Genomic DNA, 72,089 nt, shown 5'->3' on the forward strand with positions numbered 1-72,089 from the left:
AACCCCAGACTTAATACCTCATACCCCAAATACTAGGTCCAAGATCCTAAACTGTAGACCCTAGTCATAAAACCCCAAACCCTAAACCTCAAACCCAAAAAACCCAAAAGCCATTGACTTCAAACACAAAACCCCAAACCCCAGAACCCTAAATCCCAAACCTAAAAACTTAAAACCCCAAACTCAAAACCCCACACTCAAACCCAAACCCCAAACACCTAATGTAGAACAACTTAACCCCAAACCCCCAAACCCAAAAACCAAAAACCACAAACCCCAAATCCTAAACCCAAAACCATCAAATCTTGAATCCAAAACCCCAAATTGTAAACCCCCAAACCCCAAACACCAAACCCCAAACCCAGACCCCAATAGAAAAGTTATTGACAACGGTCTTGGCTTCGTGCTTATGAAATTTCACAATTTTTTAAGATGTCTAGGGTGAGATTTTGAAAGACCACTAACGACTCTAAGAGGAAGGAAAAAACTTGTTGAAATTCATCCTAAACAAAAGAATATTTCAATTTTTAAAATAGGAGTGATTTTAACAAAATTTAACTTTAACCAATCTTCATATTCACGTGTTAGTAGTACAAATTCATTGTGACTAGTGGGAAAAAATATTTTGAGATGGGTTCAGGCCACATTTCACAAAGGGGTACCACTATTAGAAATGTAAAATTTTAACTATTTCATTTAGAATGATTATTACCGCTTGAAAACTACTTTTTCTCTTAATATAACTATCAGAAAAGTGATGCACTATGGTCTTGGCTTTGAGCTTGTGAAATTTCATGATTTTTTTGAGATGTGTAGGGTGAGATTTTAAGAGAAAACTAACGAGTGCAAGAATAAGGTAAAACCTTTAAAAGAATTATATATTCAATTTTTTTAATTAGGGGGGATATTTTAACAAAATTTAATGCAATCCAATCTTTATATTCATGACTTAGTAGTGCGAATTCATTGTGACTTGTGGCAAAAAATATTCCGAGATGGGTCTGGGCCATATTTCACAAAGGGGTACCACTATAAAAAATGTGAGATTTTCACTATTTTGATTAAAATGATTGTTAGTTCATGAAAACTACTATATCTCTCAACGTGTCCCATAGAAAAGTGATGCACAACGGTATTGGCTTCATCCTTCTGAAATTTCATGATTTTTTGAGATGTGTAGGGTGAGATTTTAACAGAACACTAACGAGTGTAAGAGTAACGAAAAAACTTGTTAAGATTCACCCTAAAAAGAAGAATATTTTAAATTTTTAAATTAAGGGGCCATTTAGACCAAATTTAACGCGAATCCAATTTTCATATTCACGTCTTAATAGTAAGAATTCATTGTGACTAGTGAGAAAAAATATTTCGAGATGGGGTCTGGTCATATTTCAAAGGGGTACCACTATAAAAAATGTGAGATTTTCACTACTATTTCGATTAAAATGATTGTCAGTGCATGAAAACTAGTTTATATCTCAAAGTGTCCAATAGAAAAGTGATGCACAATAGTGTTTGTTTCGTCCTTGAAAAGTTACACGATCTTTCGAGATGTGTAGGGTGAGATTTTAGCAGAACACTAACAAGTGTAAGATGATGGAAAAAAACTTGTTAAAATATACCTTGAAAAGAAGAATAATTTCAATTTTTTAATTAGGGTGCCATTTTAACAAAATTTAACTCGAATCCAATCTTCATATGCATGTCTTAGTAGTACAAATTCTTGTCACTAGTGGCAAAAAATATTCTACGATGGGTCCGGGCCACATTTCACAAATGGGTACCACTATCAGAAATGTGGGATTTTCACTATTTTGATTAAAATTATTATTAGTGCATGAAAACTACTTTATATCGCAACGTGTCCATCAGAAAATTGATGCACAACATTCTTGGCTTCTTCCTCGTAAAATTTAACAATTTCTGAGATGTGTATGGTGAGATTTTAACAAATCACTAACGAGTGTAAGAGTAAAGAAAGAACTTGTTGAAATTTACCCTGTAAAGAAGAATATTTTCAATTTTTGAATTAAGGGGCCATTTTAACAAAATTTAACGCAAAACCAATCTTCATATTCAAGTTTTAGATTACAAATTAATATCTGCCATTAGATTCGTTGATACGTATCCTCTAAGGTTAACATGCGTCATCCTTTATAGTGCCATCCAGATTTCAAGGTATAATAGAAGGAAATACCATTCGAGACTAACATGAGAAAACATTTAATGATTTTTATAACCTTTTTTATGCTTTTTAAATTTTATTTTATTCAATTCTCATTCCCATTCCCCTAAACACTAAACCCTAAACCAAGAACCCTAACCCATGAACCCCTGATCCAAAACCCCTACCCTACCCCTACCCCCAACCATACCCCAAACCCTAACCTCTAACCCCCAAACCCCAACCCTAACAACAACCCTAAATCCTAAACCCTAAACCTAAACCCCAAACCCCAAACCCTAAACCCCAAACCCCAATTCCCATTCCGATTCCCATTCCTCTAGGCATTCCCATTCCAATTCCCATTCTTATTCCCATTCCCATTCCCATTCCCATCCCCATCTCCATTCCCGTTGCCATTCCCATTCCCATTCCCATTCCCTTCGCATTCCCATTCCCATTCCCCGGCCCACTCCTATTCCCATTCACATTCCCCAGCCCATTCCCATTCCTATTCCTATTCCCACTCCCATTGCCATTCCCATTCCCATTTGTATTCGCATTCCTATTAACATTTCCATTCCCTTTCCCATTCCCATTCACATTTCCATTCCCATTCCCATTCCCATGGCCTAGCCCATTCCAATTATATTCCCATTCCCATTCCCATTCTCATTGCTATTCACATTCCCATTCCCATTCCCATTCCTTGACCCATTCCCATTCCCATCCCCATTCTCAATCCCATTCCCATTCCTATCCTCATTCCCATTCCCTGGCCCATTCCCATTCCCATTCCCTTTGCATTCCCATTCCCATTCCCTGACCCACTCCTATTCCCATTCCCATTCCCCAGCCCATTCCCATTCCTATTCCAATTCCCATTCCTATTCCCATTTGCATTCGCATTCCTATTCCCATTCCCATTCCCATTCACATTTCCTATTCCCATTCCCATTCCCCATTCCCATTCCCATTCCAATTTCCATTCCTATTCCCATTTCCATTCCCCAGCACATTCCCATAACGATTCCCAAACCCCAAAACCCCAAAACCCCAAACGCCAATACTGCAAAACCCCAAACCCCAAACCCTAAAACCCAAATCCCAATCCCCAAACCCCAAAACCTTAAACCGTAAAACCTCAAAATCCCAAACATCAAACCCCAAACCCTAATCCAGAAAACAGCAAACCTAAAAACCCAAAACACAAAAACACCATACCCCAAATCCCAAACCCCAAACCCTAATCCAGAAAACAGCAAACCTAAAAACCCAAAACACAAAAACACCATACCCCAAATCCCAAACCCCAAACCCAAACCCTAAAACCCCATACCCTAAACCCCAAACACCAAACCCCAAACTTAAAACCTCATACCCCAAATACTAGGTCCAAGATCCTAAACTCTAGACTCTAGTCATAAAACCCCAAACCCTAAACCTCAAACCAAAAAAACCCAAAAGCCAAAGACTCTAAACACAAAACCCCAAACCCCAGAACCCTAAATCCCAAACCTAAAAACCCAAAACCCCAAACTCAAAACCCCAAACTCAAAACCCCAAACTCAAACCCAAACCCCAAACACCTAATGTAAAACAACTTAACCCCAATCCCCCGAACCCAAAAACCCCAAACCACAAACCCCAAATCCTAAACCCAAAACCCTCAAACCTTGAATCCAAAACACCAAATTGTAAACCCCAAACACCAAACCCAGACCCCAATAGAAAAGTTATTGACAACGGTCTTGGCTTCATCCCTATGAAATTTCAAAAAATTTTAAGATGTCTAGGGTGAGATTTTGAAAGAACACTAACGACTGTAAGATGAAGGAAAAACCTTGTTGAAATTTATCCTAAACAAAAGAATATTTCAATTTTTGAAATAGGAGTCATTTTAACAAAATTTAACTTTAAACCAATCTTCATATTCACATGTTAGTGGTACAAATTTATTGTGACTAGTGGGGAAACATATTTCGAGATGGGTTCGGGCCACATTTCACAAAGGGGTACCACTATGAGAAATGTAAAATTTTAACTATGTCATTTAGAATGATTATTACTGCTTGAAAACTACTTTTTCTCTTAATATAACTAACAGAAAAGTGATGCACTATGGTCTTTGCTTTGTGCTTGTGAAATTTCATGATTTTTTGAGATGTGTAGGGTGAGATTTTAAGAGAAAACTAACGAGTGCAACAGTAAAGTAAAACTTCTAAAAGAAGGATATATTCAATTTTTTTAATTAGGGGGATATTTTAACAAAATTTAATGCGAATCCAATCTTTATATTCATGACTTAGTAGTGCGAGTTCATTGTGACTAGTGGCAAAAAATATTCCGAGAGGGGTTTGGGCCATATTTCACAAAGGGGTACCACTATAAAAAATGTGAGATTTTCACTATTTTGATTAAAATGATTGTTAGTTCATGAAAACCACTTTATCTCTCAACGTGTCCCATAGAAAAGTGATGCACAACGGTTTTGGCTTCATCCTTGTTAAATTTCATGATTTTTTGAGTTGTGTAGGGTGAGATTTTAATAGAACACTAACGAGTGTAAGATGATGGAAAAAACTTGTTAAAATATACCTTGAAAAGAAGAATAATTTCAGTTTTTTAATTAGGGTGCCATTTTAACAAAATTTAACTCGAATCCAATCTTCATATTCATGTCTTAGTAGTACAAAATTCTTGTCACTAGTGGCAAAAAATATTCTACGATGGGTCCGGGCCACATTTCACAAAGGGGTACCAGTATCAGAAATGTGTGATTTTCACTATTTTGATTAAAATTATTATTAGTGCATGAAAACTACTTTATGTCGCAACGTGTCCATCAGAAAATTGACGCACAACATTCTTGGCTTCTTCCTCGTAAAATTTCACAATTTTTGAGATGTGTATGATGAGATTTTAACAGAACACTAACGAGTGTAAGAGTAAAGAAAGAACTTGTTGAAATTTACCCTGTAAAGAAGAATATTTTCATTTTTTGAATTAGGGGGCCATTTTAACAAAATTTAACGCAAAACCAATCTTCATATTCAAGTCTTAGAGTACAAATTAATATCTGCCATTACATTCGTTGATACGTATTCTCTAAGGTTAACATGCGAAATCCTTTATAGTGCTAGCCGGATTTCAAGGTATAATAGAAGGAAATACCATTCCAGACTAACATGAGAAAACATTTTATGATTTTTATCAATAACCTCTGCATTTGAAATTTTATATTATTTTCATTCCTATTACCATTCCCTGAACCCTGTACCCTAAACCCAAAACCCCTAAACCCCTAAACCCTCAAACCCTTAAACCGTAAAACAGTAAACCCTAAATCCTAAACGCCAAAACCCAAACCGCAAACCATAACCCTGACACCCTGAACCCTAACACCTGAACACAGACCCTTAGGTGGCATTTTGTTAGAGGTAATGAAATGGAATGGAAGAGAAATAATTTTCATTTCATTCTTTTGTTTAGTTTATTTTTAAAGTATTAGAATGATATCCCAATAGAATGCCCTTTCTACCATTTTGGTGGAATGAATATTCTATTTCATAATGGAAGGAACAAAATTTATCATGTAACATGAGAAAAAATTTAATGATTTTTATCAACTTTTTTATGCATTTTAAATTTTATTTTATTCAATTCTCATTCCCATTCCCCTAAACCCTAAACCCTGAACCCAGAACCTAACCCCTGAAACCTTGATCCCAAACCCCTACCCTGTTGGATATTATTTTTCCAAGATCTAGATTTACTACCAAGTATGTTTGATTAACATCCTAATATGAATTCTAAAACAATGAAAATAAACACATATAAACTTTAGAAAACCTTACAGTGGGTGCAGTAGAATATTATGACTCCTTCCATTCAGATCTCTAGCCCTTGATTCCTTTCTGTAGCAGACCATAATCAAGATCTGAATCTGGATCTTCTTTTCTCCTTCTTTGATGCAGATTTTCCATAGTCTTACATACTATAATTGAGATACCACTTGATGTGTGTGGGCACTACTCATCACTCAAAGGAATTCAAAAATACAGAAAAGAAAAGAGAGAAGGTGGCGTGTGGCCTTTTCTGAAGGAAACTAAATGATCAAAGTTGTGTGTCTCACTGTTTCCTGAAGCCAACACTTTCTATTTATAGAAAATCCTCTAGGTTTAGGTTAGAATTGTATGGCATTAAAATAATGGAAACTACAAATGGTATTTCTTGTGCATAGTGGCCGGCCATACAAAGGGTATTGGGCCTCACTTTGCAACTCTCCCATTTTGTTATTTTCCATTCCCATTTTCTCAAAAATGCCAATTTTCGAATTTAACCTTTTAAATGCCAATTCTAATTATTTAATAACTTAAAAATAATTATTAAATAATATTGCCATTTAATATATTTATTAATTTAGACATGTAAAGTCTCTTAATCAATAAATAAACCTAAAATCTCTTTTCTTTACAATTTCGCCCTTGCTTAGTGAAAATTCATAAAGTAGACATAGTCTAACTTTTAGAATTATAATTGATTAATTAAAATCAATTGACTGAGTCTTACAAGCAGTATGGTCTCAACTAGTATGGGGACCATGGGTCTATATAACCGAGCTTCCAATAAGTCGAACCGAATTTACCAAGTAAATTCCCTAACTTATTTATTCCTCATTGAATCCACACTTAGAACTTGGAATTGCATTCTCAGTCATATAGAACGCTCTATATGTTCCATGATATAGACACGTCATTAGTTATCCATTGTTATAACCCTAATGTGATCAATGACCCTCTAATAGATGATCTACATTGAAAAGGCACTATTGTTATCGCTACACCATCAATGTATTTTATCCTTAAAACACTTAGCTCCGTATAAATGATATTTCAGCGAAGTGAAATGAGATCTCCACCATTTATTTCTGTTTAGCCAAGCTCGAAGGATATCATCGTTTCACTTCTAAGTTCCTATAGAAGTTATAGATTCCATATTTATGGTAGCGCTCCCACTCAATTATACTATCATGTTCCCAAAATGTACGTATCACCCTGACCCAAAAGTAGGCTTAACTAACAAATCAAAGAACATGTATAGTACTCTTGAGATCCAACCTACCCATATCAGGATTAAGGTCATTTAATCTAGGATCAACAGGTGATATTGAATTGAATAGATATTATGGTAAATTTTAATATATCTAATCAAAGTTCAATATCGGTCCCTTACGATGTATACTCCATACATCCGATACTGGTAAACTTTGCCAATGTCCTGGAAAGGACATAACACTTTTCCAAGGTGTAAGAATACCTATCGCTGATTATACCATGTCAGTCTAAATCCAGTGTTCTGACAAATCAGGGAATAAACTTTTGAACATATAATTAAGATTATATTCCACTGTGCTGACAACACTATAATCCTTAACAAACTCATATGTTCTGGACTTAAAAAGAATTCATACATTATATACATATAATCATGAAATAAATCATGTGAACCATGCAACATAAAATGTTATTTCTGATCTTTATTAATAAGTAAATCTGATTATATTGAAATGAGTTTTATTTAGGGCATAAAACCCAACATACCCTACCCCTACCCCCAACACTACCCCAAACCCTAACCTCTAACCCTTAAACCGCAACCCCAACCCAAAAACCTAAACCCTAAACCTAAACCCCAAACCTCAAACCCCAAACCTCAAACCCCAAACCCCAAACCCCAATTCCCATTCCCATTCCCATTCCTCGACGCATTCCCACTCCCATTCCTATTCAAATTCCCATTCTTATTCCCATTCACATTTGCATTCCCTAGCCCATTCCCATTTATATTCCCATTCCCATTCCCATTGCTATTCACATTCCCATTCCCTGGCCCATTCCCATTCCCATTTCCATCCCCATTCTAAATCCCATTCCCATTAGCATTGCCATTCCCATTCCTCAACCAATTCCCATTCCCATTCACATTCCTTTTCCTATTTGCATTCGCATTCCCATTCGCATTCTAATACCCTAGCCCATTCCCATTTTCATTCCCCGACCCATTCCCATTCCCATTCCCCGGCCCATTCCCATTTCCATTCTCATTCCCATTCCCTAGCCCATTCCCATACCCAATCCCCCATTCCCTTACCCATGCCCATTCCCATTCCAATTTCCATTCCTATTCCCATTTCCATTCCAAAACACATTCCCATAACGATTCCCAAACCCCAAAACCCCAAACGACAATACTGCAAAACCCCAAACCCCAAACCCTAAAACCTAAATCCCGAACCCCAAACCCCCAAACCCTAAACCGTAAAACCTTAAAATCCCAAACATCAAACCTTAAACCCCAAACCCTAATCCAGAAAACAACAAACCTAAAAACCCCAAACACAAAAACACCATACCCCAAATCCCAAACCCCAAACCCAAACCCTAAAACCTCATACCCTAAAACCCAAACACCAAACCCCAGACATAAAGCTTCATACCCCAAATACTAGGTCCAAGATCCTAAACTCTAGACCCTAGTCATAAAACCCCAAACCCTAAACCTCAAACCCAAAAAACCCAAAAGCCACAGACTCTAAACACAAAACCCCAAACCCCAGAACCGTAAATCCCAAACATAAAAACCCAAAACCCCAAACTCAAAACCCCGAACTCAAACCCAAACCCCAAACACCTAATGTAAAACAACTTAACCCCAAACCCCTAAACCCAAAAACCCCAAACCACAAAACCCAAATCCTAAACCCAAAACCCTCAAACCTTGAATCCAAAACCCCAAATTGTAAACCCCCAAACCCCATACCCCAAACCCAGACCCCAATAGAAAAGTTATTGACAAAGGTCTTGGCTTCGTCCCTATGAAATTTCACAATTTTTTCAGATGTCTAGGGTGAGATTTTGAAAGAAAACTATCAAATGTAAGAGGAAGGAAAAAACTTGTTGAAATTTATCCTAGACAAAAGAATATTTCAATTTTTGAAATAGGAGTCATTTCAACCAAATTTAACTTTAAACCAATCTTCATATTCACGTGTTAGTAGTACGAATTCATTGTGACTAGTGGGGAAAAATATTTCGAGATGGGTTCGGGCCACATTTCAGAAACGGGTACCACTATTAGAAATGTAAAATTTTAACTATTTCAATTAGAATGGCAATTACTGCATGAAATTTACTTTTTCTCTTAATATAACTAACAGAAAAGTGATGCACTATGGTCTTGGCTTTGAGCTTGTGAAATTTTATGATTTTTTGAGATGTGTAGGGTGAGATTTAACTAAGGAGTGCAAGAGTAAAGAAAAACTTTAAAAAGAAGGATATATTCAATTTTTTTAATGAGGGGGATATTTTAAAAAAATTTAATGCGAATCCAATCTTTATATTCATGACTTAGTAGTGAGAATTCATTGTGACTAGTGGCAAAAAATATTCCGAGATGGGTCTGGGCCACATTTCACATAGGGGTACCACTATAAAAAATGTGAGATTTTCACTATTTTGATTAAAATGATTGTTAGTTCATGAAAACTACTTTATCTCTCAACGTGTCCCATAGAAAAGTGATTCACAATGGTCTTGGCTTCATCCTTGTGAAATTGCATGATTTTCGAGATGTGTAGGGTGAGATTTTAACAGTACACTAACGAGTGTAAGAGTAACGAAAAAACTTGTTAAAATTTACCCTAAAAAGAAGAATATTTTCAATTTTTAAATTAAGGGGTCATTTTAACCAAATTTAACGCTAATCCAATTTTCATATTCACGTCTTAGTAGTAAGAATTCATTGTGACTAGTGGAGAAAATATTTCGAGATGGGGTCCGGTCATATTTCAAAGGGGTACCACTATAAAAAATGTGAGAGTTTCACAACTATTTCGATTAAAATGAATGTTATTGCATGAAAACTAGTATATATCTCAAAGTGTCGAATACAAAAGTGATGCACAACCGTCTTTGTTTCGTCCTTGTAAAATTTCATGATTTTCGAGATGTGTACAATGAGATTTTAACAGTACACTAACGAGTGTAAGAGTAACGAAAAAACTTGTTAAAATTTACCCTAAAAAGAAGAATATTTTAAATTTTTAAATTAAGGGGCCTCTTTAAAAAAATTTAACGCGAATCCAATTTTGATATTCACGTCTTAGTAGTAAGAATTCATTGTGACTAGTGGAGAAAAATATTTCGAGATGGGGTCCGGTCATATTTCAAAGGGGTACCACTATAAAAAATGTTAGATTTTCACAACTATTTCGATTAAAATGAATGTTCGTGCATGAAAACTAGTTTATATCTCAAAGTGTCCAATAGAAAAGTGATGCACAACCGCCTTTGTTTCTTCCTTTAAAAGTTTCACAATTTTTCGAGATGTGTGGGTGAGATTTTATCAGAACACTAACAAGTGTAAGATGATGGAAAAAACTTGTTAAAATATACCTTGAAAAGAAGAATAATTTCAATTTTTTAATTAGGGGGCCATTTTAACAAAATTTAACTCGAATCGATTCTCCATATTCATGTCTTAGTAGTACAAAATATATTCTACGATGGGTTCGGGCCACATTTCACAAAGGGTACCACTATCAAAAATGTGTGATTTTCACTATTTCGATTAAAATTATTGTTAGTGCATGAAAACTAGTTTATATCCCAACGTGTCCATCAGAAAATTGATGCACAACATTCTTGGCTTCTTTCGATCCTCATAAAATTTCACAATTTTTGAGATGTGTAGGGTGAGATTTTAACAGAACACTAATGAGAGTAAGAGTAAAGAAAGAACTTGTTGAAATTTACCATGTAAAGAAGAATATTTTCAATTTTTTTAATTAGGGGGCTATTTTAACAAAATTTAACACGAAACCAATCTTCATATTCAAGTCTTAGAGTACAAATTAATATTTGCCATTACATTCATTGATACGTATTCTCTAAGGTTAACACGCGTCATCCTCTACAGTGCCAGCCGGATTTCAGGTATAATAGAAGGAATACCATTCCATTCCAACATGAAAAAAAATTTAATGATTTTTATCAATAATTTATGAATTTTAAATTTTATATTATTTTCATTCCTATTCCCATTCCCTGAATCGTGAAACCTAAACCCAAAACCCCTAAACCCTCAAACACTTAAACCGTAAAACACTAAACCCTAAATCCTAAACGCTAAAACCCATACACTAAACCCTAACCCCAACACCCTGAACCCTAACCCCTGAACACAGACCCTTAGATCACATTTTGTTACAGGTGATGAAATAGAATGGAAAAGAAATAATTTTCATTCTATTCTTTTGTTTAGTTTCTTTTTAAAGTATTAGAAACTCATCCCAATAGAATGCCCGTTCCACCAATTTGGTAGAATGAATTCTATTTCATAATGGAAGAAACAACAATTATCATGTAACATGAGAAAAAATTTAATGATTTTTATCAACTTTTTTATGCATTTTAAATTTTATTTTATTCAATACTCATTCCCATTCCCCTAAACCCTAAACCCAGAACCCAGAACCCTAACCCCTGAACCCTTGAACCCCTGATCCCAAACCCCTACCGTACCCCTACCCCCAACCCTACCCCAAACCCTAACCTCTAACCCCCAAACCCCAACCCCAATAACAACCCTAAACCCTAAACCCTAAACCCTAAACCTAAACCCCAAACCCTAAACCCCAAACCCTAAACCCCAAACCCCAATTCCCATTCCCATTCCCATTCCTCGACGCATTCCCACTCCCATTCCCATTCCAATTCCCATTCTTATTCCCATTCAAATTCCCATTCCCATCCCCATCTCCATTCACATTCCCATTGCCATTCCCATTCCTATTCCCTTCGCATTCCCATTCCCGTTCCCCGGCCCACTCCCATTCCCATTCCCATTCCCCAGCCCATTCCCATTCCTATTCCTATTCCCATTCCCATTGCCATTCCCATTCCCATTTGCATTCGCATTCCTATTCCCATTCCTATTCCCATTCCCATTCCCATTCTTATTTCCATTCCCATTCTCATTCCTATTCCCATTCCCTAGCCCATTCCAATTTCTATTCCCATTCCCATTCACATTCTCATTGCTATTCATATTCCCATTCACATTCCCATTCCCTGACCTATTCCCATTCCAATTCCCATTCCAATTCCCAATCCCATTCCCATTCCCATCCCCATTCCCATTCCCTAGCCCATTCCCATTCCCATTCCCTTTGCATTCCCATTCCCATTCCCCGACCCACTCCTATTCCCATTCCTATTCCCATTTGCATTCGCATTCATATTCCCATTCCCATTCCCATTCACATTTCCATTCCCATTCCCACTCCCACTCCCATTCCCTAGCCCATTCCCATTTATATTCCCATTCCCATTCCCATTTCCATTCCCGGGCCCGTTCCCATTCCCATTCCCATTCCCCGGCCCATTCCCATTTCCATTCTCATTCCCATTCCCATTCCCTGGCCCATTCCCATTCTCAATCCCCATTCCCATTCCCTTACCCATGCTCATTCCCATTCCAATTTCCATTCCTTTTCCCATTTCTATTCCCCAGCACATTCCCATATCGATTCCCAAACCCCAAACGCCAATACTGCAATACCCCAAACCCCAAACCCTAAAACCCAAATCCCAAACCCCAAACCCCAAAACCCTAAACCGTAAAATCTCAAAATCCCAAACATCAAACCCTAAACCCCAAACCCTACTCCAGAAAACAACAAACCTAAAAACCCCAAACACAAAAACACCATACCCCAAATCCCAAACCCCAAACCCAAACCCTAAAACCAAAATACCAAACCCCAGACTTAAAACCTCATACCCGAAATACTAGGTCCATGATCCTAAACTCTAGACCCTAGTCATAAAACCCCAAACCCTAAACCTCAAACCCAAAAAACCCAAAAGCCAAAGACTCTAAACACCAAACTCCAAACCCCAGAACCCTAAATCCCAAACCTAAAAACCCAAAACCCCAAACTCAAAACCCAAAACCCAAACCCCAAAGACCTAATTTAAAATAACTTAACCTCAAACCCCCAAACCAAAAAACCCCAAACCACAAACCCCAAATCCTAAACCCAAAACTACCAAACCTTGAATATAAAACCCCAAATTGTAAACCCCCAAACCCCAAACCCAGACCCTAATAGAAAAATTATTGACAACGGTCTTGGCTTCGTCCCTATGAAATTTCACAATTTTTTAAGATGTCTAGGGTGAGATTTTCAAAGAACACTAACGACTATAAGAGGAAGGAAAAAACTTATTGAAATTAATCATAAACAAAAGAATATTTCTATTTTTGCAATAGGAGTCATTTTAACAAAATTTAACTTTAAACCAATCTTCATATTCACGTGTTAGTAGTACGAATTCATTGTGACTAGTATGAATTCACAAAGGGGTACCACTATTAGAAATGTAAAATTTTAACTATTTCATTTAGAATGATTATTACTGCTTGAAAACTACTTTTTCTCTTAATATAACTAACAGAAAAGTGATACACTATGGTGTTGGCTTCATGCTTGTGAAATTTCATGATTTTTTGAGATGTGTAGGGTGAGATTTTAAGAGAAAACTAACGAGTGTAAGAGTAAAGAAAACCTTTTAAAAGAAGGATATATTAAATTTTTTTTAATTAGGGGGATATTTTAACAAAATTTAATGCGAATCCAATCTTTATATTCATGACTTAGTAGTACGAATTCACTGTGACTAGTGGCAAAATTATTCCGAGATGGGTCTGGGCCACATTTCACAAAGGGGTACCACTATAAAATATGTGGGATTTTCACTATTTTGATTAAAATGATTGTTAGTATTTTCCCAAATGGACAATGAAGCGCTCTATCAAGTTTGGGAGAGATTTTAAGATCTCTTAAGTTATTGTCCATATCATGGGTATGAAAGTTGGAGAATCGTGAGCTACTTCTACGAAGGCCTCACGGGTCGTGAGCGTCAGTTAGTGGAGTCAATGTGCAATGGTGAATTCCTGCAATATGAGCCTGAAGAAGCTCTAGAGTTTCTCATTGGGCTCGCTAAAAAATCTCACACATGGACTGGTCCAAGTGCTGCTGAAAACACCAACAGAAATCGACCAGCTGGGATTTACCAATTGCGGGAAGAGGACTGTATAAAGGCCCAAGTCAAAGCTTTGAGAAAGCAAGTTGAAATCCTTTCAAATAAAGATGGCCAAAAAGAGCGTATGGTTGCCCAAGCACAAACCAGACCACTCGAACCTTGTTTCGTTTGTGGAGAAAATGAGCATTTAGCTAAGGACTGCTTAGTCTACAAAGAAATGAGGGGGCTTCATGAGGAGCAATGCAATGCCTTAGGGCAATATAACAAGCCATTCTCCCATGCGTACAACCCTGGTTGGAGAAACCACCCGAATTTCAGTTGGAGAGATAATTCCAACCAAGCTCAAACATCTGGAGGACAATGGAGAAATGAAAATCAAGCTCAACCTCCAAAGGCATATCATGCACCCCAATACAATACTCAACAACAAGGGAACTCCCTTGAAAATACCATTCGTGCATTCATTGAGGAACAAACCAAAATAAATCGCCAATTGAAGGAAGATGTCCAAGAGATAAAAATTCAATTCTCAAAATTGTACACATCCTTGGCAATTCTGAGAAAGGCAGACTTCCTTCCCAACCTGAATTCAATGCACAAGGGCAACATATGGTTGAAACCACCACCTCTAATGATCCCATTGTTAAAGGGGTTAACGCCATCACAACAAGAAGTGGTAAAACTTTGGAAGATCCATCCATCAAAACCTATTCAGTGGATCAGTTAGCAGAGTTGTATGTCAAAGAAATAGAAAGGCTACATGGTGTGCCAAAGTCCATAGTTTTGGATAGGGATCCGAAGTTTAATTCCAAGTTTTGGCAAAGTTTGCAACGGGCTATGGGTATAAAATTGAAATTTAGTACAGCATTCCATCCTCAGACAGATGGACAATCTGAAAGGACGATTCAAATATTGGAATATATGTTACGAGCCTGTGTTATGGATTTCGAAGGCTCTTGGAGTAAGTATCTACCATTAGTAGAGTTCTCGTACAACAACAGTTATCAGTGTACTATAGGATGGCTCCCTGTGAACTGTTATATGGAAGAAAGTGTAGATCTCCCATCCACTGGGATGAGACAGGGGAAAAGAAATACCTAGGTCCAGAATCAGTACAACGAACCAATGAGGCAATTGAGAAAATTAAAGCTAGAATGCTTGCCTCTCAGAGTAAAAAAAAAGAGTTATGCAGATTCGAAACACAGAGATTTTGAGTTCCAAGTAGGGGATCACGTGTTTTTACGAGTATCTCCAATGAAGGGGATCAAATGTTTCGGGAAAAGGGGCAAGTTATGCCCTTGATTTACAGGACCTTTTGAGATTCTCGAGAAGGTTGGACAAGTGGCATATCGATTAGCTTCGCCTCCAGCTCTTTCGGCAGTTCACAACGTATTTCATGTCTCTATGCTAAGAAAATACGTTTCAGACCCTGCTCATGTACTTAGTTATGAGAATCTTGAGCTGCAACCAGATATGTCTTATGAAGAACAACCAGTTCAGATCCTTGACAGAAAGGATAAGGTTCTTCAGAACAAGACCATAGCTCTGGTCAAAGTGCTCTGGAGAAACAGCAAGGTGGAGGAAGCCACCTGGGAATTAGAATCAGACTTGAGAGCCCAATATCCGGAGTTATTCAGGTTAGATTTCGAGGACGAAATCCTTTTTAGGGGGAATAGTTGAAAAGACCGCTTAGCTTAAATTTGGAAATTAGCAGATAATTAGGGTTTAATTATGAAAATTATTTATTAATTCTGAATTATTAATTTATGGTGTTTTATTTGAATTTAGAATGCATTTTATATGTCATGTATAAAAAATTCATAATTTTGCATGTTTTGTGCGAGGCAACATTGGAACCCGGTGTTTGGCTATTAAAATCACATCTTAGTATTTTATTATAGCGGGGCAGTATAGTTAGACTTTGGGAATGTCGGGAATAGTCGAGATTTTAGAATTGACTAAATTACCGTTAAGTGTTTTTTTTATGACATTTAGCTTAGTGGAGGGCAAAATGGTCTTTTTGACCTAATGTGGTTTTGTCTTCTAGTGGGATTATATTTATGCTTTAATCTGAATATTATGTTAGATTAAGTAGATAAACATTAGGTTTTATGTCATTTTACCAAAATTAGAAATTTAAGAGAAATAGCTTTTCTCTTTCTCTCTCTCGAATTCCTTGGAGAACCAGCAAGAATTGGGGTCTCCTCAACTTGTTTTGTGTGGATTGTAGTTGATTCTTAGAGATTTAATCCAAGGTAAGTTCTTTAACCTAATCACCTTTGTTTTCTTAAGCTTCAAGAATGCAAATTTTGCATGAAATGGAATTTAGGGTTCATTAGTTGTTTTAGTTTGTTTTCTGAGTTGAATTTGAGGTTATCTAAGTCAGATTGTAGTGTTTTTGTGGCTGTTTATGTGGTTTATTCAAGGTTTAAGCTTAAGAGCTCAAACTTTCCTCTCACTTGGTGGTTTTCGATTCTATGCTTTTAATAGTGTTTTATTGCTTTGAATATGTTCTCTAGGTTGTATAAAACAGGTGTGGAAGGTTTTATTGAGTTTGGGGTTAAATTGATGAAGTTATGGAAATTTTGGTCTTTCCTGCACTGAACCGGAATTCCGGTTCAGAGGGGCCTGTAGGAACCCAAATTCCGGTTGGCTCCCAGGAAACCCCACAGAACCAGAATTTCAGTTGGGGAACCGGTCTACCGGTTAGGGCAATTTTGGAAACCCCAGTTTTTCCCATTTTTGTGTCGTTTAGGGTATTTCCATGTTATTCATCGATAGGGAAACTTTTAGTTTCAAGTTTATGTCCTCGAAAGTGATTTAGCGTGTCGCTTACCTATGTTACGATAGATGTGATTTAGGAGCCTGTAATTCGCTGAGCACTTGTTCCACTTAGGTTGGCCGGCACACCTGAATTTGGAATTGAGGTAAGATTAGTATAATAGTATGAATATGTATTTACATGTTTAGCATGCATGTTAGTAAGCCTGTTAGATTACATTAGATATGTATGTTGGCTTTTGTACTATACGCCAGTATCGCATCGGTTCGACGAGAGTATGACTAGCGTACCGAGTATAGGCTGATATTACGGTCGATAGTACCGTCGTACGAACGTTCTAAACTCAGTACTGTGTGGGACACGGGGATTAGGGTTATAATCGGGTGTATGGGCGTCAGTTATAACCCGGGTTATTTGTATGTTATATTTTATGCTTTTCTTACTGAGTCTATTGACTCACTGTGTCATTGCTATGTGTAGGTAAGGACAAGGCTAAAGCTGAGGAGCCGTGAGAGCGAGCAGGTGAAGATTGTACATGTCGGGGCGGTTAGGCCTGGAGCATACGATCCTCGGGACATCAGCGCTTTTGGTATTTAGTCGATGGGCGACAAATCTTTTGTAAATGAATAGCAAACTTTTGTAAATGTATTTTGTAAACGGGATCCCAGAATTTTATAAGTAAATTATGTTATGTATTAATTAAAAAGCAAAATGTTAAGTATTCACGTTTTCCAATAACCTCGTTGATTAGCAACGAGCTGCACAGTACGTTAAAAATCACGCTAACACGCCTATGCTAGTTAGGAGGTTACAACTAACGACTGTAAGAGGAAGGAAAAAACTTGTTGAAATTTATCCTAAACAAAAGAATATTTCAATTTTTGAAATAGGAGTCATTTTAAAAAAAAAAATTAACTTCAAACCAATCTTTGTTTTGTCCTTGAAAAGTTTCACGATTTTTCGAGATGTGTAGGGTGAGATTTTAGCAGAACACTAACGAGTGTAAGAGGATGGAAAAAACTTGCTAAAATATACCTTGAGAAGAAGAATATTTTCAATTTTTTAATTAGGCTGCAATTTTAACAAAATTTAACTCCAATCCAATCTTCATATTCATGTCTTAGACGAAATGCCACATATACATCACCAACAACGCAAAAACAAATTTTGCATGTGTTGGGAAATATAGTGACAAACGCAATTCGTGAAGAAATTGGTGATGTAAAATTTTCTGTAATAGTTGATGAAGCACGAGATGAATCTAAGAAAGAGCAAATGTCAATTGTTTTAAGATTTGTTGATAAAGATGGTTATGTGCAAGAACGTTTTTTTGGGCTTATTCATGTCAAAGACACTGCTGCTTTAACATTAAAAGAATGTATTTTCTCTATACTGTCTAATTATAGTCTTGATGTTCAATCTATTCGTGGGCAACGTTATGATTGCGCAAGTAATATGCGTGGACAATGGAATAGTTTGCAAGCTTTAATTTCAAGTGAATGTCCTTATGCTTATTGTGTTCATTGTTTTGCACATCGTTTGCAATTGGCATTAGTTCCTGCATCTAGAGAAGTTATCCCTGTGCATCAATTTTTTACAAAGTTAAACTCCATTGTTAATATTGTTGGTGCTTCATGTAAGCACAATGACAAACTAAAAGCTGCTCAAGCTACAAATATTGCTCATTTACTTCAGATTGATGAACTAGAAAGTGGGAAAGGACTCAATCAAATTGGTTCTTTCCAAAGGGCAGGTGATACTCGTTGGAGTTCTCATTTGAAATCTATTTCTAGTTTGATAAAGATGTTTAGCGCAACATGTGAGGTTTTATTAAATATTATTGAAGATGGGACAATTTTTTCTCAACGAGGAGATGCAGATGCAGCTTATGAGTCATTAACATCTTTAGAATTTGTTTTCATTTTGCATCTTATGAAAAAAATTCTAGAGATTTCTAATATACAACGTCAAGCTTTACAACTTCAGTCTCAAGATATTTTAAATGCAATGCATCTTGTTTCATCTACTAAGACTCATTCAGAAATTGAGAGAAGATGGATGGGATGAATTAGTTTATGAGGTGAAATATTTTTGTCAACCTGTTAATATACCTGTCCCAGATTTTAATGCTCACTATACTACAAAAAGACGAAGAAGTGGTGGTCAACAAGATGCAATTACAGTGGAGCATTATTACATAGTTGATCTTTTTAATTCAGTGATAGACTTTCAACTACAAGAATTAAACAACAAATTCAATGATAATACAGTGGAGTTACTCATTCTTAGTTCAACTTTAGATCCGAGAGAGATGCACACATCATTCAGAATTGATGATATTTGTAAGTTGGTACAAATATTTTACCTAAGAGATTTTACAGAATACGAGATGGTACAACTAAGGACGCAATTTGAACATTTTGCTCATGTACGAGAACTTCATGATTTTAGTGTTTTGGCAACTATTTTTGATTTATGTCAGTGGTTGGTAAAAACTAGAAAAGCAGAGATTTTTCTAATTGTTTATAAAGTGATAACTCTTATTCTTACACTTTCGGTTTCTACAGCTACCACAGAACTATCATTTTCAGCTATGAATATAGTGAAGTTTACACTTCGCAACAAGATGGAAGATGAATTTTTAAGTGATTATTTGCTTGTGTATATTGAAGGAGAAATTGCCAAAAAATTTAGTATAGATTCACTTATCGATGATTTTCGTGATATCCAAGAAAGACATTCTGTATTTTAATTTTAATTATGAATTTAATAAAACATTGAAATTTTTGACACTTAAATTTACAATATAGTTTGGCCCCCCTAATTTTTCATGCTGGCTCCGCCCCTAGTTCTCGATAATTATAGATTGTAAAATCTTTTATCTATTTGGGTTTTACTAACTTTATTATTCTTGCTTCAATTCAAAAGAATATTCATAAATAAAATTGCAAGAACTGCTTGTGGAGATTGCTAGGAAATGAGTAGAAAGTAGCTATGGAGTGCCACACCTTCTCATTGCCGCTAAGGATGACCTAGATCCATATCCAATGGCAATTCAAGATTCAATGAAGGTATACAACTTTTAGTGGGTTACTTTCCCTTCATCTAAAATTTACTTGCATACAAGTATTCATAATTGATTGTTACACAAATCAAAATTTAAATTGGACCTTAGTAATTATCATTTGGAGGGAAATTTAATCTTGATAATTTGCAAATTTAATTTTTCTGCTCTAGATATGTCAAAAATTAGGAATAGAGGCACCTACATCGTTGAGCGTGAAGTCAGAATTTTTGAATAACCTATTCACTAGATTCGCAGCTGTGAAACCTCAATTAACCGCAAGCACCATCAACCACTTATAAGTCATTCTCTCATGTGAATGTCAGTTATGTATATTTCTCAGCATCTACTTGGGAGTAGGTTGAGTTCCCAACAAACTCCCATTACAATAATATTTATGAGTTCATTCTTTACTACTTTTATGCTACATTTTTTTGTGCAGTTGGTACTGTTACTACTGATTATGGACTTGGAATTTATCGTGTATATGTTGTAAGGAGAAATACAATGAGTTAAGAGTAGGAGTTGGTCCTCTAACAGCTGCTACAACTATAAATGAATGGTTGAAACTAGATAAACTAGAAAACAAATGTGGATGTGCTTTTATTAATACAAATGGAGATGGTAAATGCAAGGAAGTTTGCTCTTTGCATCAAGGGACCTGGTGTCCCATTCCTAACCCACCACAAGTTCACAAGTTCTGCAAGTTTAAATTCTTTATGTTCGTTGGATAGTTTAGCCAATATTGTTGCTGTAAGACATTGCACAATTGAATGATGATGAAATTTGCTCAATAACAAAACATAAATGTAATAAATAAATTTATGTTAATTTATTGTAAATAATATTTTTATCATGTTTCTAAAGTTTTTTTAGTTTTATTGGTTTTAGTATCTTTTTTATTTGTTAACCCCCTTTAAGTGTCAGTTTATAACATGACACTAAAAAACTTTAAGACTCGGTTATAAGACGATGTTAAAACTCAATGGTGTCAGTTTTAAACTGACACTAAAAGAAAAAACATATATGTATACTTTAAGTGTCGGTTGTAAAATGACACTAAAACTTAATAGTGGTAGTTTAGAACTGACACAAAAAAATTGACTTTTTGTCACTGTAGAATATGTGTCAGTTTTATGAACCGACACTAAAAGTATACGTGTCAGTTTAAAACCGACCCTAAAAGTACAGTTTGTAGTAGTGTCAATATTCAGCTTTGTTGGGGGTTTGCTTTTGGTTATTTTCCTGTTGTTTTACGGGTTATTCTATTTCAAAATGTCAGTATCAACTAAAATACCAACTTTTGAAACCGATCCCCTCCTTGGAGCAGATAAAAGTTGTTTAGTTGTTGTTATTGTGTTGTTGTCAGGTTGCAGTACAATTGAGTGTGTTGAGTGATGTTCACTTCCAGCCACTGTCATATTGTTGGACATCATTGCTTGGGTAGCTACCAAAAAGGATTGTTATTCTGTTATATCTATGTAGTTGAATGTGTTCACACATAATGAATATCGTGTGAAATCAATTTTCTTTGTTAATAACTTTATGTAAGACTGAAAACGCATATCATCATTGATTTAGAGTGGTTGGCAACCTTCCTTCAGTTAGTATTTCACTTGTATTTGAGTTGTTTCAAGATTGTAGTTTAGTTCCTACAACTTTATCTGGACTAATTCAGCATAAATATAATCTCTTGATATTAATTCTGTACTTGATTCATAATCAACGTATGGCATGTTTTCATCCCAATGACTATTTCCCTGTACAAATACTTGAAGAGGTTTCCATATATATCCTGAAATTTTTATATTTGTTATGAGTATCAGTATTTCTAAACAACTATTTTAATCCATAAAAACAACACATAAATAACTTTTTCTGAATATAAATAACAAATGACCTCAAATGTAGTTGTAGTTGTCTAATTGCAAATTAATTGCATTAACTTCTTCAAATCAACCAATTTACCCTTGAATTATGCTTCATTTGATTGACAAACACTAAATAACAACCTAATTATGAAGAAAAATGCTAAAAATATTAGTACTTTGTATTTTTTTGTTAGATTCTTCCAAGTTATTTCTGGGTAAGCGTCAATTTCCCTCTATCTGTGTTGCTATCAAATCATCTGTACAATACAATTCTAATTATTATTTTTGAGTTATTTTTATGTATTTTCAAGTTAATTGAAGTAGAAATATATGTTTTCCTTCTTTTTTACTAGTTTACTTTTTGATTTTTGGATTTGTCAGGGTTAATCATTTGGTTGTTGAGATCTACTTTGTGGCCTTGTTATAACACAGCCTGGATTTTTGTTTTTTTTTTTGGAGTTGAAATTGTGCCTCGATTGAAAAGGAAAATGGACGATAGAATGCTCTGGTATGGCTGGGAATGAAGATGCGAACTGTTCAATCCGTATTTTTGAAAAAAAAAAACTTCAGATTTTCTTTTTTACTTAATTTCCTTTACCAAGCTAAAAATGTAAAATTTAGATCTAAGATATCTATTATAGAAAAAAGCCCAATATTATTTCAATATAATTTGTGTGGCTTACGCATCAAATGCCTCGAGATTTACAAAATTAATAACTTATAACTAAGTATAGTATACTAAATTAATAACTAGTAACTATTCCTAATTCTACCGAAATTTCAGCAACATAACGACTATAATTGAACGTCTCCCAAAAATTTAAAGTTATTAATAATAATAAAATACATTCTAAAATAATATGAAAAAATCACAACCATATTTAGCAATACAAAAATTTACTACCCATCCGACCGCAGTATATGCATTCGTAGAACCTAGTACTTCACTATGGATGAATATTTAAGATATGCAAACTCATCTAATATGCATATTATTCCACCTATCTGACAGCAGTACAATATATCGCAAAACCTACTTCACTACGGATGAATATATAAGATATTCAAACTCTACTAAGTCTTTATGATTAATAAATAATAAAAGTTAGTAAATATATACCTCAAGCTAGCCAGAAACTGATCAACACCAAATAAGCGGGATCCTTGCAAATTGACCTCACAATCTACAATGTAAAAAAATACTACAAAATTTATAAATTCTTTATTTAACTACTTATTAATTATATAATTTATAAGTAACTAGTTACTAATGAGTAAGTAGTTATTAACTTGTTGTCAATGAGTAACTAGTTAGTAATAAAAATACATCAGTAGGAATGAAAATTAGTAACTTGTTAAGGAGTTGTAACTTACTATATACTAGCTATTAAATTCACAAAAACACATGAATATAATTTAAAATAGAAACAAAAATAATAAAAAAAAAATAGAATTAATTTCTAAATATTATAAAATAATATAAAATAAGTAAGAAGAAAAGAAGAAGAAGATGAAGAGAGAAAGAGAAACTGAATGAGAATTTCTTAGTTGTTTATTCCAAAGGAGTGAACCCCTATTTATACAAATAAAAGAGTCAAATATTAAGAAATTAAGAAAAAGGTAAACTAAGAAAAAAGAAATGTTGATTACAATTAATGGTAATAAATAAAAGATTTGGACATCCACATAATTATTAATATTTATAACACTCCCCCTTGGATGTCCATAATAACTTCCTCATTAAAAATCTTGCTGGAAAACTTGATCAAAAGAAAAAGAGTATAGTGTAAACTAACTGCCCCTCATTTAGGCCTTCGTGGTGATCTTCTAATCGACTAATTTCGATCTTATCTGCCGTCTTCTCAAATGTTGATGTTGGTAATAACTTTATGAATAAGTTTGTAAGATTGACACTTGATAGAATTTCTTGAACACCAATATGCATTTTCTTGAAACGTATAAAAAAGAATTTGGTGAAATGTGTTTTAATTCTATTTCCTTCAATGTACCCTTCTTTTAGTTGAGCGATGCAAGCAGTATTATCCATAAAGAATAGCTTGGGTTGATACTTCTTTATTGAGTGCAATCCATATGTTTCCCAAATATTCTATGCCAATGATCTCACTCGCACACATTCTCTACTTGCTTCATAAAATGCAAGTATTTTAATATGATTTAAAGATGCCTCTTTAAAAACCTTGTCAGAAAAACCCAGTGGGATAAAATCTGAGCTAAAGAAAAAAGAGTACAATATATATTTCATATCCATAACTATTTGCAAGTTGCCTCGTTAAAAACCTTGCCAGGAAAATCCAGTGGGACAAAACCTCAGCTAAGGAAAAAAGAGTGCAACATGAATATGTCTCCCCCTCATTCATATATGATCCATAATTCTTTTGGTGATAATATATTTCATAAGATTATTTCTATAACTCTTCCAAAGTATATGTTGACTTCTAAATTATTGAGGGGTTCCTGCAACATATGTATTTATACTAGTTGTATCATTCATGTATGTATACAACTTTGTTCATACTAAAATTGAACATTTCAAGTAGATATGAACATAACACATTAATGATAATATAAATTTTCATTTGTGACAAGATGGTACTCCAAGACCATATTTTTGTCCCATTCTTGTTGTATGATCTTAATTTCCATATCAAATGATCATATATCTATAATTCTTGATGCATATGAAGTACTTCAGGACTTCTCTACTAATGAACAAACTTTATACATTTAATATTTCTCGATATACAAAAGAAATAAAAGTTTGTTCTTCAATCATTTATAATATATTCAAAAACTCTTTAAGAGTCTATCACAACGTATAATTTACGAATTTATACTGCCTAGACAATCATACATATTTTGAAACAATAATTTACTTACATGTCTTTATTTCATACAAAGATCTTTGTTATATAGCGCGCGCGACTTTGAATTTATATCACTTAAGACATGTATTAAATTCTTCTACAATTTTTAGATAAGGCTTATTTCAAATTCTCACTATATTAGGAGCTCCAAATAAATAACCTTTTGTTGCAACATTTGTGTGACGCTTATAAACTCTCATAAAATATATTTCAGGCTATAATCAAATCATGATTATATTTTCTCAATATTTAAGCCTTACTTCAATCAAGCTCATGTCTATGCAAACTTTGTACAACAATTCATTATGTACAAATATATATATATGGAAATTTCTCATTAGAAATATTTATTTGCACACCCTACAGGTCTTACTTCACTTTGTGCGAGTAAACTTGCCTGGACTGCGTCATAATATTTTGGTCAAAAACAAAATGTATGTCGATGATTCTCGACAAATCTAATATCATGATCCTTGTTATCTCATGTTAATTTATTGCATATGCAAACATTCAACATCTATAGTCGACGAAAATTTCAATATATGATAATTTCCTCCCATATTGACATAACTTATAGAGATCTCTTTAAATTACATATTTTTTAAATATGTTTATCATTTATAGGTACCTATATAGAACCACTTCAGCGATTCAATTATAATCAAATGTGTTATGTCTAACTTCTCTTGGGAGTCTCTTCTAGAGTATCGTTTCCATCACGGTTATCATTTTTAAATCATCAATACTTTATAACATTAAGGTATCTCCATGAGTACCTCTAGATATAACAACTTCAGGACATATCAAATGAACATTTACTAATAATTTCTATTTTGTTCATTTACGCTTCAGGCGTTTTCAACTCATTCTAACTCAACTTTGAATAATATTGATTTGCGGTTGGTATATATCATTTTGAACTATATCGTTCTTATATACTTTGTGCAAGGATCATTTCTCAAAAATTATCATCGATCCCAACTGCTTCTCTCCCCCGAATTGAGAGAATTTTTAAAAATTATGATATCTAATAATATTAATACACCTGTAGGGATTTCAATATATCACAATGAATCAATATTTGTTTAAACTCGTATATATTATATGATTTTGAACTTCAAGTTCAATAAACTTCAGGTTCAAGTATAATACTTATGAACTTAATTCATTTCTAAGAATTAGTCATACGTGTATAATTAGAAATACATAAATTTACAAATTTTATAAATGCATGATCATATAATCTTATCACATCAATAAAAAAACTATGCAATAAAAATCTAACAATGGCTCAAGATTGTTAAAGAAATATAATTTAAATATTTTCTATGTGCAAATATATGCACAATCTTCTTTTGAGCCTTAAAAACTAACAATGAGAATAATCTTCTAGTTCTTCAACAAAATTTAGTCAAATCCTTTAACAATTTATTGCATATGATTGATCATGTCAAAAGAGCTCAATTCATGAACTTCAGGTTCACTTAATTTGTATTTCAATGAAACTTTCATAAGGTAATGCAAAATCACTACAACATAATCATTACAAGTTTCATTTTTATATACACAAATAATATAATTATATTATTCTCTAAAACATATACACTTTTCAGGAGTCAGTATTATGTTTATCAAACTTTATATTTCTTCAGAAATCACTATCATCAATTCAATGATGTGTATAATATAAAATGTACATGACAACTTCATCATGTTGTTCTAATGGTCAAATAGATATAACCATAATATATCATTCATTTTTCCTTGTATCTTTTCCAAAAAGTCGTCTAATTTATTAATAGACTATTCATCAGTCTAATTATCATGACTTGATATATTATATATTTAAATGTACAACCAGTACATATAATAAGTTATTTCTTATCACTTTCATAACTAGATAAAAGTTATACATCTAGGTACATACAAAGATATTTTACTACTCCAAGTAGCAATTTTATGTAAGACTTCTTCAGGAATATACAAACTGAATTAAATAGTAACTGCATATATACATATCTTGTACCAACAATAGTTTAAAACTATTGATTTCAAGAAATAATAAAATATGTATATATTAATTTGCTTTTGTGAAATCTATATTCTTTGAAATAGAATTTCCTGTCTATTCATTCTCTCCAGGGAATGATATTTAAATATTCTAAATGTATACAATAAATTTGTACAATTCACATTCTATTCAATAATCAAATATACTTTTATCTTGATTATAAGTGTGTCCATACTACAGGTACGCGGATACTATTATTCAATTCCACACATGACATATAGATTTCATGCACTTTCTTCTGGAAATATTTGAGTAGTAAATAATGCCATCGATTATTTAAAATCATTACATTCACTTCGGGAAATAACGTTGAACAAGTAGAATATTATTATAAATTTCTTAAAAATTTATTACTTGTTCATCCATAAAAATAAAAGAAATTATTCAGCAATTTTTTTTACGATATTTCAAAGAATATATGAATACAGTTTTTGTATAATCTCCACGATGTATGCAAAATTTAATCTTTAATATATGCAATAATTTTCAACATTGCAAGTAATAACAATGTATAATAACATGACTAATACGAACAATCTTTCAAATTAATTGAATTCAATTCGTTTCATTCTCTGCAGGGAATGATGAACAATAAATACATGCCTCATGTATTTAAATAACATTAGTCATGCTTATTGTTATTCTTATACTTTCATATTTCAATGCAATTTTCTTAATATTTTTTTTGCGTATTAAAAATCCACTATAAAATTGCATCAATAATAATCATTTTTAATGATTCTTTAGTTGTATTAACACAAATACAATCATTTTTTTGACAAATATAAAATATTTACTTCAGGAAATATTTGTCAAAATCTGTATCGATATTAGATTACTTTTCATTGTCCTTAAAGAATACAAGAACATATATATAAATATGTATTCATCTCTTTCATTATATATCAGTCAACTATATAATGAATATTACGTTTGTATAATTTTCTGGATATATGCAAGATTTTATTGAGGACGCATAATCTTCAGGATATATGTAATATTTTATCGATGATACATAATCTTCAGGATATATGTATAATTTATATATATTTTCTCTACTACATCATAGACACATATATATTGTAAATATTATTAATGATAAGAACATAATTTATATATATGTGAAATCAATAATAAATATATAAAAACATATACATACATATATAATATATAGATATATATATATATAAAAAAAGGAAAACAAAGAATTCTTGAAATTATTTCAGTCAAATGAGTATATATAAATATATATTTAGTGTATCGTGACTTTGAAACAATTCAAGAACTTTAGCAAAATACTTACAATGGGGCTTGGGCAGAGACTCATGTTTGAAGCTTGGGCAGAGACTATCGTACTGATAACGTGTTATAAAATAATATAGAATAATATATAAAATAAGTAAGAAGAAAAGAAGAAGAAGATGAAGAGAGAAAGAGAAATTGAATGAGAATTTCTTAGTTGTTTATTCCAATAGAGTGAATCCCTATTTATACAAATACAAGAGTCAAATATTAAGACACTAAGAAAAAGGAAAACTAAGAAAAAAAGAATGTTGATTACAATTAATGGTAATAAATAAAAGATTTGGACATCTACATAATTATTAATATTTATAACACTAAACTAATTTTTAAAATTTAATTTCTAAACTAGTTTTATTTTGGGGCTTTTTTATTTTTACACTTCAAAACAGTTTTTTTACATTTTTATGAAATTCTACATAGAAACTACTATTGCAACTAACGCGGCAACCTAAATTGCAACAACAAATCGTATAAAAACTCCTATTGCAACTAGCGCTGCAACCACTTTAGAAACCCAAACCGTAAATTTGAAAAAAAAAATTAAAAAAAATAGTATATGGTGTAATTCCCCTTTTATTTTTAATACTCTCCTATCTCATTCTCGTTCACAATATTTAACAAAACTATTTGTTTAAAATATTCAATATATACATATATAATACATAAAAAGTAAGATTAATTACACCAAAACACGTTAACTGTATTTTATTTATAGATATATGATGACTTAATTAATTTAGGTATATGCCCAATGTCATTTTACTTAAATTGGTAGGCGGTATACATTTAAATTAGAATAGGTTTTTTTTTCTCTTCCTATAAAAACTTGTTATTAAGCATTTAATATTAACTTTTTTTTTCTTTTCTAAATCGTTTTCTCTTTCTTCTAAACATTCAATATCATTTCATTTGGCCATTTCATTCCACTAAAAGAGTAGCCTTCACCGAAAAGGAAGTAATAGGTTTAAAACAATATATATATATACCACATTTGTATAGTAAACTCACAATTTTCTTACACTATATTCATAATTTTTTTAATATTAAAAAATAACTCTTTCTCTTTTTTATTTTTTAAAAAACGTTTAAAAAGTTTTTTTAATTACATCGATAATTATTTGAGCTCAAATTTTATATCACCACATCTATTTTTTAAGGATTGTTTTAACATATGTGAAGCATATATTTCATTACCGTGGTCGGAAAAAATAATTAAAATCAGAAGTAACATTTTAGTTTCTTTACTAGAAAATTGAATTTTTAAATATCTACTAATTTTGAAATTAACTTATAAGAAACGAAATATTTAAACATGACTTATTTAAAGTAAATTTATTTAGATACTAGAAAACTTTTAAATATATATGAAATATTATAATATTTATTGTACTAACCCATAAAATTAGATGGTATACTTATTTTATTTAAATATAATATTTTGATTACTTCTTTGTTAATATATAATCTATAAAAGAAAGGAATTGGTTATTTTTATCTTGTTCATCATTTTTTATATCAGAAAAAATATATGTACTTCTTCCCACAACTTAAAATATGCTTTAAAATTGTTAGAAAAAAAAATAAGTAACATTAAGGTATCTTAAATAATAAAATAACATATAATATAACCTAAAAATTAAAAAATAAAATCATAGTTTTAAAGTTATTTGATCAAAATAAGTAACTACATGTGTATGAGAAAAAATTATCTTGAAACTTTTTTATTTTTTTGAGTAAAAAGTAACTAATTGATATATTATTACAACAAAAGCAACCAAAAGGTTACGTTTTTTAAAACTTACGAAACACTAAAATTTCTGGAAGCGAGAATTTTGCAAGTTTTTTCTATTTTTGGTAATAATTTTGAATTGTGGTATTTATATATGCTGATGTGGCACATCAATATTTGTGCAAATAAATTTTTTGAAGGTATTTTTGCAAACAAAATCAATTGTAGGTATATTATTGAAAAAGACCCCTAAAAAATATACGATATATATAATTACAATATTTTTATACATACATATACAATATTACAATACATATACATACAATATATATACAATTAAAAATATATATACATATAATACAAATTCAATAAAACACAAAATACATACATTTATATTATTAAAGTTTAGACTTTTACCTTATTACTGAAATTCGGCCCTCAATACCAACCAAAATCCAACCACCATGCACTACCACAAGAACACAATCTTAACAATAAAAGAAAACCCTAAAAAATTTTACAAAATAAAAAATAAAGCAAGTTACATTAATAAAATTATTAGAGATTATATTTATACTTTTATGGACGTTGAGATTCAACGATTTTTCCACTAAAAGCGGAGGCCGGAGCTACAACCACTACAACCTCTAAGCTCGGTTTATCCTTAAAAACCAAACAAAAGACAATCAAACTCCGAGGATATGCTTTTTGGGTATAAAAAATGCAAGATTTTTAAAACAAATGGGTAAAAATAGATGAAAAATGAAGAAATGGGGGGAACAAAGGGGTGGTTGGGCGACCGTTTCGTGGGTTTGAGAGGAAGAAGGGTTGCTGGTTGTTTTGGGGTTTGACGATAGCGAGAGGGGATTATATAAAAACATATGGTGTCGGTTATTACAAAATAATTGACGCCATATATGTTTTTTTATTAAAATCATAAAATAACATAGGAGTCGGTTATTACAAAATAACCATTAATCTCGTAGAATTATTCAATAAAATTAAAAAAAAAAAATTATCACCTACGGAGTCGGTTATTACAAAATACTCGATTCTGTAGGTGTTTTTATTAAAATTTTATTAATTTGTTCAAAAAAAAAAAAACCCCCTCTTAAGAGACTTGTTTTGTAGTAGAGAAAGAACGTAAGGGTTTGGTCCCCATGTCTAATCTCAACCACTCTAGTTAGTTGAAGCTCATTTTTTTAAAACCCACTCCCTATTTTAAATAAAAAATATATTTAGAGAGCATGGAGATGCTCTTATTAATACAAAATATTAGATCTCCAAAGTTTAAATTTATATATATTGATATAAATTCTGACACGTGCTAAGCAATTTTGAAAGAAATGAATGTTAGTTATGAGACTTATATATAGCCCTTTATCAATCAAAGAGCATAAACAATATATTTCTAAGGAGTGATTGAGAGAAAGAGAAGAGCAGTGTGATAATGGAACAAAAGAAAGGCCAAAGATTGGTGTTATTCCCATTACCATTACAAGGTCATATGAACCCAATGTTAGAACTAGCCAACATACTCCATTCAAGAGGCTTCTCCATCACTTTCATCCACACGACCTTTAACTCTCTCAACCCTTCAAACTACCCTCACTTCACATTCCACTCTTTTCCCGATGGCCTATCACCAACAGAGGCCTCAACATCAAAAAATGACATCCTTTCTTTTCTTTTGCATCTCAACACCAAATGCGTTCAACCCTTTAAGGACTGTTTGGCTACACTACTATCTCAAGCTGCTTTGGATGTCAAACCTTATACTTGCTTGATCTACGATGGTCTATTGAATTTCACTCAAGCTGTTTCATGTAGCCTTAATCTTCCCACGGTCGTTTTAAGAACTGGAGGTGCCTCCTCTTTCGTCGTTTTTGCTGCTTTCCCACTTCTTTGGGAAAAAGGTTACCTTCCAATACAAGGTACCCTTGATCTATTTCTTTTGGAATAATGTTTGTTGGTATATGCATTATTGTACTCTTTTAATGTTAATTTGTGTTTTTATTAGAATCCCGGCTAGAGGAGCAAGTGATAGAGTTTCCACCGCTAAAAGTAAAAGACATACCAACAATGAATACTCCGAATCAAGAGAAATTTGTTGAATTCCTAAAAGCTATCATCAATGCAGCTAAGGCCTCGTCTGGAATCATTTGGAATACATTTGAAGATCTTGAACAGCCATCGTTGGAGTCCTTAAAGAACCAACTCAATATTCCAATGTTCCCAATTGGTCCGTTTCACAAATACAACTCAACCTCTTCTTCAAGCAGTAGTAGTTTGTTAATTGAAGACAAAAGCTCAATCTCATGGCTGAATACTCAAGCGCCCAAATCTGTCATTTACGTAAGCTTTGGAAGCCTTGCGGTTATAGGAGAAGCCCAGTTCTTAGAGATAGCCTGGGGCTTAGCCAATAGCAAGCATCCATTCTTGTGGGTGGTTCGACCTGCATCGGTCAATGGTGCGGAGTGGCTTGAGTCGTTACCAAAAGGGTTTGTAGAGGAGTTGGGTGGGCGTGGACACATAGTGAAATGGGCGCCACAGAAAGAAGTTTTGGGTCATGTAGCCGTGGGAGCATTTTGGACTCATAATGGGTGGAATTCTACGTTGGAGAGTATTTGTGAGGGAGTACCCATGATTTGCATGCCTTGTTTCTCAGATCAAAAGGTGAATGCTGCCTATGTTAGCCGTGTTTGGAAGGTTGGAATTCAACTTGAAAATGGGAAATTTGAAAGAGGTGAGATAGAGCAAAGTATTAGAAAATTAATGAAGGAGAATGAAGGAGAAGAGATTAGATGCCGAGCCTTGAAGCTGAAGGACAAGTCAATCAGTTGCTTAATACAAGGCGGTTCTTCATACCAATCATTGAACAGCTTGGTCAGCCATTTACTTTCTTTAGAATAGTGATCTATCTATTTCCTTGCTAAGAGTAAGAGCCAATAATAAATAATATTCAGTGGTTTCATTGATATGAATAAAAGTGAAGATCTTTTCGAGTTTAAAATATATATTAAAAAATAATATGTGACCTTGCGTTGCTAAGAGTCAGTCATATAATAGTGAGAGAGAAATGGAGACAGTAATGAATTGTCCTCTAATTTCAGGTTAATTATTTTATAATAGTGAGACAAATGAAATGACTTTTATCAAGTTTGTTTGTTTGTTTTATTTTATTGAATTTTGTATTTTGTACGATAAAAAGTACTTGTGTGTTAATTTATTATTTTGCGTTAGAGATCATAAGTTTTTTCTTTATATAAAAAAAACAAGATGATAAAGGTTTAGTGCCATCAAGAAATAAAAACTAATAATATTAGTTAAGACATGGTCCGTGCCTTTTTTGGTGCTCGACACACTACTGCCATTAAATATCAGCTTCTATATAATATTTAATTTAATAAATAGTATAAAAATTAGTAATCAGTCATATGTCATCTTCCACAGCGTTAGCCACGTGAAAGTGATAACAATTACAATGCTTTCATATATATATATATACACGAGAGATATATATGTACACATCTGGAAAGATTTAAATGGTGTAGAAATATTAGGTAGAAAAAATAGTTTATTCTTTCATTTGTATATGTGCCAATTGAATGCTTTGTTACATTCTGAAAAGTTAGGTAGATTTAAATAATTGTAATAATAATTGAATTAGATATTGTTGTTATTATTTACTGTACAAGAAATCTTATTATTATTATTTGGGAAGAAAAGTTTCAATTAAAAATTTAAAACCAAGAGATCTAAAGTTTCGAGAAGGAGCCAATTTATTGATTAATAGATCCTAGCCAATTTTTATTGAAAACAAAACAAGGCCCTACAGACGAAAGTTAACAGTGGCAACAAAGGGTGCCACTTCCATACATACCAGAAAACATCTTAAAACTACCATTATAAGCAGCCCAAGCTCCTAAATTAATTATGAGCACTAGAATTAGGCTAACAACATAGCCGCACCTCATAAATCTTAGAAAGGTTGTTGAGAGTGGCATCAAACAGTCCCCGAGCCAACCACACAGGCGACTTACCAGCCAGCAGACCCTTCACCGCCATTTGCAATCCGAGAAAATAGAGACATTCGACCAACCTTGCTGTAGAATTCTGCAGCACCCCTGCTGGATTGCCACCAGTTCTGCTTCAAAGGAAGACATCACCATCCTTTCAACCGAAAAAGCCTCCACCACTGAACCCGTGATCCCAAATTATCACTGCAACAACCCCGAAGTTACCCTAAAAGGCAGCGTCAACAAAAATATTATATTCATACCAAGGTAAATTTCAAAAAAGATCCAACACACTAGTCGCAGGATTAGGGATGCATATTTTCCCTATGGGATGGTGCCCCGCGGGGACCCGTGCCTAATGGGACGGCCCGTCTAAATAGGGAAGGGGGCGGGGACGGGGATCAAATTTTGTCCCCGAATGTTAAACGGGGCGGGGACAGGGATGACACTCCCCGCCCCGACGGAGACCCGTTTAATTTATTAATTATTTTATATTAATATTTTATAATTTATAAATCCGTTTGTATTATTTTTAGTATATTAATATCATTTTTACAATTTTTGAAGTTGTATTTTTGTATAATAATTACTATATTGAATAGTAAATAATATGTAATATTTTATCTATGATGTAATTTAATAATTTTATACATTTAATTTTTTAAAATAAATTTTATTTTTACAATAGGGGATTCCCCGCCCCATCCTCGCTCCATTAGGGGATATCCCGCCCCGTCCCCAATGGGAAATAAGCGGGGATGGGGCGGGGATAGAGATTAAAATCCTTAACGGGGATGGAAAGAGCACTCCCCACTAATTCCCCGCCCCGTGTGCATCCCTACTCAGGATCCAGCAGCACCTTAGCAGTATCTCCCATTGAACAGCCATCAACATCATCCAAGATTTCTTGCTGAAATTAACTTCATTACAGAAGGGGAGAACCTTCGTGGAATGTAGTGATCCTAGCCCTCCAAAGAACGAAACAGAGAAAGAGGTTTTATCCCTTTCCAAAATCAAAGGGGTACAAGAGGGGATCAATAGCCAATTCACCATGTCTTTATTATCATTAAACTACAAAAATTGTGAGAAAAAACTACAGGGTCCAGATCTCCCAAAGTGGACAGCAATATCGCAATGAAAAAATAAATGAAGAGGGGAATCCTCACCTGAATTGCAAAACACAGATTGAGAACCATTATCAAAAAAAAATTGAATTCTACTGCAAAAGGTAGAATATCTCTAGCTAGATGCCACAAGAAAATTTTTAACGTTTCATGGACCTTACTCATCAATATGAGCTCTAACAATTCCCCAGCATTCTAGCAGCGATTGCAAATACATGCCAAGTATGTTTTCTTAACAGAAAAGGAACTATGAAAGACAGTGTTCCAAAATAATTCATCCTTAGCATCAATCACTACTATATAAAATGGGTCTTTAGCTTCCCTTTTTTCAACCTATTTTATAAAAAAGGAAGCTAAAAGGTGTAAAAATACCCGTCTATTGAAAATTGACATTTACAGGCGATTTTTTTATAAAAACTTTAGGTATAGAATTGTATTATACCATTTAGAGTCGGTTATATGAAATTGCATTATGTAAACGACATTGGGTTTAAGAAATGACCCTATGGCGTCGGTTTATATATAAGAACCGACGGCATAGGGTACACGTGTATGTTGACATGGAACTATTCAAGCTTTTCAAGTGCTCAAATCATCCCAAAGATTTTACTCCACCATTTTTCCCATTATCATCTCTAAAACTTTTTGGGGACCATTAAAGTAAGAAAAATACTAAAGGCTCATTTGGTACGTTTTATTAGCTCTTATTGTATTGTATTGTATATTATATTTTTATATAATACTATATTAAATTTTAATTTATACTAAAATATTATATATTTATAGCTGTCCATAAAAATATTACATGAAATACAATTTAATATAATACAATACAATACGACGTAACAACCGAAACCTAAAAAGCATCATGTCTTATAATTTAATATAATATTTATAAAATATTACTAACCAATCATAACTACTATTGCCTAATATCAATGCACTAAAATAAACCTTGCACCTACCTTGAACGATCTTCTACGGTAATAAGAACACTGTGCTATATGGCTCTTTCAAGTGTTCTCCACCTTCCAATATCATCCAAAACTGTGTCTGTGCGCCACTATCAACTTTTTTTCTCCTCTATTTTTACTTTTAATTCATTCTTTCAAAACTGATCTGGGATGATTAAAAAGTGGACATAATTTAATTATAGAATTAATGATTGTCTTCTAATACTGAAAAGATTACTGTAAAGAGCAATGATGAGCCTGAGGGGACCGTCATATTTGTTGAGGAGAAGCTTTCAAGTATATTTATTGTACTTAATACTTTTTTATCACAGATAGTGACATTGACCAATAATTTTCCCAAACCAACCAACATATTTGAGATCAAGAAAGAATGCCTGATGAGCTATCGGTCATGCTTGATGGTCTATCGATCAATTGGAGGATCGGGAATTTAGTCTCTGCATGTTTGTCTATGTTTCTCGAAACTATGTTTTATTATTATTATTATTATTTTAAAAAAAAATTGTGAAGTATTAAAAAAGAAAAAGAAAACTATCATATTTGCATTGCTATTTTGTAGTATTCAACACAAAATGAATCTGGTGCCCCATAATCACCTCATGATGGAATGTGTGAGACATAATAATATGACACTATTTGTTTTGTGATACTTGACACTTTAACTATCTTTAATACAAGATGTTAATATATGTAATGTTAAATTTGGCACACTGTCCAAATTATTTATTAACTAGGCAATTATTTATTAATGGCAATTATTTATTAATGGCAATTATTCCTTAGGGGATTCACTACAGAGGAAGTAAAGGCAGCAGCTTTCAGTATTCCGAGTGGCAAAGCTCCAGGTCCTGATGGATTCTCTAGTAGTTTTTTCCAAGACAATTGGGAGGCTATTGGTGATGACATAAGTGAAGCAGTCATATCATTTTTGGATTCAGGTAATATTCTCAAAGAAATCAATTCAACTATTATTACCTTGGTTCCAAAAATAAAATGTCCTAACACTGTCAAAGATTTTAGACCAATTGCGTGTTGTAATGTTATTTACAAGATTGCAACAAAGCTTTTGAGTTCTAGAATTCGAGACATTCTTCCTGAAATAATTTCTCCTTCCCAAGGAGGATTTATTAAAGGAAGATTCATAGGGCATAATATTATGATTTGTCAGGACCTGGTGAGACACTATAGTAGGAAAGCCAATAAACCAAGTTGCATGATCAAGCTCGACCTTCAAAAGGCTTATGATACTATTGAGTGGGGATTCTTCGAAGAGATGCTAGAAGGCTTACACTTTCCTAAGGAATTCATTAAGCTAATAATGAATTGTATTACAACTCCGAGGTTCTCTCTTATGTTCAATGGATCCTTACATGGGTTCTTTGAAGCTAATAGGGGACTTAGGCAAGGGGATCCCATGTCTCCTCTGTTATTTGTCTTGGGAATGGAATACTTATCTAGACTTATGAAGAAAATAGGTGAGAAAAAGGACTTCCTATTCCATGATAGATGTGCCTCACATATTGAATCATTTGGCTTTTGCATGTCCTTCTCTTTTGTTATGGAGATACACAGAGCATCACTTATATGCTTCAAGCTCTTAAACTTTTTTCTTTCACTTCTGGGCTTCAACCGAATGCTAGCAAAACTGCAATTTATTGCAGTAACATGAATGAAGGAAGTGTGAAGAACTTGATTAAAGCATCGGGGTTCTCTAGACAAGCTCTGGCATTTACTTATCTGGGGATACCTATTTGTTCTGGGAAGATTTCAGGTAAGGAATGTGAGCTGTTGGTTGAAAAAATGACGGCTAGAATTAAAAGTTGGAGTTCAAGAAATCTCTCATTTGCATGTCGGATCACTCTAATTAACTCTGTATTGATAGCAATTCAGGCATATTGGAGTCAGATGATGGTATTGCCAAAAAAAGTGGTAAGGGCAATAGAAACTGTGTGTAGGGCTTTTTGTGGAAAGGCCAAGCAATGTTTAATGGTCCTGAGGCTGTAGCTTGGGAAAACATATGTCAACCAAAAAAAGCAGGAGGTTTGGGAATCATAAAGATAGAAGAGTGGAATAAAGCAGCTATTTGTAAGTACATCTGGGCCATATCTAACAAGCGGGACAGCCTCTGGCAAAGATGGATACATAGTGTATACCTTAAGGATCAAGATTGGTGGAACTACACAGCCTCTATCCATGCCAGCTGGTATTGGAAAAAGCTGGTAGCCATCAAAGAACAGCTGAAGCTGAAGTGTGATACAGTAGAATTCCAGCAGAGACATTACACAATTGCAGCAGGTTATGTACTCTTTTCTCCTCCTGGAACTAAACAGAAATGGTGCAATGAGGTATGGAATAGATTGAATATCCCCAAACATAGTGTTATCTTATGGTTAGCCATGTTAAATAGATTGAAAACAAAAGATAGATTGCTCAAGCATGGATTACAAGTTAGTGAACTATGCTGTCTGTGTAATGATCAAGTTGAAACGGTGCAACATCTATTTTTCGAATGTGATGTGGCTGTGAATTGGTTGAAGGATATAAAACAGTGGCTGTCTTGGAATGTGGTGTCTTTGAATCTTGCTACTTTACTCAGGTGGATTGCAAGGGCCAAGATTTCGAAATTCCGAAAGAAGGTATATACTGCTGCAATAGCTGGACTGGTTTATAGTGTTTGGAAGCTGAGGAACAACATAACTTGGCAAGGGGAATCATTATCCAATAACCGGGTTACTGAGGAGACAAAATGGACTATCAAAACACGTATTGTTGTGTTTACACCCAAGAAGACTAAAGAAGTAGATAAAAAATGGTTCAATGAACTATAATGTAGATAAGATGTGATGTATAGATTGATTGGGTCCGACATGGGTGCCTTTAGTTTGTAAATATTGTTTGTGCAATACAATGGCCTGATTTATCCAAAAAAAAAAAAAAATTGGCACAAAAATACAAAGTATTATATTTACTCCAGTATTTATAGGCATAATAATATCTTAAGAGGCCAATTATAAAAAATAAAATACATTATTAAAAGGAATAATATTACGTAAGGTACCATTTTTTGTAAAATATTTACGTTTTACGTTCAAAGAATATTTTTTTTTATATATTTTTACGGTTTTCTAAAAAATAACACGAAAATAAAATAAAATCAACAAGAAAACTACATAAAAGTAACATCAAAATAATAACAAAAAATAACATACATATAACAAAAAATCAACAACAAATTAACAAGATTACAACATAAAAAAGACCGTATTTTATTTAAATAAAATCAAAAAGGAATGGTAGTCGGAATGCTTTAAATTAACCATATTACCCTTGACATAAAAATTATATTTTTCTTCTATTTACTAAATAAATTAATTTATATAAAAAATAAATAAATTCATAAATAATTACATAAAAAAATAACTTAATATTGTTAACAAAATCATACTCATATTATTCAATCAAACACATATGACCAAACCATAAATAAAATTTCCACGTGACAATGTTCTAATGTGAAACATAAAGATAACCAGAAACGCAACTGTCTAGTAATTATAAAATTATACATCATTTTGCAACATATTAAGGATATATAGTAGTTTCATCTCATCTGATATTGCGTAAAATACTCGCATCAATGGAACTTCTTTAACTAATATGTTGGTTGCTTGAACACATTGGATTAGAGTTAGGCCATTAATCTTGCTTATTTCTGTGAATAAATTGGTTATTTGCATCTCAGCTACATCCTTATCGCATATTGCATCAATTATTCCTTGAAACTTCGGGACAATATTAGATATAGAATCTGCTAATGCACCAACATTTGTAGAAATATCATCCATAACCAGTACCTTAGTTTTTTTATTCTTACCACGTTGTTGGTTACTAGTAGTACTGTCACTAGATCTACGACGCATATTTGTTGGTCGCTAATATTGGCTCAGGTGTTCTCTAAAAATTCTTTATGGCAGCGAATCATTGCTTTTAAATACTTATAAAAGTATTTGCTTATAGTTTTTCGTGATCTATTGAAACTAAAACAAACAACCCGGTTCTTATGATGGTGCGCTAAAATATATAGAAACATTTCTACCATCTCGTCGATAGAGACATTTCGTGTCTTTCTTAGATTTCCCCTAATACTGAGTATGTGACATAACCTTTGAAATATTTGTCTATCCATTCTTAATTGTAAAACACAATTGATATCACTTGCATATATATATATACACCAAATCATATAAGTTTTCAAACTGTTTGTAGACTCTCATTATAGATAATGGTCGATTGAGACGTCTTTTAGAATTTCTCTATGCATAAGCACTCACAATAGCACACACTGCTAAAATAATATCTAAAATTATAATTAAATCCTGCACTACAATAATTGTTTTTTACTTTCTTGCTAAACTTAAACGAGCCATTAATCTACAAAAAATATCAAAGCAAAAAAATAATAAAGAAACTAAATTATATGACAATATTGACATAATGAATAATAATTTTTCAATTATGTGTATGATCGGCAGACATATATATACATATAATATATTTTTACTTTAGTGACTAATTATAACTATGTATATATAGAAGAAGCTTTCTTGGGAATTTAAAAATGATCCTACCGTGAGGTATTTAACTAAGTATAATATTGTTGGTAAAGCATACAATATTATAATAGAATCGTATATCTTTTTAATTGTGGGATCTATTTTGTCCTCTTCTCTGCTATTTTTTTTGTGGCACAAATCAAAATTTACCACCTCAATTAAAATATCAGCTCACGATGGGTAGTGGGGATGTATAGATCTCTATTTTTTAACGTATAATTTTATTTATTTTTTAACTTATAATTTTATTAATACACTTGTGTTTACAATAGTTGTTTGAAGAATTTTTCTATTACTTTTTAATGTTTATGAAGTATTTTTGATGATAGAGTTATTCTTTGGGTCATAAAAACTCGTGATCCTGGATGCAAGGAGGTTATCCGCCAGGCGTGGGAAATTGAGGTTAGGGGTTTCAAGAGTTATCAGCTTGTGGTTCGGCTCGCTGAAACTAGGCGGAAGCTTGCTAAGTGGAACAAAGAAGTGTTTGGGTTTTGTAAGGATAAGCTTGCTCTGTTAGAAAAGTTGTTGAGTGAGATTCAAGGCCGTCCCCCGTCTTCGGATAGTTTGAGAATTGAAGCTGATATTCTTCTTGAGATGGAAGAGATTCATAAGCGGGATCAAGAGATTTGGAAGCAGAAATCCCGAGAATTGTGGTTGAAGGATGGGGATCGGAATACTAGATTCTTTCGTGCCTCTACGGTCATCCGCCGGAAGCGTAACTTTGTGGGTGCAGTTTCCGATAATGGATCGGATTGGGTGACAGGCCGGGAGAATGTGGGGCAGTATTTTCGCAACAAGTTTATGGAGGTGTTCTCTACAAACAATAATGGTTTGAAGAGCGAGGTCTTTGAGAACATCCCTCGGGTGGTGTCCCCGGAGGATAATGTTGAACTTATGAGGATTCCTTCGGCTGAGGAGATTAAGGCGGTTGTTTGGTCCATGGGTCAGCTAAAGGCCCTTGGTCCGGACGGGATGTCGGGCCGTTTCTACAGAGCTCATTGGGATATAGTGTGTGATGATATCATTGGATCGGTCACCCAATTCTTCCAGACTGGGGAGTTCGTCAAGGCGCTTAATTAGACCTTCATTGTCCTTATCCCAAAGAGAGGTAATGCCCAGTGTTTTGATGATTTTAGGCCGATTAGTTTGTGCAACTTTTCCTAAAAGATTGTATCTAAACTTCTGGCCAACCGTATTAAGAGGCTCCTGCCGGGTATTATCTCTCCTTTCCAATCTGCTTTTGTCCCGGGGCGATGGATTGCGGAGAATGGTATTATTGCTCATGAGATCATGGATTCCTTCAAAAAGTTGAGAGGCCGTAAGGGGTTCGTTGGGTTGAAATTGGACATGTCAAAAGCGTATGATCGGTTGGAATGGGGGTTCCTTGACAAGTCCCTGGAATCCTTTGGGTTTGAGGTCGGCTTTAGACGATTGGTTGCTAAGTGTGTGTCCTCGGTGTCCTTCTCGATTCTCCTAAATGGTGGCCCCCTTAAGCAATTCTCCCCCGAAAGGGGCCTGAGACAGGGAGACCCCTTATCCCCATATCTGTTTATCCTGTGTAGTGAAGTGCTCTCCCGGCTCCTGCTTAACTCGGAACGTCAAGGGTTCATTAAGGGGTTCTCCTATTCAAGGAATGGTTTGCCTATCTCCCACCTCATGTATGCTAATGACACCTTTATCTTCTGCGAAGCCAACAAGGAGAATGTGTTGGAGGTCAAACGATGTTTGGAAAAGTATTGTACTAACTCAGGCCAGTGTGTGAACTCAAACAAGTCTGCTATAGTCTTCTCGGATAATGTTGGTATGGAGCTGAGAGGTGAAATCAAGGGTTTGTTGGGATATCGTGATCTTAATCGAAGTGATAAGTTCCTTGGGAACCCGATTCTGTTGACGGGGAGTAAAGTTAGGGATTTTGGCTTTCTGGTTGACAAGATGGCGCGGCGTATTGAAGGATGGAAATTTAGGCTCTTATCTCTTGCGGGTCGCACTACCTTGATTCAATCGGTGGCTTTGAACGTCCCTATCTATACTATGTCTTCCTTCCTGATCCCTAAGAGTATCTGTACTGCCTTGGATAAGTTGGTGCGCCGTTTCTGGTTGAAAGGGTCTGATGATTCGAGTAGATTTCTAGCTTTGGCAAACTGGGATTCAATTTGTGTTCCTAAGCGGTGGGGTGGTCTCAGTTTCAAGAAGTTCGAGGATCTTAACTTCGCCCTCGTGGCCAAACTTGGTTGGAATCTCGCGGCTGGGAGCAATGCAGTGTGGTGCCAAGTGTTCAAGGATAAGTATTTTAGAAGATCTAGCTCCTTTTGGAGCGCTTCGAAGTCTTCCTCTTGGTCTTATGGAGCTAGAAGTATCATGGCCACTAGAGAGTTTATCCAGGATGAATCTTGTTTCATGATTAGGAATGGTGATTTGGTGGATATTTGGCATTCCCCGTGGCTGCCCGGTTATGGGTGGGAGAGGTATGAAGCTTCCTTCAATCCAAGAATCCGTGAGAAAGGGGTGCGGGTTAGTTCCTTATTTACCCCAGAAAGTGGCGGTTGGAATCGGGAGGCCCTTGAGACCTGGTTTTTACCTGGCTTGGTTAAAGATGCCCTCGAGGTTCCTAGGCTTCCTTTGGTGGCGAAAGACGAGCTTTTTTGGAAATCAGCTCCGGATGGTTTGTTTTCGGTTAAAAGGGCATACTTGGCTCGCACTCGAGATCGGGGTTTTCTTGAGACACTTTGGAGTGCTCTTTGGAAAGTTTCGGGTCCTGAGAGGATTAAGATTTTCCTTTGGAGGCTTGCTAGAGACATCCTCCCGTTTGGGTGTAGGATCCAATGCATTTTCGGTAATAGTTCTTAATGTGTGCTCTGTAATTCTGGGGAGGACTCGCCTCTTCATCTTTTCTTTCGCTGTGATTTTGTCGTTCAGGTGTGGAGATCGGGCCCATGGGGTTTTTGTTCAGATTCCATGGCTTTTGATGACAATTTGGATTTGGTCAAGTGGTTGGTGAATCCTTGGGGTACCCCTTTGAGCGGGAGTGACATTGCTAAGTTCTCTACTTATGCAATCTCTCTTTGCTTTGTGCTGTGGAGGGCTAGAAACTCAGCGTTCCATGAAGGGCATAGTCCGTGGTGCATAAAATTCAGCATGATATCTCTTTGATGGTGGCCGATTGTTCTGTTTTTTAGCCTCCTTCTTTGGAGCAGCAAGGGCAGGCTCTTTTACAGGTGGAAGACATTTGGGGAGGACATTGGACTGATGTCAATGTCTTTGTAGATGCGGCGATCCGTGGAGATTTTGGCATCATTGCGATCTTGGTGTTGGACCGATCGGGTGTGATGATCGAGACTGCAACTGCTAAGAGGAAAGCTTCCTCTCCATTCGCTGCGGAATTGGAGGCGTTCCATTGGGGCTGCTACAGAATTCTGCAGTCGGGGTGGCATAATGCCTCTCTTTTCTCTGACTTCCAGCAGGTTGTGAAGGGCTTGGCTGCTGGTTTCTCGTCGGAGTGGAGAGCTCGTGCTCTGTTCGATGACACTCTCAGCCTTCTTAATCAGATGCCGAGTTGCCACTATCACTGGATCCCCCGTCGGTCGAACTCCGGGGCGCATAACCTTGCTGCTTGGGCTGCTTCTTGTAGCAGTTTCAAGTTCTTTTCTTCAAGGGAAGTGGCACCCTTTGTTGCCACTATGAACTTGGGCTGTTAAGCCTTTTGGTTTTCAATAAAGCTTTGTGTTTCATAAAAAAAAAAAATCGCTAGTTACTTAAAGAAATTTTATGAAAACTCCATTGAATCCTAATGTATATACACTGAGGTATTTTTTTTCCTTTATTCGCTTCTACCGTGGATATCGACATTGGCATTATCAAACTCTTTCACTCTGTTGATCTTTTTTTTTTAATTATTTGATTGAAGCTTTGTTTCATTGATTTATTGGATTTAAATTTTATTGTGTCAAAATATTTATTATACTAAATAAATATCCCTATTACAAAAAATATCTCATTAATTTTTATATGAAATACTATCCTAATAATTTCTCATTTTACCCAAAAAAAAAAAAAAAAACTCTTACCATTTATTTTGTTTTTCAAAACTTAAAAAAAAAAATCAAATCTCTCTCTCTCTCTCTCTCTCTCTCTCTCTCTCTCTCTCTCTCTCTCTCTCTCTCTCTCTCTCTCTCTCTCTCTCTCTCTCTCTCTCTCTCTCTCTCTCTCTCTCTCTCGTATCAACCACCTCTCTTTTTTTTTTCAAAAAAAAGAAAAAGCCTTCCTCCCTTAGCTCCGCGCCCGTCCAACCTTCTCTTATCAACCCAACCGCCGCCCCTCCTCTACCTTCCTCTCATGGTGGATTAATGGGTAAGTATTTTTTAAAACATTTTGTTAAATAATTATAAAAGTATAGTATATTTTCGTTAGATCTATATGGTTGGTGTTTCCTTTTTGATATAAATTTTGCTAAAATTGTGAAATCTCATTTTTTAGAGTATTCTGTGTATTCGTATTTTTCTTGATGGGTTCTTGATACGTTCTCGATGGGTTCTCGAAACTAATGTCTCAAGGTCAGGGAAGACCTATATCAACGGGTTGTCGATACGTTTTCGAAAGGTTCTCAACACTAATGTCTCAATTAGTTTTGCATTTCCAACTATTCTTGACATGTTATCTTTGTGTTCTCGATTGTTTGTCAATAATTTTTTGATGGTGTGTATAATTGTGTTTTCAAACTTTCTTACCCCATGTTATCGACGATTTCTCGACAGTTTCTAAATGATTTAATGATTATTATTTTCAACGATTGTTGATTACTTTTTTGCAGGTTCTTGATTGGTTCACGATTATTTGTCTAAACTTTCCCATTATTATAATTTTTTATTATCTTTGTTATTCTGATTCTATTATTTGTGTTTGTATTGAATTGCAGGATCGCTTGTATTTCTGGTTGTATTGTATGATGTTGCTTGGAGTGTTGAGAGATTTTATTGGATGTATAAAAGTAAAGGAAGTTTGATGAGCATTTATTAAGCAAAGTATAACTACAAAAATCAAAAACAAAATTGTATTAATTGATGAGTATTTATTCATATCGACAACTTCGTCAATAATCTATTAATAATAACCAAACTCCCAACTTTTTTGCAAAACTAGTAAAAACTATAACCTGTCAAGAAAATGTCAAGATTCTGTTGATAATCCATCGATAATCTAACAATGGTAACCCACACAGCAAAAAAATAATTCTAACTCGTATTGATAACCTATCGACAACCCGTCGATAATCAATCGATAGTCAAGCAATAATAATTTAAAAAACAAAATTACAATTCTTTTGCAATGCTTCAACTATCGAGAACTTGTTGAGAACATATCGATAACTCGTCGATAATAGCTAAAATTAACGACTACCACCAAAAGATAAATCTTATTGATAACCTATCGATATATAATATGTCGATATTTAAATTAGAATCAGTAAAAAAAAAATTTAAATCTTTTGGCAATACTTCAACTATCAAGAACCTGTCGATAACATATCTATAACCCTTCGATAATACAGAATCCTTTGCCCATTTGTTGACCTTCAAATCAGCTAATTTGACTCAATAATAATTAAAAATTAAGTAACATTACCTGCCCACTTAAAAGATTAATTTAGTTCAATGTGAAGTAAAAATATACTAATTAATTAAAAAAAAAGCTTAATTGATAAATCATTAAATATAAAATGTAATAAGAGAAACACAAGTACCATCATTCAAAACAATTAGAAACACAAGCGATTCTGTGATTGAATACAAACAACTAAATCAGAATAACAAAAAATTAAAATATTGGGAAATAGTGTCGACAAATAATCGAGAACCTGCAACACAACAATCAATAATCATTAAAAATAATAATTAGTCAATCATCGAGAAACAGTCGAGAACATGTAGGAAGTTATAAAATACAACTATACACACCATCAAAAAACTATTGACAAACAATCAAGAATACAAAGATAACATGTCAAGAATAGTTAGAAATGCAAAATCATTCAATATTTTCGACAAATAATCGAGAATCTATCAAAGAGCCTTCGAGAAAGGTCTTCCCTAACCTTGGGATATTCGAGTCGAGAATCTTTCGAGAACGTATCGATAACCCGTTAAGAAAGGTCTTCCCTAACCTTGGGACATCAGTGTCGAGAACCTATCGAGAACTCGTCGAGAAAGATCATCCCTAACCTTGAGACAATGGTGTCGAGAACCCATCGAGAATCTATCGAAAAAAATACGAACATATAGAATACTCCAAACAACGAGATCTCGCGATTTCAGTGAAATTTATATCAAAACACCCAAAAAAAATAATCATATAAATCTAACAAAAATATACTATACATGGGACAAGAAAGTTTACAAAATACTTTCAAACAAAATGTTTCTACCCATTGATCCACAATGAGAGGGAGGTTGGGCGAAAGTCCTTCACGGCGAGGGGCGGCTATTGGGCTTATGAGATAAGGTTGGGCGGACGTCTTTCATGGCGTTTGGCTGGGTATCCCAGCCGATAGTTTGGGCAGTTTTTTTTTTTTTTTGCAAAGTGGTTCTCGGCTAATGGGTTGAGAGAGAGAGAGAGAGAGAGAGAGAGAGAGAGAGAGAGAGAGAGAGAGAGAGAGAGAGAGAGAGAGAGAGAGAGAGAGAGAGAGAGAGAGAGAGAGAGAGAGAGAGAGAGAGAGAGAGAGAGAGAGGATTATTTTTAGGTTTTGAAAAAAAATAAATAGTATGGGTATTTTGGGTAAATTAATAAAGAGTTATTAGAATAGTATTGTATAAAAAAATTAATAATGTATTTTTTGTAGAAGGCATTTTTATTAAGTATAAGAAATGAAATTTTCCTTTAAAAAATATATAGGGCATCGTGTCATTATTACCTATCTTTCAAATGCCAAGATAGAGAAAACATATATATTATGAGATATATAAGTTAAAATACAATAAATAATATATCAATCATTTATGATGATGGTGATTGAGTTGGACTACTCAATTGTATCAAAATCTATATGTCAGCTTGATATATGCTAAAAAAAATACTTTCTTTATTTAAAATAATAATAATAATAATAATAATAATAATAATAATAATAATTAAATATGATAATAAACATTGCCTATCAATATATATGCATCATACATGCATCATCAAAAATTGAGGAGTGCTAAGAACACTCTCTATCACACTCTGTTTTGCACTCTCTAATGGGGATTTATGTAATCCCTCACTTTTGATTTGAAGTGTGAGATCCCTCACATAAGACAAATTTTATTTACTATAGTTTCAGGTTAATTTTTTACTTTTCACCGTTTATAACAAGTTTGGTGACTGTTTTCAATAGTTATATTGAGAAATAAATTATTTTTATATTGATTTATTTTTTTGTTTTTAAATGACATTTAATTTTGAGGGATAAAATTGCCAATTTCGTTTTTTCTATTGTTTGGAGAATTGTATGGATAACAAGGAGAAATGTATCTTGAAAGAAGAAATTTGTATTATTGAATTGTGTGAGTTCCAGAATATTGAATCAAACTAGAGTGATTACTCCAAAATTTCTATTGCAAATATATATATAAATAAATATATTTTGCTGGGATATATATGATTTTGTCCTATTATTGTACTTTCACGGATTGTAATTCGTGATGTACGACAGCCGTCAGATGAGGGAGTTATTTGATCTGACAGCTGAGATTGATCTAGGGGTAATTAGGGTTAAAAAGTAGAAACGTACCCTGACACTCATTTAATGTACCTTGAGACCCATTTAATGTACCACGGAATACATTCCGTGAAAGTACATCACGGGACAAAATCATATCTCATATTAAAACAAAATTATATCTAATATTACAGATATATTGAAGCAACAATATATATCTCATAATTGAAGAGACTAAAAAATTTAATTTTTAATTGATAATTGGATTTGTTCACAAATTAGTTTAGTTGGATATTTATTTTTCTCGAACCTAGTATTCTATTTAAAAAAATCTCAAAATTAAACCAGACCAATTAAATGCTCAAATAAAGCTAAATCAACTTAAAAACAAATTGGTTTAGTTTGAAACCATATTTGTAGTTCGTAATTGCTCTTGTGTTTTAAGTAATTATTCTTTTTCTTACTAATTTTTTTTTTATAAAATTTTTAATACATAAATATTAGCAATAAAAATATATCTTCAAAATAATATTAAGCCAATATCAATATATAGCTTAAAATTGTTCCCAGATATCAATATTTTATAAATAAAAAATATTAAGCAATGAAAAAAATATATGGAAATATTGGTACTAGAACTTCATGGATATATCAGAGGTATTTTCAATATCAACAGAAATTTAAGAAAATTTATAAATATCCTAAATATTTGTCTAACAATATGAAAAATATTGATATAACACGCAAGTGCACGTATTATTTTTACAAATAACTCAAATAAAGTGTGATTGTTTCCACGAGATTTGTAGCTAAGTACCAATTAATTAAATTCTTATTTTTATTTGGCAATCAAAAATTAGATTTTAAACTAACAAAGAAATAACAAAAATTGAAAAATGAAAGCAATAAACAAGATTTGAAAAAAAGATTGAAATTCATATTCATACATTGTAACGGTACAAGAGAACTAAGATAATACGTTGTGAATAAAATGGTCAGGAACTATAATAAACAGTTGCTAATACGTTTTACTGATGCACGTCACTCGGTGCGAGAAATTTTGATTTAGATTGTTGATGTAGTTTGGATCTCGATAAAAGTATTGTATATAAGAAAGATTATGTATAAGAGGACCAACATGCAATTAGCCTGCCTTTACTATAAGGACCAGCTTAAATTAGCCTAAATTCTCAGAAATCATGAACTCTTGTTCATGTTATTAGATTTTTTGATTCACTTGCTAAAATCCTTCAGAGACAAGATTCATAACTTTTATTTTGGGAGTCTAATAATGTAGATGGCTAGGAATTTGATTTGTTCCCTTTAAGTGTTAATTCTGGGACTGAAAAGCTATGCACAAATTTAGGTCGTAAAGTAGATTTTACTAGTCAGTTAATGGTACTAAATGATAAAGAGGTAATTAGAAGGGTGAAATAGTAATTTGACCAATTCCAATTATGAACCAATACAAGGAGGGTAAACTACTGGTATTGATTATATCAATGGACACTGTAAGTAACTCACTAAATATAAGTAACCAATATATGCAAAGAGCTGACTATTGGGTTCCTTAAAAGGTATTGTGCTCGTGCATTAAAGCAGTTGGACAATAGAGGACCACCATTCGTACAGGACACGTGTTGCCAAAAGGTTTAACCTTGAAAAATAAAGTCCTGGAATAACCGTCTAAAAAAGGTGTAGGGGTGTGCGCACTACCATGGTTTGACACAGGGAACAAGATCTGACCGTGTCAGAAAAAGCATAACCGTCGCTCGGCGTTCCGGGTATATCCTCAAGGTAGATGTCCGCATCTCTTTTGGGCGATCAACGTCCGTGATAGGCCTTTCGAGTAACCTTCTGGGTATCACTTTAGGCCAAATTCGATCATGGGCACTCCAAAACTCGGAGTAGGGGTAAGCCTTCCATGCCTAGGATGGCATGCTGTGGCTAGGTAAATCTCCGTGTATCCTTTGGTCTTAATTTATTCTGGATTCGCGAGGCCTCTCCATGATTTATTAATTAAAAGACTTATTAAGTCTAATTAATAAATAAGTTAAATAGAAATTTTATTTGATAATTAATTTTAATTATTAAATAAATAGTTTTGACATTTAAAAAATTAAAATTAGAAAATATGGTATTTGTGAAAGAAAAGATAAATTATTGAACAAAATGGCAAAATTCTCACTAGTGGGGCCCATTATATGGTCGACCACTTTGGGAGAATTTTTGGCCAATTTTTATCATTTTTTAATGCCATATAATTAAATCTAACCCTAGGAGAAATCCTATATAAGGAATAAAATGACTCTCATTCTCATCCAACCTATTATTCTAAATTTTTAACTTTGTGAGACAACTAGAGACTTGAGAGTCTCCTTTTATAGAATTCGAATCTCCCTCTCTCTCCTTCTTCTTTATTTTCGAGCATTATAGTGAAAGAGTACATGCCCACCCATAGCAATTCAAGTACTCAATCATAGTGTGTAAGACTATGAAGAATCCAACACTTGAAGGAGAATTGAGCTCAGATCTTGATAATACTCTACGACAGAAAGGAACAAGGGTTAGAGATCTGAGTGGAAGGAGACATATTATTTTGCTGCAACCAATGTAAGGTTTTCTTAACTTTAAATAAGTTTAATTCCATTGTTTTAGAGAATTCATATTTAGAGTGTTAATCAACATGCATGTTAGTAAATTTAGATCCTGATAAAATATTTCCAACAAGGAGACCATCCATAAAAGCAAGAAGTATTACCTCGGGGAGCCCCTTCTTCAACCACGGCGACTTCCCGAGTGGTTACATTATTTAAATAATAGATGCAAGCGATGTAGTCGCGGTCCTCTTCATCCTCGAGCATTGGAACTTGCTGCCATGTAGGGTACTTGGGATCCTTATAGCCATAGTGCATTGATCTTTGCCGAGAAGACTGTAGGACTTCAAGTTATGGTCATGAAGCAGGAAATCAGCTGTTCGTAAGCCAAAATTCTATCACAAGATTAGGGCTTAGTAATTAGGGTAAATACTATTTTGGACCCTGTGTTTTGCAAAAGTTACCGATTGGACCCTCTGTTTTGTTAAATGACAAAATGGACCTTGTATTTTCTAAATAGTAAAAATAGGACCCTGAACTGATTTTTTATCAAAAGAAAATTTAATAATAATCCGATGTAAAAGTGTTATGACAAAACTGTTTACATTTTCTGTATCTGTTTATATTTTCAAGTTAGTTATATTAAAAAAAAATTGTCAAAAATTAAGCTCAGGGTCCTATTTGTACCATTTTAGAAAATACAGAGTCCATTTTGTCATTTAACAAAACAGAGGGTCCAGTTGGTAACTTTTGTAAAACATAAGGTCCAAAATAGTATTTACCCTAGTAATTATGATTGTAGTACAAATTCAATGAATTACTCAAATATGAGCAAAGTGAGACAAAACAAACACATTACAAAATTAAAGTTAAATATTCAACAAACAAATAAAATTAAAGTTTATGTTTTTTTTAATAAAATGTTAAGGTTAATTAAAGTTAATTACATTTATTTTAATATTAATTTATGTTTATTTTGCTAAAAAAAACCGCAATTTTTTATTTAATAATATCACCAAATTATTAAGTATCCACTATTATGTAAAATTATATATGAGAAAGGAAGATATAAATTCAAATAAGAACAAATTTGTGTCCAAACAATTAATCCATGCTTAAAAATGACAAATATTAATACTATTCAATATTTTAATAAAAAAAGTACATATTCTCCAAAATTTTCAATAGGTTGCCTATCTTATACAAAAGTCTTACCCTTGAAACATTCTCAACCATTAGATCTAACTTTTTGCTTTTTCAAAAATAATTAATGGTTGAAAATACATAGAGGAATCACACACCACAAAATAAAGTGAAGTATTACATAATATGACAAATGTCATCTTTTTAATAAAGTTAAATTTTACTTAATAACTAGACATAATATTATCCTTTTATTACAACTATGTCATTCCCACTAATTTATTCAAATAATTTTTAACTTATTGTAAATTAAATATTTTAAAGAAAGCAAGTCATAATAAGAAGAAATAAATAAATAAACACAATACACATATATAAGTTTTGTATTGTTACATATAGTTTGTTAATTCCTCTTAATTAATAAAAAAGAGCCTTTTCAAAAAAAATTAAACACCTTATGCCACATCTCACATGAGTATACTATCTATATAAATATATAATTAGTATTGCAATATGTATATAAAATTATATTATTGTTGATTGTTTTTAGTGCAATATATAATATATCTTTATATATAACATTAATGTGAATATATTTACATATAACCTATTTTTTATTTTTATTTTTTTTGAAAATATATCTATGTCATCTATCAATAGCAGTACATAAGAAAAGAAATACTGGTGTTTATAATTTTTTCAAATTCGTGACATGTATAGTTATTAATTTATAATTTAATATGTGTATAAAAAAATGAAAATAAACCAAATATAAAAAATTAAAATTAAAAAAAATGAAGAGGAAGGAAAACAAAAAAGATATATTATTATTAGGGATTTTTTCATTTTTGCACTTCAAAATATTTTTTTTTTTACATTTTTACGGAATTTACATATAAACCCCTATTGCAACTAGCAGAGCAACCTAAATCGAAACAAAAAATCGTATAGCAACCCACATAAAAACCACCAGAAAAACTACTTTACAAATCCCAATCGTAAATTTGAAAAAAAATTAAGAAAAAATTGTTCGTATTTGGGGTAATTCCCCTTATTAATATATATGCATTAATTTTTTGTAATTGGTTTTTTAAGACGAATAATTTGTTTTCTAATATTTTGTGGAAGACGTACGTCTAGTAAAGTTGTATAATTTAGAGTATTGAATATAATATTATCACTAAATTTTTCAAGCAGAGTTCTATTTGCACCCTACAATATGATAAGTACACCCCACTATTTAAGAAAATGAAGTGTAAAATAATTTTAAAAATTATTCTTAATATTTTTTTTTAATTTTTTTCCTTACATTATTTTGTATTAATTTTAATATTTATTTTAATTTTATTTTCATAATTTTTTTAAACAATGTATATATATTTTTTTTTGCTGATAAAATTTTATATAATTTTTTATTTTAAATTTTTTGGTCATAATATTTAAAATAAAATTTATTTTTATTTGATAGATATATATTTTAAGAATATGAATTAGAAGAAAAAAGTTTTTTTTTTAAAAAAAAAGACTTAGCTTCATCAAATATATAAATTTTATATAACATAAAAATTATTAAAATGAAGTGTCTGTCTTTAGAAGTTTTTGGAGTGTAAATAAAATTTCTCATTTTCTAAATAAATGTAACATTTTAAAACTTAGCTTATTTATTTATTTTTTTATTATGGCCTTTTTTCTAAATATTTTTTTCTCTTCAATAAATAGAAGTTATTTGAGTAAGTTAGTTAGAATGGTATTATTGTAATAAAAGTACAAAAGTATGACTAATTATTAAGTAAAACTAAACATTGTTTAAAAGATGACATTTGCCATCAAATTAGATAGAGAGTGCAAAAGAGGGTGTGATAGAGAGTGTTCTTAGCACTCCTCTCAAAAATTATATACATCACTTTTGTATCATTAGACAAAATAATGAAATGAAAGAGAAAAACTCACCTTGATAGCTGTTCCTATGCGGCTGCTGTAGAGTGATATAATGCTGCTGCTGTAGAAAAAGAAACGAAAGAGAATAGAAAAGTGGTTTGGTTAGAGTTTAAGGTATATAATATATATATATTGGGGTATATAATATTTGATGGCTTATTTTTAATAATAAAAAATAAATAAATAAACTAAAAAATATAGCATTACCCGTAATAGTCCATACTTGAAAAAATTGGGAGGAAAACTTCTCCTATTCTTTTCTTGAGTATTTCTACCATTAAATAAAGTAAACAAATGAAAATGAGTGATTACCATACTTATTAATCCGAATCCTGCAAACATACCATAATTAAAAAAATCTGGTAAAAGAATATAATGTGTTATTTATTTATTTATTTTTTGACAAAGTGATTAGAATCACTCATGAATTTACGGCGCCCACGTCCGCCACCGGCGCTGGAACCTCCTCGAACCAGGATAGCTCATCGTCTAACCGCAGAGCATGCTTTGCCAAGCCATGAGCCGCTAAATTCTCAGAGCGAGCCACATGGGACAAAACTGCCCCCGGAAATATAGACAATAAAGCTATAACATCTTCAAACAACGCTCCTAACTTGTTGAAATACATCTCCCCATTGTTGATAGCCGTCACCAAAGCTAACGAATATGAATAAACTGAAAACAAATCAAAAAACCGAAAATTTTTATTAAAAATAATCAATCCAATCAAAACACTCAAAACTCAAAAATTAAAAAACTAGATCCCCATATAAAATACTATAACTAGCCAAAGGGAGACCCTTTGGCTAGTAGCAACTTAACTCTTGTATTTTACTTCATCATCATCTTAGGATTACTATCCCTTACTAAGACCCTTAAACCTAAAAAATTTTATATGTAATCTAGTAATAACAAAATCCTGCAATGCTCCAATCCATAGGATATCACAAGTTTACTTTGAAAATTATCGCAAAAATAAAGTAAGCAACGAATAATGTACTTCAATAACCTTGATTACCAATTATTAGTGTTGTTGCCCCTAATTTCACCCAATATACGTGGACCAATCGAACAGGGACACGTAGATCAGATAACCTGCAAATATTTGCTAAGTCTTTGTATGCCACACGGAAGCACCCTGGGCATAGGTCCCGGAGGAGGCACCCGGAGTGCAAGGTACTCCCGGAAGCTCGCATAACATAAAGCCTCTCCGCGAGGTGTCAGGCTTCTCCTGAGCAATCAAGTCGCATTTAATGCTGCATGGGAGGAAGCATGTTGGGACTGCAACACGCAATAAAGTCTGACGGCACAACCTCCAAACAGCAGCGCCACAGTAATGATCATTTAAGTCTAGCGACGGCTACTCTGCGAAGAGTCTCATCAATCACAAGGCAAAAAGGACATTCCTCATAAAAACCCTACAGCACCTAGGGATTTGACCATGCATTGCTCATGGTATATTCATTGGGAATACCCAACTTTATGGATACTTACAGATACGTTTGTAAGAACAATTCTAGGGATTACCCCACCAAAACACTATAAATACCCCCTCAAAGCTCATTAAATGGGATGGAGAATCTTGGGTTGCATATGAGCAAGAAGAGTAAATACTCACCAAGAACATTCTCTGTATTTATAAGGGTAACATTCCCTCAAGTGTGGAATCTGTATTAAATACATCCATTAATAACAAAGACTCGTGGACTAAGGCTCATTAACGCCCCAACCACGTAAAAATCCTTCTCTCGCTTTCTTACAGCTCAATATTATAATTATATTTTAGTAGTTGCCGAAAATCTCGGTCAACATTTTGGTGCTTTCATTGAGAGCTGAAGAAAGCTGCTACACAACAAGCATTTGACTTCACAAATATGGTGGAGACAAGAAGTACACGTCAGCCTCGCCCTCTAGAAGATGCTCAAGACCCAAACGAGGAAGATGTAGCCTCAAGAGCAGCAGAGGAGTCCGAGGAAGAAGAAATAGTCCCCGATGAGGACTACGAGGGAAACCTCGACGAGTATGCCTATGACGAAGGAAGTTACTCAGAGCTGGTGCTTCTCAGACAAAAAGCTATCGATCACGAAGCCGAGATCGAAGCTCAGAAAGCGCAAAACCAGAAAATGCAGGAAGTGATGCTAGGCATGCAGAAAGCCATGGAAGCAGCTGGCATTCACGTGCACCCCAAGGCAATGACCGCTGGACTCAACAGGGAGCCAGCGACATCTTCGCCTAATTCCCAGCAGCAGAAATCTAGGGAACCGAGCCCTATAAGATATCCTGCTGAGGGAAATCAGACAAAAAACCCTACTTCTACCCCTGGGCGAAAGAAAAAGGTGCAGGATCCACGAAAGGTCCGCTCAGATTTCCCTAAAGGGAAAGGTCCGCAGAGGGGCAAGCCCCAAAAAGGGAGTCTTGGCCCTCAGGATCGAGGGGACCGAAAAAGCGTTTCTGTGCACCAGGAACCAGGGGGTAGAGGGAGAAGAGGACAGAGATGTCCTCCCATTGATCTGAGAAATCAAATCAATAGGGAATCAAGGTGACCTCCGGAATCGCCTTGACCAAAAAAGATACGGGCCCGCGGTTTCCTCGGGTACGTTAAATGAGGGAATTATGGCGGAACTCGCCATACTCCGAAAAGACATTGCTCGAGTCTCCCGGAGGCAGAAGGGAGACGACTCCGATTCAGACAGCGAGGATCGGGAGCCGTGTGCCAAGCACATCCTGGAGGCGGAGCTCCCTAAAAACTTCAAGATGCCCGAGATGGCGGCATATACCGCGAACTCCGATCCCAGCGACTACCTGTCACGGTTCAACCGTGTCATGACGGTCATGAGGGTCAGCAATGACGCCAAATGTCTGTGCTTCCCACTTACTCTGAGTGGGTCCGCGGAGGAATGGTTCAAAAAGCTGGAACCAGGATCCGTGGGCTGTCGGAACAAGCTCCAGACCAACTTCCAAAGACAGTTTGTCGCCGCAAGAAAGGTCAACTTGCAAGTCAGTGCCTTGACTAATATCAAGCAACTGCCCACTGAGACCTTGAAGAATTACATCAAGAGGTTCCGAGAGGAAGCCTCGAAGACCAAGAAGGTTGATGACGGACAACAGCTTGCACTTCTCCAAGCAGGAATCCGTACTGGGACTCCCTTCTGGAATGAGTTGCAACAAGAAGGGGCTGCTAGCCTCCAGGACTTCCAGAAAAGAGTCCAAAAATATATCAACCTCGAAGAAGCCCAAATCGTGGCCTATGGAGGCTATTATCCCACCGGGATAGCAGGGTACATGCCCGGAGTATCACCCTCGGGTACTGCCCCGACTGCAACTCCACAGGTGAGTGGCATACAGTTCTCTGCTACCCCCGGGTATAGCCAAGGCCAAGCTTTGGCGCCAGCATCTTCTCATTTTGGCAACCCGTCCGGGGTGAATGGGCAAGCTCCTTCACAGGCCGCCCCGACTGCTAGCTTAACAGGCCCTACCCAGGGATCGAGGAGTAAAAGGTCCTCCAAAGGCAGCACCCGAACGGGAGAGAAGCGCCAGAAAAAGGGGTACACCCCCCAATATACTGAGTACACGGAGCTATCGGACTCCCAGGAACGTGTGTACTTCGCCACTAGGCAGAATACGCACTACCGGAGACCACAGTCGTTGTACAAAGACAGCTCCCGGAGAGATCCGAGCAAAAGATGCGAGTACCACAACGACATTGGTCATAGCACCAATGAATGTAAGAATCTTAAGGACGAGATCGAAAATCTAATCCGATTGGGCCACCTCTATGAGTGGATCAAGAATAGGCTGCCCCACCTTAATCTGGGTCAGGTGGCTGGGGGTATGCCTCCGGGAGCACCAGGGGGTACAGCAGGAGTATTGGCTCCAGCTGCTCCCGCAGGTGACGCCCAGCATATTCCCGGGCTACCGCCCCGGCCTAACGGGCGGGTAGCCATGATCTCCGGAGGTCCCCATATCGGAGGGAACACTCGCAAGGAGCGAAAGCGATATGCCGAGGCCGCAAGACACAATGAGATATGGGAAGTTACTCAACTCCCAGCTCAAAGGCCTCGGCTGATGGACCAACCCATCACGTTCATGGAAGAAGACGCCAAGACGGTGCGCTTCCCTCATCACGACTCGTTGGTCATAGAGACCCCCATCGCGAATAAGGTGGTGGCCAGAGTCTTGATTGACAATGGGAGTTCCGTGAACTTGCTCTTCAAAGAAGCCTTCACCGCGATAGGCTTGACCGACCGTGACCTCTCGCCTAGTGGGTCCCAGCTCACAGGTTTAACGGGACGACGCTTGTCCCAATGGGAAAAGTAAGGCTCCCGGTTACTCTGTGCCCGGATACTCCCCAAAGCACATTTAAATATTGCACCTTCGTGGTGGTGGACTGTCCGACAGCCTACAACGCGATCCTCGGCCGACCGGCCCTAGTGGACTTTGGTGCAATCACTTCGATCCGACATCTGTGCCTCAAATTCCCTACCCAGGAGGCCGGAGTCGGAACTGTGAGGGGGAATCAGGGGGAAGCAAGGCAATGTTATAATGTTGCCACCCACCTACCCGTACTTATGGTCCGGGAGTCCGCTGAGCCAGAGATGGCTGAAGAGGATGAGTTGGATCCTCGTGTGGGATCCGAAAGGGTCGTGGAACCAATGGAGGACGTCGAAGAAATACCAGTGTGCGACGTCGACTCCACCAAAGTACTCCGGTTAGGGAAGAACATGGACCCGGAGGAAAAGGACAAAATAATAAAAACACTGAAGGGCGCCATCGACATCTTTGCGTGGCGCCAAGAAGACGTGACTGGCATAAGCCCTCATGTCATCACCCATGTACTCAATGTCAACCCGGACATGCCTCCTGTACAGCAAAAGAGACGCCCGCTCGACTCGGTGAAAGCCGAGGCTCTAGAGAAAGAGGTGGATAAACTTTTGACCAACGGCATGATCCGCGACGTGTACTATCCGGAGTGGCTGGCCAATCCGGTCCTGGTGCCCAAGCCGAACGGGACTTGGCGAGTTTGTATAGACTTCACTGATCTAAACAAAGCTTGTCCAAAGGACTGCTTCCCGCTGCCCAGGATCGACCAAATGGTAGACGCCACTTCCGGATTTAAACTGTTATCTTTCATGGATGCTTATGCTGGGTACAATCAAATAAAAATGCATACGGCAGACCAGGAGTGCACTAGCTTCAGGACCGATAATGGGGTATACTGCTACCTAGTCATGCCTTTCGGACTGAAAAACGCCGGAGCTACCTATCAAAGAATGGTTAACCGGATGTTTAAAGGCCTCTTGGGACGAAACATGGAGGTGTACGTGGACGACATGCTCGTCAAATCCAAAGCATGCAACAGCCATGCAAGCGACTTAGAAGAATGCTTTGAAGTTGTCCGGAGATACGGTATGAAACTCAACCCAAAGAAGTGCACCTTCGGGGTCAAATCAGGAAAGTTCCTGGGCTTCATAGTCAGCCAAAGGGGGATTGAAGCAAACCCGGAAAAAATCCAGGCTCTCCTGGATATGCCATCCCCCAAGAAGCATAAAGACGTGTAGAGCTTGACCGGAAAGGTAGCTGCATTGAGCCGTTTTATCTCACGGTCCACGGACAAGTGCATACCCTTCTTCAACGTACTAAAGAAATGCCAAAAGTTCGAATGATCGGACGAATGCGAGGAGGCATTCAAAAGGCTAAAAGATCACATGGCCAAGCCTCCTATCCTATCAAAGCCCGTCCTTGGAGAAGATTTGTTTCTTTACTTGGCCGTCTCCGAGCACGCGGTTAGCGCTGCCCTGGTCCGGGAGGAAGAGAAAACTCAGCACCCCGTGTACTATGTCAGTAAGCGCATGATAGGAGCCGAGACAAGGTACCCGGTCATTGAAAAACTAGTATTTTGCCTCCTGATGGCGTCAAGGAAGTTAAGGCCATACTTCCAAGCCCATCCGATCAAGATTCTGACCAACCATCCGCTCCGGCAAGTTCTCCAAAAGCCTGAAGCGTCCGGAAGACTCCTCAAGTGGGCGATGGAGCTAAGTCAATTCGACTTGCACTACGTCCCCCAGATTTCTATAAAAGGCCAAGCCTTGGCAGACTTCATTACTGAATGCAACGAAGCCGAGGCAATAGCAAATACACCGGTACCACCAATCCCCACCTGGAGGGTATTTGTAGACGGAGCTTCTAATGAGAACGGTTCAGGAGCCGGAGTGGCTATGATATCACCAACTGGACTGCGACTCCAGGCGGCCCTCCGATTTGACTTCACAGCTTCAAACAATGAGGCCGAATATGAAGCCCTGATAGCAGGGCTGAAGTTGGCGAAAGCTGTAGGAGCCAAAAGAGTGGAAGTCTACAGTGACTCCCAACTGGTCGTAAACCAGGTATCCGGAGAATACCAAACCCGCGGCGAGCGGATGGCCGCGTACGTAACAATAGTCCGAGAGCTGCTCCACGAGTTCGCGGACTACAAAATAGAAAGAATCCCCCGAGAAAAGAACGCTCACGCGGACTGTCTGGCTAAGTTAGCCTCGGACAGCGAAATCGAAGAGCTGGGGTTAGTACCAGTGGAACGCTTGGCAGAACCAAGCATCAAAATAAAACAGACCACACTAACGGTTGGGCAAGAACCCAGCTGGATGGTCCCCATCATAAAATACATAACAACAGGTGAGTTGCCCCAAGAGAGGGCATTGTCTCGAAAGATTCAGTATCAGGCTCATCGTTATGTAATGATGGACCAAATTCTCTACCGGAGAGGACTCAGCATGCCTTATTTAAGGTGTGTATAGGACCCTGAAGCTAGACAAATCATGCTAGAGGTCCACGAAGGGTTCTTTGGAGATCATACGGGAGGACCCAGCCTCTCAAAGAAAATATTGAGGCAAGGGTACATCTGGCCAACAATGAAAAAAGATTGTATAGACTATGTCCAAAAGTGTGACTCGTGCCAAAGGTACGCTAACATACCGAGAGCCCCTCCAAATGAGATCACCCTGATGACCAGTCCCTGGCCCTTCGCGGTCTGGGGAATAGATCTCATCGGGTCTCTACCAACAGGAAAAGGAGGGGTAAAGTATGCAATAGTAGCAGTAGACTACTTCACCAAATGGACAGAGGCTGAGCCTATGAAGACAATAACTTCCAAGAAGGCATTGGACTTTGTTATCAAAAACATAGTGTGTCGATACGGCTTGCCTCACAAAATAGTCTCCGACAATGGAAAGCAATTTGATTGCGAGGAATTTACTGACTTCTGCAACCAACACGGAGTAGTGAAGAGCTTCTCCGCGGTAGCCAGGCCTCAAACAAACGGCCAGGCGGAAGCGGTCAATAAAATCCTAAAGGTCACCTTGAAGAAGAAGGCTGGCAGCTGCAAAAACAAGCGGCACGAAGAATTGCCAAGGGTATTATGGGCCTACCGGACGACCCCCAGAACCACGACCGGTCACTCGCCTTTTTCAATGGCGTACGGTTGTGAAGCAATGGTCGCGGTAGAAACATTATTCCCATCCCATAGGAGGACGACTTACGATCCTGCCACGAATCAGGCACTGCTTCAAGAAGCTTTGGATCAAGTCGAAGAACTCCGGGATGAGTCTCAAATACGGATGGCTGCTTATCAAAAGAAGGTGACCAAGTATTTTAACTCTAAGGTTAAAAACAGAAAATTCGCTATTGGGGATATGGTCCCAAGAAGGGTTTTCCCAGCCACCCAGGAACCCGGAGTGGGGGTACTTGGGCCAAATTGGGAAGGACCATATGAGATCGAGGACGAGATCAGTTCCGGCACTTACAAACTAAAAAGAATGGACGGAACCACCGTGCCAAGAGCCTGGAATGCCAATCACCTCAGAAGATATTACCAGTAGCGAAATAAAACTTAGACTTTGTTCAAAGGGTTTGTACCGTCCAAATGTATACCTCATCTACATGTTAAATAAAACTGAGTGCCTTAAAAATAAAGTTTCTATGCCACTCAGGGGGGTACTAGGGTATACCGCACGGACAGATAGAAAAACAAACTAAGTAAAATATCCTCGCCCAAAGGGCAGGTCAAAAAGTATGCGCAAAAATAAAAAGCATAAGTATAAAAACCCTGATCCAAAGGACAGGTTAAAAAGCATAAGTATGTGACAAAAGAAAAGATCACATATAAAATATCCTTACCCAAAGGGCAGGTCATATACATATAAATGGCCCGGGGATAGGCCTTAAAAAATATTGTCTCCCCTTCAAATAAAAACTGTTACCTATATATATATTGTTCCAAGGCAGCAGCAAATATGTACAAAAAAAAAAAAGAGAGAATAATAAAAGAAGCGGATGGAATCTTGGTTATACTGGGTCAATCATACAGCAGCTCAGTCAATGCGCGGAGGAAGGCGAGGTCCGATACGTGCCTCTACCATGGCATCAAGCTTCTTCTTCTTTTCCCAGAATTTGGCAATCATTTCCTCGGGTTTGGGATAAAAAGTAAGCTTGATATTTTGGTCGTTGGTGGACCAAGCCATGTAGACCCCATCATCGAAGCGCTTCGGACACCGGGCGCAGGAAACAGGAGAAAGGAGCTCGGCTCTTTTTGCCTTCTTGATGGATTGCTCCTTGAAGTCCCTGAGCTCCTTCAGCTCCGCAGCTAGAGCGGCCTTGGACTCTATGTTCACCTGGTGAGTTTCCTCTAAGGATCTCACCTTGGCAACCATCTCGTCCAAAGCCTCCCTGGCCTCCCGGAGTTCCCGCCTGGCCTTATCAGCAGCCTCGCTTTGTGCCCTCAGCTCCTCCTGGTGTTGGGCCTCCAACCTGTCCCTCCGCTGGGCCTCATCCCGGATCATGGCTTCCGCCTGAGCCTCCCTCCGTTTGGCTTCCTCCTCTTTGGCCTTGGCAGCCGCCTCCTGGCGCTCAGCAGCCTCCTGGTAGATCTGCCTCTCCGCAGTAAGGTCCTGAAGGACCTTCCTGACGTCGTTCATGTCCCCAAAGTCGGACAGAACGAAGCTGTGGTTTATGATGTTCTCGGAGAGGCGGCCAGCCTCAGCAGCAAGCTGAACAATAACACAAGTGTAAGAAAAAATTCCCAAGAAGAAAAATAAAGGGAAAAGCAAAATTGCGAAGTACTTACCACGATGAGGGAATGGCTAAGGTCCTGGACCTGGAAGATGGAGTTCAGGGAGGCACAAGTGGCGAACCGCTTAGGCGCGCATCGGGTAAGCTGAGAAGCGAACTCGCCGGTCATCTCCGCGGCAAAGGGAGCCAAGGTGGGCCCAAGGAAGCGACGGAACCAGTCCGATAGGGGGTCCAAGTTAAGGTCCCACGGATCCTGGTACTCCGGGTTGTTGATACTCGCCTCTACCTCAACCCGCAAAACCCTCCTAAGGGCTTCCACCTCGGCATACCCCCGGGAATACTCGTCCATGGCATAGTTATGCTTGGCTATCCGAAGCTCTTGCCTCACCTCATCCCCCGGGACTGGAGTTAGCACGATGTTGGGAGGAGCAGGATTTTCTTCCATGGGAGAAACCCCGCCGTCGAGACCATGGGCGGGAGTGTCGGCTCTCCGAGGCTTCTTGGGCTCGTCCTGGGCAATCATCTTGCCCTTGCGCTTACGAATCAGAGCCACCTCAGGATCCTCTTCGCCTTCTTCAGCCTCCTCCGGAAGGGCTCGGAGCTCTCCCGCACCCTCGACGACCTCCTCAGAGAAGCCCCACTGCTTTCCTTGGCCTTCTCCTGGAAGCACCTCCTCGTCGTCCACTAAATCAATAGTGTCAGGGGGAGCGCTAGAAGAGACCTTCAGGGAAGGGGCTATGGGGGAAGAGGTAAAGGCCGGAGGAGCCACGGGAGTGTGAACTCCGGCAAGCTGTTCCAAGATGGCATCCATGGAGACACCTGTTTCGCAAAAATAAGCAAGTGTTAGATATCCGTGGGAAACCACTTATACAAGATACAGCAAATAAGCTACTCCTACCCGGACTTCCTAATTCGGCCCTAGCAAAGTCCTGAACTTTAATGCTGGCAGCATCATCTCCGAGGTAGCTGTCCGAAGGCCGGAACCAGCTGGACGTAATGTAAGCTGAAGGACCTAAGGGAATAGGTTCCGGAGGGCCACAGCCCATCCGGGACCGACCTAGAAAATCTCCTAAGTTTGAAAAGTAAAATTCCTTCAAATGATCCCCCCACCGGGTCGATGGCATCCTAAACCTATGAAGACGCTCGTCGAACCTACATGACTATGACTGGCGTATTCGCCAACGGAAGGAACATAACGAATTATCAAAGGAGACTTACCGCCGGCACCGGAGGTGCTAGCACCAGGAGCCCCTGAATTTGGCTCTGGGACCGAAGGCTGTGGCCTAGGGGTTTTTCTCTCCGAAGGATCCTCAATGCGGAGGGGCCTCCCGGCAGGACGATCCCCAATCTCTTCTTGAAGAATCTTGTCAAAAAATTTAGCCTCGGACTTCCCGGCAATCGCCTGGCTCCTTCGCACCACCGGGCTCCCCACGCGAAGTCCCCTCCCAGAGGCCGCCTGGGCCTGAGAGTATGCCTTCTCCTGGGCCTTCCGGTAGAGATAGTCTTGGTATTTTTTCTCTGCCGTGGTGCTAATCTCGTCCCGGAAGGTCTTCTCCGCGACCGGCGCCCTTACATTGGGACAGATGACCCGTGAGAGGTTAGAGTCCTCCACGGATTGATGCGGAAGGATAAGTTTGGCCTTCCTGCAGTTTTCCGTGGTGACCGAACCCCCTACATCGAGATCGGCGCGGTCGTAGGAGGCAAAGGCTTGGGCCCTCCGGAGGAAGGTCTGTGTAGGGACCGTCCGCTGATAGGGTGGGATCCTCACCCACTCAGTAAGAAGCTCCGGGTGATCCACTGCCCTGAACCCGGAAGAAAAGAAAAAGCGATGGCGATACTCCTTGACGTGAGTCTGCCTATTATACGGAACCACCCCTTCGTTAGCGGGATGGATCCGGAACCCATAGAAACCGTCCTTAAGTTTGTCCCCTTTCTTGGGGACGGATACAAGTTCATAAAAATACAAAATTTCCGCCGGGCGGGGAGATCCCCATCCGCGAGCGGCATAAAAAATAAATAAGCCTGAAAGCAGGCGATAAGCTTGAGGAATGAGTTGGTATGGCGCAAGGCCGACAAAAACAAGAAAATTAACAAAATAGTCCTGAAGTGGGAGCATGGCACCGGCCATCAGGTGCGTCTGGCTCCAGGCTCCGAAGTCGCCGTAATTATGGTTAGGCGTCTCCGAGTCGCGAGGTGGCCGGTGATAGGTCCCCGAAGTGGAAGGTTTGATCCCAGCAACGTCCATAATATTCTCCAGTTGATGAGGACAGGTTAAGGTGGAGTGAAGCTCAGCCGCTTCCCACCCGGTTGCTCGGGACTTATACCCCTCCTGGGCAACGGGTCCCAGGGAAACCTCCTCCAGAGTGGCCATGCGTTTCCCGCTCTTCTTCGAGGACTTCGAGCCAGAGGTAGACATTTTCTATTCTGTGAAAAACAAAAAAGAAAGAGAAAATTCCAGCAGTTAGGTCCCATACCAAACCCTAAGTCAAGAAAAAGGGAATGGGGGTCCCCTAACCGCTGGAAAGAGGCCCCCTCCGGACACGTGTCACATGGGAAACCCAAGAAAGATTCCCTGAACAAGTGTCGGGTGCAGTAAAATCGCAGAAGGTGGTTTTACACAGTAAGGGGAACAGAAAGAAAAAGACCCCATTCTATGCCCTAAGCAACCGTTGAACGAAGAACATATGGTTTTCTTCAATGAAAATGCACGATAATAACAGAGGCATAATAATGGCGATCCTTCAACTAAAGCAGTAAACAGAAAACAGAACACACGAAGAACCTGAACACTTGCACGCCCAGGAATCTCAAAATGCAAACCCAGAAAAAACAAACAAAGCAAGTAAAAGCATGTCATTACCAAAGGATGCAAGGAACTTACAGTGAAGTGTTGAACTGGGGGTCCTGATTTTAGTCGAGTAAAGACGAGAAGGACTGATAACAGCAAGCAAGGAAAAACTGGAAAAAAAATGGCAAAGTGTTCAGAAGGTTCGTGCTGTTTTTGAAGAATTTTCTCTCTGGGAAATTCGAGCAAAAATGACAAGGAATGGAAAGTAACCAAAATGAAGGGAAGATGGTGGCTTTTATAGGCAAAAGTGCATGAGGAACAGGCGTCACCACCTACTTATCGAACGGTGGGGGAAACGCACGATTCAAATACCCAAAGATCAACGGGCCAGATTGAGTTGAAATAAAGGCGGTGGAAACGTTTGAGTATCCGTCTGACACCATTAATGCGCCGCATCAATCAATGGGCATGAAACGAATCGACCTCTGCAAAAAGCGAATCGCTGCATTTAATGCCATCATTAGACGCACCCTCACGCGCCCCAAGCTCGTACCGGGAAACCGAGGAGTTGGCCGGAGAGACCTCTGCAAAAAGCGAATCGCTGCATTAAATGTTATCATTAAATACGCCCCCACGCGCTCTGAGCTTGAGCCAGGGAACCGAGGAGTCAACCGGAGGCACCTAAACAAGCCTTGGTTTATTTTCCAAGTAAACAAGGCTTGGGGGTAAATGTTGCCCCTAATTTCACCCAATATACGTGGACCAATCGAACAGGGACACGTAGATCAGATAACCTGCAAATATTTGCTAAGTCTTTGTATGCCACACGGAAGCACCCTGGGCATAGGTCCCGGAGGAGGCACCCGGAGTGCAAGGTACTCCCGGAAGCTCGCATAACATAAAGCCTCTCCGCGAGGTGTCAGGCTTCTCCTGAGCAATCAAGTCGCATTTAATGCTGCATGGGAGGAAGCGTGTTGGGACTGCAACACGCAATAAAGTCTGACGGCACAACCTCCAAACAGCAGCGCCACAGTAATGATCATTTAAGTCTAGCGACGGCTACTCTGCGAAGAGTCACATCAATCACAAGGCAAAAAGGACATTCCTCATAAAAACCCTACAGCACCTAGGGATTTGACCATGCATTGCTCATGGTATATTCATTGGGAATACCCAACTTTATGGATACTTACAGATACGTTTGTAAGAACAATTCTAGGGATTACCCCACCAAAACACTATAAATACCCCCTTAAAGCTCATTAAATGGGATGGAGAATCTTGGGTTGCATATGAGCAAGAAGAGTAAATACTCACCAAGAACATTCTCTGTATCTATAAGGGTAACATTCCCTCAAGTGTGGAATCTGTATTAAATACATCCATTAATAACAAAGACTCGTGGACTAAGGCTCATTAACGCCCCAACCACGTAAAAATCCTTCTCTCGCTTTCTTACAGCTCAATATTATAATCATATTTTAGTAGTTGCCGAAAATCTCGGTCAACAAGTGTAATTCAATACAATGAAACAAAATAACCTTGATTATTAAGCATTAATGACCCATTAATTCCATAATCCTTCCCAAAATAGACAAAATCAACCATATTAATTCATTATTAATGTCCCCATTTCTAAAATATTAGTAATTCATTTATTGTACTTATCCCAAAAAAGCAATTTTTATAAATATTTATTTATGGTAAAACTTTATTATAATCAAATCAATTGAAATTACTTAAAATAATCCAATTTAGCTATTATGACATAATTAATCCTATTTTAATTTCCAAAGACAAGTTGTAAAACTTCCAAAAATTGTATCCTTTTCAGTTACCATAACAACATTTATAATGATACCTTCCTATACCACTTAGATTACAAACCAAATTTTATAAAATTTGACTTACCGAATATATCTGAACACAATAAATTCGCATTTGACAAGATACCTCCTTTTATTACAATATCTTCGTATTTATTATTCTTTAAATTACTTGATTAATTTTAAAAAATAATATTATACTGAATATAAAATTCTACCACTTTCCCTTTTTGCTAATAATTCTTAAAAATATGAATCAACCATAGCTAAAAGCTATTATCGTTTAAATTTAATCCTCCTTAAACCTTATTTCACTTGAAAATATTTTTAAAATTTTCTTTACATCATACCTTAACTTAAATAACCTATATTCCAACTAGTAAAATTTGCCTAGTGCATAACTTGTTTATTTTGTAATTTTATTGTGCCATTATTTTTATTATATTTTCAATACAAGAAACCGTGAAAATTTTAAACAAACTACCCTAAATAATTAGAGGCCAGCCATATAATAGGCGCTATAGCCTTGTAAGGCGCCAAAGCCATAAAAATGGCGCAAATATAAAACAAACCAATAACAAAAATATTACAATATATCCCATTATAACAATTCAACTTTACAGAAACAAGAAATTTTCGGACAACAAATTCTTTGAAGAAAACTTCATTACAACTATCAAAACAAGATTATACAAGAAAAATAATAAAAATAAAAATAGAATATACAAAATTTAAAATGCAAAAGAAAAAATTGATGGTACATCTTATAAGAAAACAACACCATATAAAACTTTAAAAATTTTCTTCATATATTTTGACATTGATTAGAACAGAACAAATCTACACCATTTCATTGATGAAAAAAATGACAAAAAGACTAAAGAGAACTTAACTCTAATCTTATTAAAAAGAGAATAAGATAAAAGAATGCTAGAATGAACCTTACTTCCGGTGCTGAAAAGAAGATATCTGTCACCAATTTTATCTAAGGTAACGTGTAAAAATTCTTCTAGACTGATTAGCAAATGTTTTGATTTTGATGAATATAGATACTTTTGGATGAGACATCTGATAACGCATATAGAGAGAAGACCAAGAATTTAAAAACCATAATTATCACCATCACCATGTGGCAATGCTTTGTGGAGTAGTAGCTGATACCCAATTTAGATTCATGTTTAGTTTATTACGAATTCTAAAAAAATAAGCCCCAAATAAAACCCTGATCTTGTTTTCATAGAAAGAAAAGAATCAACCTTTGCATGTATTATAAAAGCAACCAAACTAATTTTTGATCCTCAATAAATCATCATCATTATCATCACGTGGATGATTCAAGATCAAGGAAAAAAAGAATAAACAAATTCAAAAAGAAGAAGAAAGTGAACCGGAGCGAAAGAGATCCGCCGCCGAAGAATTAAGGGAAGCTATTGAATTGGTCTGACCCGTTTTTCTCAAGCCGGACCGCTTCATCGTCGACCCAAAACAAGCGCATCATTTGTTGCTATATACTTTTATATTTTGATTTCTAATATATTGTATGTGTTAATTTATTTATTTAATTTGTCTAATTGCAATGTCCTCAAATTTCGATAAATCTAACAATATTCTCAAATTTAATGGTAAGTAATCGCAAAAGAAAAAATAATTGTCAAGGCGAAAGAAAAAGAAGAGAAGGATTCGAGTACAAAGTGAGGCCGCCCTTCTTCTTCATGTCATTTAACAATAGGTAAAAACCTTTGGTTGATTCTACAATGCACTCCTTTAAAATGGATGTATTGATGCATCCTCTACTTGTTTCGGCATTCAGAAAAAAAATTTAGTCTAATTTTTTTTTATATTCATGTACGTTATAGCTATGTAAGATATCCTACAAAATTTTAAAAAATTCGGAATAATTTACAATATAGAAAACAATATTTAGACAGTCTATTTTACACGCGTATAAAATAAAATAGTCACGCGTGCAACACACTACTTGAACGCAATTTTCGGCGTGTTAAACTTTTTCAAATTTCTTAAAATTTTGCATGATATCTTAAATAAATATAATTTACATGACAATGAGAAAAAATTTGACTAAAAAATTATTTCAGATACTAAAGATGTATCGGTGTATCCCTTTTAAGGGGTGCATTATAGAATTTCTCAAAACCTTTTTACATTATTTTTTTTCTTTTTTTCTTAATCATAAAATATTAATTTGTAAAATAGTAATAAATTTCTCGGTTTTTCTCACGATTTCAACCTCATATATATATATTTTTTTTTTTCGAAAAGACTTATTTTTTCAGGTTATCTAGCATTGTCAATTATCTGAGAGGATTATATAAGATTGAGACTATTGCAGTAGTTTTTGAGGGACTTAACTGAAATTGTATGAAATATTTTATTCACATTTCAGCGTACATATTTATTATTATAACTTGTATTCATGATTATCCCAACTCTCTTGGATTAATGCATGGCTCTTTAATTATGTGGTCAGGCTCAATTATAAATAACAATGCCAAAATGTGGCGTTTAGTAATTGAGAATTGACACATATATATTGTTATTATTTAGATTTTTTTTTTTTTGAAACAGGATTCATTCAAACAACAATCAATACAATGGATTAGGCGAATCTGTTTTCACAGCGTGACTCGCACAAGGGGGAACAACCCCAACCCAAATGGCACTAGCTTTGTAAATCAAAGCTTCATTGGCTAATACATGAGCAACCTCATTTGCTTCCCTATAAACAAAAGAAATCCCTCTAACCCTTACATTTTGCATTAGACTTTTAATATGAGCAACAACTCCATCAATATCTCTGCATCCTTCTTCTTCCTGCATCACCAACTTCACAGCTTGGAGGCAATCAGATTCTACAGAAAAAGCCGGCAGAGAACACTGTAGCCCAGCTTGTAACCCGCCTGCTATGGCCTGCAATTCGGCCTGAAGAGGAGTCATTTCCTGCAACATAACAGTCGCAGCAGCCGATTGAACAATTCCGGCATGGTCACGCACAACCAAGCTAATACTAGCTGCGCCTGCTCCCTTTTTCACACCAGCATCTACATTTACTTTGAAGACATCCGCTGCTGGTGGTATCCAACGAGCATTCTCTCTACAGACCCGGTCTCTCTTAGGTGTATTAATATGACAAAATTCACTAAGAAACTTACTGCACCATTCCAAAATAGCATTCGCTGAGGCTTTTGACCCCCATGATTGACGGAGTTGCGAACATACCACAGATTCCATGAAAGAACCAAGAAAAATTCAAATTCTTCCTTAGTAAAAGTGCCTGAGATGCGCATTAGAAAGGCTAATACATCCTCCCTTCCAAGCCTCTGAATTTTCCCATAGAACCCAGCTGAAGTCCAAACCTCACGGTTCACCCGACAGCTCCAAAGTGCATGAAAAACATTCTCATATGCACCAATAGAACACCGGCTACAGTAAGGCTCAACTTGAATGTTTCGGTGAGCAAGAGCCGCATTAGTTGGAATCCAAGAATGAGCCATCTTCCAAACAAAATGCTTTACCTTCGGAGGAATTTTGAGCTTCCAAAGAAACTTCCACCATTTCTCAGCTGATTCAGTATCTGACTGTACATCTCTTACCTGCAAAGCAGCCGCCATTCGATAACCACTACGGACCGAGTACTCCCCATTGCTACGATAGTGCCATAAGATTTTATCCTCAATATCCCACTCCGATGTAGGCATTTGAAGAATGAGATCCGCATCTGTTGGATTGAAGACAGCTCTAATAAACTCCGCATCCCAAGCACCATTTGGTTTCTTCAAATCAACGACATAGAGTTGCTCTGGCAAAGGCGGTTTGTCATATATTTTAAAAGTGAGAGGCCGAGGTAGCCAAGGGTCTTCTAGAACCCGAACTGAATCACCATTACCAATTCGCCACCGATAGCCTTTCTGAATAATCTTTTTCCCCCAAACCAAACTTCGCCATACAAAAGAAGCCTGATTCCCACTTTTTGCCTCCAATACACCACTCTGAGGATAGTAACTAGCTTTCAAAACCTTACTACACAAAGAATTTGGAAACCTTATGCATCTCCAAATTTGCTTAGCAAGGAGAGCTTGATTAAATAAACCCAAATCTCTGAATCCTAAGCCACCTTGCTCCTTATTTTTACACAGAACGGACCATTTGCACCAATGAATTTTCGCATCCTTTTCCGATGAGCCCCACCAAAATCTCGCAGCCATACTATGAATACTATTGATCGTCTTCTTAGGTAGACGAAAACAACTCATTGTGTATGTGGGAATAGCTTGAACAATGGCCTTAATAAGGACTTCTTTCCCAGCAGCAGAAA

The 72,089-nt window shown here is 36.1% G+C and overlaps 3 protein-coding genes and 1 long non-coding RNA gene across 4 annotated transcripts; 3 read left to right on the top strand and 1 right to left on the bottom strand.

The window, feature by feature from the left end:
- The first annotated feature begins 15,747 nt into the window (after positions 1-15,747).
- On the top strand, positions 15,748-20,636 carry LOC133035121 (uncharacterized). Its single transcript, XM_061110880.1, has 5 exons — positions 15,748-15,911; positions 18,181-18,970; positions 19,098-19,799; positions 20,464-20,476; positions 20,563-20,636. Exons 1-5 carry the CDS (start codon positions 15,748-15,750, stop codon positions 20,634-20,636), a joined length of 1,743 nt encoding a protein of 580 aa, XP_060966863.1.
- A 10,726-nt stretch (positions 20,637-31,362) lies between these two features.
- On the top strand, positions 31,363-33,191 carry LOC115705025 (UDP-glycosyltransferase 76F1). Its single transcript, XM_030632259.2, has 2 exons — positions 31,363-31,915; positions 32,002-33,191. The coding sequence occupies exons 1-2, from the start codon at positions 31,432-31,434 to the stop codon at positions 32,892-32,894; spliced, it is 1,377 nt and encodes a 458-aa protein (XP_030488119.2). The 5' UTR covers positions 31,363-31,431; the 3' UTR covers positions 32,895-33,191.
- Positions 33,192-33,740: 549 nt separating this feature from the next.
- On the bottom strand, positions 33,741-36,637 carry LOC133039906 (uncharacterized). Its single transcript, XR_009688855.1, has 2 exons — positions 36,090-36,637; positions 33,741-34,226 (listed from the first exon to the last, which is right to left on the bottom strand). It is a non-coding gene; the product is annotated as an uncharacterized LOC133039906 (long non-coding RNA).
- Positions 36,638-38,077: 1,440 nt separating this feature from the next.
- LOC133035133 (uncharacterized) lies at positions 38,078-43,558 on the top strand. The gene is made up of 3 exons (XM_061110923.1): positions 38,078-38,910; positions 41,026-41,719; positions 41,879-43,558. The coding sequence occupies exons 1-3, from the start codon at positions 38,078-38,080 to the stop codon at positions 43,556-43,558; spliced, it is 3,207 nt and encodes a 1,068-aa protein (XP_060966906.1).
- Positions 43,559-72,089: the final 28,531 nt, after the last annotated feature.

This window comes from Cannabis sativa, chromosome 1 (genome assembly GCF_029168945.1).
Source record: "Cannabis sativa cultivar Pink pepper isolate KNU-18-1 chromosome 1, ASM2916894v1, whole genome shotgun sequence".
Taxonomy (NCBI): domain Eukaryota; kingdom Viridiplantae; phylum Streptophyta; class Magnoliopsida; order Rosales; family Cannabaceae; genus Cannabis; species Cannabis sativa.

What these genes read in the sequence shown, in the direction of transcription:
- LOC133035121 (XM_061110880.1), top strand. Translation starts at nt 15,748, where the DNA reads ATGTCTTATGAAGAACAACCAGTTCAGATCCTTGACAGAAAGGATAAG. An exon ending in CAATATCCGGAGTTATTCAG is followed by an intron (nt 15,912 to 18,180) that starts GTTAGATTTCGA and finishes TTCATGTCTTAG; the next exon opens with ACGAAATGCCACATATACAT. An exon ending in CATTAACATCTTTAGAATTT is followed by an intron (nt 18,971 to 19,097) that starts GTTTTCATTTTG and finishes AGACTCATTCAG; the next exon opens with AAATTGAGAGAAGATGGATG.
- LOC115705025 (XM_030632259.2), top strand. Translation starts at nt 31,432, where the DNA reads ATGGAACAAAAGAAAGGCCAAAGATTGGTGTTATTCCCATTACCATTA. An exon ending in AGGTTACCTTCCAATACAAG is followed by an intron (nt 31,916 to 32,001) that starts GTACCCTTGATC and finishes TGTTTTTATTAG; the next exon opens with AATCCCGGCTAGAGGAGCAA.
- LOC133035133 (XM_061110923.1), top strand. Translation starts at nt 38,078, where the DNA reads ATGTTTAATGGTCCTGAGGCTGTAGCTTGGGAAAACATATGTCAACCA. An exon ending in AAAGAAGTAGATAAAAAATG is followed by an intron (nt 38,911 to 41,025) that starts GTTCAATGAACT and finishes ATGTTTATGAAG; the next exon opens with TATTTTTGATGATAGAGTTA. An exon ending in ACAGAGCTCATTGGGATATA is followed by an intron (nt 41,720 to 41,878) that starts GTGTGTGATGAT and finishes TTTTCCTAAAAG; the next exon opens with ATTGTATCTAAACTTCTGGC.